Genomic DNA, 72,089 nt, shown 5'->3' on the forward strand with positions numbered 1-72,089 from the left:
TTGTACGAGTATGGCATGGATGTCATGTGGGGAATAGACTGTTAAAGGAAACGTCAGTGTGATCTCACATGCCTTTCCTAGTAGTAGTGCCGCTGCTCCTACCGCACGGACACACGTAGGTGACCTTCGGATCACTGGGTCTAATTGTGCAGAGTAGTAAGCTATTGATCTCTGTTTCCTCCCATGTTGCTGTCTCAGTACTGCAGTAGCATGTCATCCCTGCTCCGTGCAAAACAAGAAAAATGGCTGGTCATAATTTGGAATACCTAAGGCCGGGGCTGACACAATGAGCAGTTTGAGAGAATGGAAGGAATCAATTGCTTCTTGAGTGAGGTCATATGGGTCTGATGGCAAGCAGTCATAAAGTGGTTGCATCATTTGTGAAGCAGACCTTATCCAAGGCCTGCAGTAGGTCACTAAACCTAGGAAGGTGCGTAAATGCTGATGTGACCTGGGTAGAGGGAGATTTTGAATTGCCTGTTTTCTGTCTTCAGTCAGGTGTCTCGTACCTTCGGCAATACAATGTCCCAAAAATGTCACCTTTTGTTTGCAATACTGTAATTTGTCACGTGAGACCTTGCAACCCTTTTCTGCTAAAAAACTTAGCAAGGAAACTGTAGCTTCCTTGCAGGACGTCTGGTCCGGGCAGCAGAGCAAAAGGTCATCCACGTACTGCAAAAGTACTACCTGTGGAAGAGGTGGTTGCCATTGCTCAAGGACCCCTGCCATTGCTGTTGAATAGATGGTAGGGGAGTTTTTTCCTCCTTGTGGGAGGACTGTCCAACAATATTGTTTACCTTCATGAGTAAAGGAAAAAAGATACTGACAGTCAGGATGCAGGGGTACAGAGAAAAATGCATTCGCCAAATCAATGACTGTGAAACATGTTGCTGTTGCTGGGATCTGTGACAGTTTTGTGTGTGGGTTAGGGACAATGGACGTCACACTTTCTGTAACATCATTAATAGCCCTTAAGTCATGAACCATCCGGTAAGTGTCAGGGGAACCCTTTGGTCCTTTTTTCTTAATGGGGTACAAAGGGGTATTGCAGGGGGAAGATTTTTGCACCAGAACCCCTGCCTTAACATACTCTTCAATATCTCTGCTCAGGGCCATTGATTTGGCCAGGCTCAAGGGGTATTGCTTTAAACAAGGAGGAGTGGTTCCTTCTTTCAATTTAATCATGACAGGGGGAATGGGCAGCCGACCCACATCAGTTTTTCCCCTTGCCCAAACAGTGTCGGGCACTTGTCCCATTTCCTCATCCTCAGGCATTTTGGTGTCAGGTGTTAGTTTCACCGCTTTTGTCATATATACCATTGCCGCAATCTTACACAAATGTTTATCTGAGAGGGGACTTGTGATGGTAATACCCTCTGGAGAGTACTGTATGGTGGCCTGGATCGCACTCAGCACATCTGCTCCCAGTAAATTCATAGGGGTATTGTCACTAACAATAAGTTTTGTAAGTACCTCTTGGCTATCTTGCAATTTTAGTCTTATTTGTTTAGTCATAGGGGCTTCTGTCACTTGCCCCTCTACCCCCACACATTCCACAATCTCATTAGTAATCATGTCTGGCATTATCAAGTCTCTGTGTACCACAGTCCCGGCTGCCCCAGTGTCAATCAAAAATTCTGCTTCTTTCCCTCCCGGCATTGTTATGGTGGTCATCAAGGCAGGACCAGGTCCGGAGGGGACAAGAACAGGGTACACATTTGTCACTGGGTTGCCAGTCTCCTAGTCTGTATGCGAGGGAGGTGGAAGACTGGTCTGCTTATTTTCCATTACAGGGTTTCTGCAATGGCTGGCATAGTGCCCATTCTCACCACAATTCCAGCACTTCACTGTTTCCATGTCCTTAGGTCCCTTGCTACGTCTCCACTGTTTTCCCTGTGTTCCAGCATACATGACAGGTCGTCTTATTGTCCTAGTCTGTTCAACTCCTTTTGCCACCTTCAGGAGATCTGTTGGATCTACATTTCTCCATTCAGGTCTGGCTGTCTGTACTGCGTCTCGTAAGCCTTTGCTCATACCGTCAATGAATGCATTTACCAGTATCTTAACTTCAAGTGGGCTTATTGGACTGTACCCCATGTCTGCCCATTTCAGCTGTAACCGTCCAAAGTACATCTCCACACTTTCTCCTTTTTGCTGTGTCACGTCAGTCAGGAGAACGGACTGCTCTGATTGTTTCACTATAGCCCATTGTTTTAGTGATTCACAGTATGTCTCCCCAGACTGTGCAGATTTATCATCCATGCCCAGAGCTTGATCCTTTGTCATATCTGTATGTGTTTTAATTATGTGTCCTAGTACGTCACCTGCCTTTGAACTCACCAAGCTCTCTAGGTCTGCCCAGGTACACTTATATGCCCGCTGTATTTCCTTTAGTTGTCTATAAAATGGGAATGGTTGGTTTTCAGGGTTAGGCAATTGTTTTAACATAGCCAGCTGATCAGAGGGGCTCCAGGGATAATACTCCTGTATCTGTCTTATTCTAGTCACCCTTTTCGGTCTCGCTGTGGGTACTTCTCTAGTCATGGGTCTGGTCGTGGAGGTCACTGGATGATCGGTGGGCGTGACATGCTGCTCCCTAGCTTCCACTTCCTCAGGCCCATTGCTAGCTTCTTCCCAAAAGTCAATGCTCTCTCTAGTGAGTCAGCTTCCTCTGTCACTACATGTGATCTTGTCCGGACAGGATTTAGTGCAATTTGCTTAGGTCGGGTTGCAGTACAGGTCATACAAGTGTTTCTGCAGCCTAAGTTTGGCTGACCACAGTGTTTACAAGTCCAACTGTCTTGTCTCAGGCTCTGATGATGCAGAGGTGGGGCGCTAGCAGTCATAGATCTTTGTGTATCGAAACAGTCATAATACACCCTACTTCCTACTGTAGTCTCTTTACATCCATACTGTTGTATTTCTTCTGCCACACGACACCATTTATTCACTTGTTGCTCTTTCTTTTTGTCTTTTATCCACCCCCTATTCTCCTCTCTGAAACTGTGCCATTTTTGTACATCCAAACATCCACACTCTGGCATTTTCGCCTTTTTAAATATTGGTATCACATCTTTTACTGCTTCCTTTCCTTCTCTGTCTTTCACAATCTGCATAGCTGTCTTGGATCCCATTGGGGGCACCGATCGTATACAGAAAAAGTTGCCCATGGCTTCAACCTTTTTCTACCGACAGCTCACCTTTCTTCTGAAATGCCCTCCCAGTGTGCCTGGACCTCTGTCTTACAGGCCACACTTAGCAAGTCAGAGAGAGCCTGCCAAGGTGTAGCGGGAAGGCTCCTTGCCTCTCACCCGGTAGACCTACAGGATGTAGCGGGAAGGCTCTCTGCCTCTCACCCGTTAGATCAGCTGGCTAGAATAGGATCAGGCCTGCATCCTTCCAGCCCAGCTCCATGGATTGTTGTGGGAAGGCTATTTCAACTTTAGACAGCTCACCTTTCTTCTGAAATGCCCTCCCAGTGTGCCTGGACCTCTGTCTTACAGGCCACACTTAGCAAGTCAGAGCGAGCCTGCCAAGGTATATCCAGAGGGCTCCTTGCCCTCGCCTCTCACCCACAACAATAAAACCCGCTGACTAAAGTAAGAAGGCCCAGGTGTGATAGGCCTCTAACCCACTTTATCAGCCATACAGTCGGCTACCTCCTCTGTGGATCCACAGTCAGCTATGCATCAATCATTTGACTTGAAGCAGATGAATCTTTTACCAATCATTCAATCACACTGAAGATCAAACAATCTTCCACAATTTTTCTTAAAATAGGCACAGTTTCTTTCCTCCCCTCTTTGTACAGCACTGTTGCTTTAAACAAACCACAAATCTTTCAGCGCGTACCTTGAGGATAGAATTACAGAGAATTTTGAGCGCAGCTCGTATTCAGCAGAGATAAGAGATAAGAGCGAAGGGAGAAGAAAAATTGCGCAGCGGTATCATTCCCCCTCCCATCAGACTGTAGTGTCTTTCACTGAATTCCTTAGTTCTTTAGACTTAATCAGAATCAATCTCCTCAAAACCCTCATCAATCTCTGGTGACCACTGAACTTCACTGTATTGGCAAATAACTGTATAATGTGAGTATCCACACCTTGCCCTTGCCTGGCCAAATGATTCCAGAAAACTTACCAATGTCATACCACATATAACACGAGTTATATCATTACTCAATTCATTCAATCTCAGATGCAGATTGAAATATCTGTAAAGTACCCGTCCTGGACCTTGCACTAGAACTGGAAAGGTAACAACATTAGGAGTCCATGAAAAAATTCTGTAGGGCTCTGCCCCTTGACTCAGTACCCCTAGAACTCCTCTGCAATCTTCACAGAATGGTGCAAATTCATAAAATTCATTCATGCGTGCACATTCGGGGATTTTTTTTTTTTTCTCTTTCACTTAGCGGTTATTTGATTTTACAAAAAGAAGATAACAAAAATCCCTTATCTCAATCACTCCGCCTAATTCAGCTCAAAATGAGTTGAATGATGTCCTCTGTCACATACAGAGGACCACGCCTAACGGAACCCCTCATCAATCAGGGATTTATTTATATCCCTTATACTCAATTACTCATCTCTCATCTCATTCAGAGGTTCTCATAGACATACATACAAGGATTCGCACAGCCTGCCTATCTTGGACCTTGGATTTAACACCTTAACCTACAGCAGTGTCCACTGTCACCCTTGAAAACACCAAAGCCAACTTTTTAAACAACAAGAATCAATGAAAACCAAACCAACCAAAAACAGCCACAGCCCTATACAAAATACAGCCTCATATGATTTACTGCCAATCAAAAAAAACAACCACTGCACAGAGTCTATCCCAGACTTTGTTTGTGCTACACAGTACACCAGTACACAACCAGTTAGTATATTAGTATATTGCTAGAGCAGATTGACAGATAATACAGATGACAATTATTATCTTATTACTCTATTATTCAACTCTCATACAGACATACTCACCACTCACTGGTGATGTGGGTTCTTTTGAACCATGTTGCACAGTCTTATCCAGAGATATGTAGAGATCCCTAGAGAAGCTGTACATGCAGAATCAATGTAAGGCCGGGGTCACACTGGCGAGGAATACGGGAGAGTGAGAGGCGCAAAAAGCACGCATTAGACACGGACAAATGATTTTCTATGGGGTCACTCGCACCAGGCGTATATTTCTCCTCAGTATCCTACACTCCGTGCAACTCGCAGCATGCTGCGATTGTCAGCGTACTACCCATGCAAGTTTATGGGTGCGCAAAAAATACGGATTACACACGGACCACACGTGTGACTTGCGAGAAATACGCACCAGGTGTCTTTTAGCAAAGCCGGCAATTCAGGGCGCTATACAGTAAACTCACACTGACAGGTTTAATAAAGAAATGAAAGAATAGATATAGACACATAGAATACATATATATATATATATACACTCACTGGCCACTTTATTAGGTACACCATGCTAGTAAGGGGTTGGACCCCCTTTTGCCTTCAGAACTGCCTCAATTCTTCGTGGCAGAGATTCAACAAGGTGCTGGAAGCATTCCTCAGAGATTTTGGACCATATTGACATGATGGCATCACACAGTTGGCGCAGATTTGTCGGCTGCACATCCCTGATGCGAATCTCCCGTTCCACCACATCCCAAAGATGCTCTATTGGATTGAGATCTGGTGACTGAGGAGGCCATTTGAGTACAGTAAACTCATTGTCATGTTCAAGAAACCAATCTGAGATGATTCGAGCTTTATGACATGGCGCATTATCCTGCTGAAAGTAGCCATCAGATGTTGGGTACATTGTGGTCATAAAGGGATGGACATGGTCAGCAACAATACTCAGGTAGGCTGTGGCGTTGCAACGATGCTCAATTGGTACCAAGGGGCCCAAAGAGTGCCCAGAAAAAATTCCCCACACCATGACACCACCACCACCAGCCTGAACCGTTGATACAAGGCAGGATGGATCCATGCTTTCATGTTGTTTACGCCAAATTCTGACCCTACCATCCGAATGTCGCAGCAGAAATCGAGACTCATCAGACCAGGCAACGTTTTTCCAATCTTCTACTGTCCAGTTTCGATGAGCTTGTGCAAATTGTAGCCTCAGTTTCCTGTTCTTAGCTGAGAGGAGTGGTACCCAGTGTGGTCTTCTGCTGCTGTAGCCCATCTGCCTCAAAGTTCGACGCACTGTGCGTTCAGAGATGCTCTTCTGCCTACCTTGGTTGTAACGGGTGGCAATTTGAGTCACTGTTGCCTTTCTATCAGCTCGAACCAGTCTGCCCATTCTCCTCTGACCTTTGGCATCAACATGGCATTTCCGGCCACAGAACTGCCGCTCACTGGATTTTTTTTCTTTTTCGGACCATTCTCTGTAAACCCTAGAGATGGTTGTGCGTGAAAATCCCAGTAGATCAGCAGTTTCTGAAATTCTCAGACCAGCCCTTCTGGCACCAACAATCATGCCACGTTCAAAGGCACTCAAATCACCTTTCTTCCCCATACTGATGCTCGGTTTGAACTGCAGGAGATTGTCTTGACCATGTCTACATGCCTAAATGCACTGAGTTGCCGCCATGTGATTGGCTGATTAGAAATTAAGTCTTAACACACAGTTGGACAGGTGTACCTAATAAAGTGGCCAGTGAGTGTATATGCATTCTATGTGTCTATATCTATTCTTTCATTTCTTTATTAAAACTGTCATAGGGCTCCATTATATGTCCATTTTGCAAGCCTGCGAGAAAATCTCACCATACGGATGCCATACAGATTACATACGGATGCTGACATGCGCAAAATACGCGACCACACCTTGATTACGGATGACATACGGAGCACTGTTTAGGGGTCAGTCATCCGTATTACGCATGTAAAATACTGGCCGTATTTTGCGCAGGTTAGTGTGACTCCAGCCTAAGACTAAATGTTCTCACCTGCTGCAGCCTGGATTCTGCATATTGAACCTCCCAGGAAGCTCCCACATACGGATTCCGAATAGGCTGGATTCCACGGTCCCCGTTGGGCGTCAAAATGTCGTAGCTGCTTTTGTTCTGACCAAGCGTCAGCTGTCCATATCACCAGTGAGTCCGAATTGTGAGGTTTCTCGCCCTTCTGTTCACAAGCGCTTGGAGACAAAGTGACACACACACTGGTCGTGGCTAAATCACTTCTGACATAATGAAATATAAGACATGTTTTTATACCATTTACAACAATGTGTGACTCTATGGAGCTCATTTGGCCCCCACCATCACATCAGGGTCGTACCTTGTTTACAATATAGCCAGAACATGTTGTTGAAAACAAATATGATAACAAGTATAGTTTCCTTGAAGACAGAGACTACTAGTCTACATAAGAATAATTCTAGCAATAATAAGGCAAAAGGCAATTGAAGTCTTAAAGGCATTTAAAGGGATATAAAAGCAAACCATTAACTCTTCTATATCAGGGGCAGAATGCAAGACATGTGGCAGAATGCAAGACATGGGGGCAGAATGCAGATATGATGGGGGCAGAATGCAGACATGGGGGCAGAATGTGCCAGTAAGACAGGATGGGGCAGAATGTGACAGTGAGACACAGGAGGGGGCAGACAGTGAGACATGTGGGCAGAATGCAAGACATGGGGGCAGAATGTGACAATAAGACACAGCAGGGGGCAGAATGTGACAGTGAGACACAGGAGGGGGCAGAATGCGAGACATGCAGGCAGAATGTGACAGTGAGACACAGGAGGGGGAAGAATGCGAGACATGGGGGCAGAATGTGACAGTGAGACACAGGAGGGGGCAGAATGTGAGACATAGGGACAGAATGCAAGACATGATGGGGCAGAATGCAAGACATGATGGGGGCAGAATGCAAGACATGATGGGCACAGAATGCAAGACATGATGGGGCAGAATGCAAGACATGATGGGGGCAGAAGGCAAAACATGATGGGGCAGATTGCTGGACATGATGGGGCAGAATGCTGGACATGATGGGGCAGAATGCTGGACATGATGGGGTGGATTGCTGGACATGATGGGGGCAGAATGCTGGACATGATGGGGCACAATGCAAGACATGATGGGGCAGATTGCAAGACATGATGGGGCAATTTGCAAGACATGATGGGGCAGAATGCAGACATGATGGGGCAGAATGCAAGGCATGGGGGCAGAATGCAGATATGATGGGGGCAGAATGCAGATATGGGGGCAGAATGTGCCAGTAAGACAGGATGGGGCAGAATGTGACAGTGAGACACGGGAAGGGGCAGAAAGTGAGACATGTGGGCAGAATGCAAGACATGGGGGCAGAATGTGACAGTAAGACACAGCAGGGGCAGAATGTGACAGTGAGACACAGGAGGGTGCAGTATGCGAGACATGGGGGTAGAATGTGACAGTGAGACACAGGAGGGGGCAGAATGTGAGACATGGGGACAGAATGCAAGACATGATGAGGGCAGAATGCAAGACATGATGGGGGCAGAATGCAAGACATGATGGGCACAGAATGTAAGACATTATGGGGGCAGAATGCAAGACATGATGGGGCAGAAGGCAAGACATGATGGGGCACATTGCTGGACATGATGGGGCAGAATGCTGGACATGATGGGGTAGATTGCTGGACATGATGGGGGCAGAATGCTGGACATGATGGGGCAGAATGCAAGACATGATGGGGGCAGAATGCAAGACATGATGGGGCAGAATGCAAGACATGATGGGGGCAGAATGCAAGACATGATGGGGCAGAATGCAAGACATGATGGGCACAGAATGCAAGACATGATGGGGGCAGAATGCAAGACATGATGGGGCAGAAGGCAAGACATGATGGGGCAGATTGCTGGACATGATGGGGCAGAATGCTGGACATGATGGGGTGGATTGCTGGACATGATGGGGGCAGAATGCTGGACATGATGGGGCACAATGCAAGACATGATGAGGCAGATTGCAAGACATGATGGGGCAATTTGCAAGACATGATGGGGCAGAATGCAGACATGATGGGGCAGAATGCAAGACATGGGGGCAGAATGCAGATATGATGGGGGCAGAATGCAGATATGGGGCAGAATGCAAGACATGATGGGGCAGAATGCAAGACATGATGGGCACAGAATGTAAGACACTATGGGGCAGAATGCAAGACATGATGGGGCAGAAGGCAAGACATGATGGGGCAGATTGCTGGACATGATGGGGCAGAATGCTGGACATGATGGGGTAGATTGCTGGACATGATGGGGGCAGAATGCTGGACATGATGGGGCAGAATGCAAGACATGATGGGGCAGATTGCAAGACATGATGGGGGCAATTTGCAAGACATGATGGGGCAGAATGCAGACATTATGGGGCAGAATGCAAGACATGGGGGCAGAATGCAGATATGATGGGGGCAGAATGCAGACATGGGGGCAGAATGTGCCAGTAAGACAGGATGGGGCAGAATGTGACAGTGAGACACAGGAGGGGGCAGAAAGTGAGACATGTGGGCAGAATGCAAGACATGGGGGCAGAATGTGACAGTAAGACACAGCAGGGGGCAGAATGTGACAGTGAGACACAGGAGGGGGCAGTATGCGAGACATGGGGCAGAATGTGACAGTGAGACACAGGAGGGGGCAGAATGTGAGACTTGGGGACAGAATGCAAGACATGATGGGGGCAGAATGCAAGACATGATGGGGCAGAATGCAAGACATGATGGGCACAGAATGTAAGACATTATGGGGGCAGAAGGCAAGACATGATGGGGCAGATTGCTGGACATGATGGGAGCAGAATGCTGGACATGATGGGGTAGATTGCTGGACATGATGGGGGCAGAATGCTGGACATGATGGGGCAGAATGCAAGACATGATGGGGGCAGATAGCAAGACATGATGGGGCAGAATGCAAGACATGATGGGGGCAGATAGCAAGACATGATGGGGGCAGAATGCAAGACATGATGGGGCAGAATGCAAGACATGATGGGCACAGAATGCAAGACATGATGGGGGCAGAATGCAAGACATGATGGGGGCAGAAGGCAAGACATGATGGGGCAGATTGCTGGACATGATGGGGCAGAATGCTGGACATGATGGGGTGGATTGCTGGACATGATGGGGCACAATGCAGACATGATGGGGCAGAATGCAAGACATGGGGGCAGAATGCAGATATGATGGGGGCAGAATGCAGATATGGGGGCAGAATGCAGGACATGATGGGCACAGAATGTAAGACATTATGGGGCAGAATGCAAGACATGATGGGGGCAGAAGGCAAGACATGATGGGGCAGATTGCTGGACATGATGGGGGCAGAATGCTGGACATGATGGGGTAGATTGCTGGACATGATGGGGGCAGAATGCTGGACATGATGGGGCACAATGCAAGACATGATGGGGCAGATTGCAAGACATGATGGGGGCAATTTGCAAGACATGATGGGGCAGAATGCAGACATTATGGGGCAGAATGCAAGACATGGGGGCAGAATGCAGATATGATGTGGGCAGAATGCAGACATGGGGGCAGAATGTGCCAGTAAGACAGGATGGGGCAGAATGTGACAGTGAGACACAGGAGGGGGCAGAAAGTGAGACATGTGGGCAGAATGCAAGACATGGGGGCAGAATGTGACAGTAAGACACAGCAGGGGGCAGAATGTGGCAGTGAGACACAGGAGGGGGCAGAATGTGAGACATGGGGGCAGAATGTGACAGTGAGACACAGGAGGGGCAGAATGTGACAGTAATGACACAGGAGGGGGCAAAATGTGAAACATGGGGGCAGAATGGACATGGGGCAGAATGTGACAGTAAGACACAGGAGGGGGCAGAATATGACAGTGAGACACAGGAGGGGGCAGAATGTGACAGTAAGACACAGGAGTGGGGCAGAATGTGACAGTGAGACACAGGAGGGGGCAGAATGTGACAGTAATGACACAGGAGGGGCAGAATGTGAGACATTGGGGCAGAATGGACATGGGGCAGAATGTGACAGTAAGACACAGGAGGGGGCAGAATGTGACAGTGAGACACAGGAGGGGGTAGAATGTGACATTAAGACACAGGAGGGGGGCAGAGTGTGACAGTGAGATGCAGGAGGGGGCAGAATGTGAGGCACGGGGGCAGAATGTGACAGTAAGACACAGGAAGGGGCAGAATGTGAAAGTAGGACACAGGAGAGGCCAGAACGTGACAATGAGACACAGGAGGGGCAGAATGTGACGGTTAGACACAGGAGGGGGCAGAATGTGACAGTAAGACACAGGAGGGGGCAGGATATGACAGTGAGACACAGGATGGGGCAGAATGTGAGACACAGGGGGCAGGATGGGAGACACATGGTGCAGGATCATGGGGCAGGATGGATAAGATGTAGACGGGGCAGGATCCCTTGCTGCTTGCACACTGACAGCGGGGAACTCACTCCTGCTTCATGCGCTTTTTCCCTCAACTTCCAGCCAGGTTCCCTGTCTAAACACGCCACCTCTTCCTGAGCCATGGGGCCTGTCCGGTCCCCTTTTCCTTCCCCCCCGTAAGCAGGGGATGCAGTCTCGACATTTCCCGACCGGCGCAGCACAGGTACCCACAGCCCAGTCTTCCTCCTTACATATCTGTCCAATCAGTTCTTTCATACAAGCATCATAGAAGGCATGTGATCCAATTTTTGAGTACAAATTGTGCATTATATTCAGAACAGTTTCATTTGGAAGGACTTTGTGGCTAACATCAATCCACAAAATGATACTAGTCTCATACTTCAAAATTTCAGTGGTAAATCATTGCAACACAGGTTGTGTGTTCTGACTTCTGTAACATCATTTGGGTGATAATAATTCATACATATTAGCTTCATATTCATCATCTTCTTCAGCCTTCAGTATATAATGTTGTAAAAGTGAAAGCAAGTTGGTGAAGTTGATGGTAAGTCATTTGTGAAAGTTATTGTAATCTTTACTATTTCTCCATTGCGTGTGCGGCTAACCACCTCATTGATCTTATTTAGTTTCTTTGGCAAGAAAAGAACAGCTCCATCAAAATCACTTGCTTTTCCTATTAATTCATCATGCTGGTAAAGTAGAGGTGACATTAATGATCTAAATAACATCTGTGGACTGTAGTCAACATGGTACTGTGACAAGATCCACTAGGGTCTAGCTATCAATTTGACATAGTTTGTCCACAGCTGAATAGAATTGCGAGAAAAAACAGATTTTGATTCAATGACATATTGGATTGATTGTCTAGTAGACACACCCATATCATGGAAGTCACGTCTACAACCACCACACTCTCCAAATGACACATCTTAAAATCCAGCCGAAATGTCAAAATCTCTAGCTTCTGTTCTAGAAATTGCAGGGTCTCCTTTTTGATGTCCTCGTTCAACAAGATCAGTATTAGTAGGTGAGGGAATTTCAGAATCCGGACAAGGAACATCAGGCTTGGGTAGTTGCGAGTCCTGGCCCCATGCTCTTCCACGTGCTCTTGCTCTGGCTCTGCCAGTCATGATTTAATCTAGAAGCTTTCACTTTTGTCATCCGCTGACAGAGTACAACACTGCCCAAGCGTTTACCCTCTGCTCCTCAGACTTTTTACATGTGCAGTAAATGCCTCTAGGCAGCAGATGATGATGGTGGTAGGAGTTGATGCATATGAGACTCAGTAATGAAGCAGCCATAATAATTTGAAACAGAAGTATTTTTAGAAAAAAAGAAAAAATTCCAGCTACTATAAGATCCATTTATTGAGTGAAAAGTAAGACAGAGTTCACATGATAGTCTCTATTACGCGTTTCGAACACCCACACTGTGTTCTTTATCAAAAGAACACAGTGTGGGTGTTCAAAACGCGTAATAGAGACTATCATGTGAACTCTGTCTTACTTTTCACTCAATAAATGGATCTTATAGTAGCTGGAATTTTTTCTGGAGTAACTACACGCTGGACGACGTGATTCCTTGCTCCTACACACTACAGGCTGTTTTCAAGTGAGCTGGTAAGCCCCTTTTTTGTCTCTTGTTCAGAAGTATTTTTACCCAGATACCACACTGTTCAATATGTGGCCTGTAACTAGGGTAGCTCGCTGCTGACCAGGATGTGTTGCTATAGCTGGACCAGAGGTGGCAGCAACAACCAAACCCACAGAGCTGGTCTGAGCAGGGCGCCAGGATCGATGAGTCTGCTGAGCAGCCTTCTCTGCGGCCAGAGAGGAATGGAAGACTGCCGAATGCAAGGCTCGGGATTCCTGCTGTGCAGCGACAAGAACTCGACACCTAACCGTTAGATCTACGAGGGGCCTATAACTTGATACGCATTCGTGCAGGGGACGATTGGAAGACGGCTTTTAACACCAGGGATGGCCACTATGAGTATCTGGTCATGCCCTTCGGCCTCTGTAATGCCCCAGCCGTCTTCCAAGACTTTGTAAATGATGTCTTCTGAGATATGCTCTCCACCTCGGTGGTGGTCTATCTGGACGACATCCTTAGCTTCTCTCCAGATTTGGACTCCCACCGGAGAGACGTTTGCAAGGTCTTCGACCGCTTGTGCACGAACTCCCTCTACGCCAAGTTGGAGAAGTGCCAGTTTGAGCAGGAGTCCTTGCCTTTCCTGGGCTATATCATCTCGGCCCAGGGTTTGGCTATGGATCCTGCCAAATTGCAGGAGGTAATGGACTGGCAAGAACCCCACTCCATTAAGGCGGTGCAGCGCTTTTTGGGGTTCGTTAACTACTATCGCCAGTTCATTCCCCACGGTGGCTCAGTGGTTAGTACTGCAGCCTTGCAGCGCTGGGGTCTTGGGTTCGAATCCCACCAAGGACAACATCTGCAAGGAGTTTGTATGTTCTCCCTGTGTTTGCGTGGGTTTCCTCCGGGTACTCCGGTTTCCTCCCACATTCTAAAGACATACTAATAGGGAATTTAGATTGTGAGCCCCATCGGGGACAGTGATGATGATGTGTGCAAAACTGTAAAGCGCTGCGGAATATGTTAGCGCTATATAAAAATAAAGATTATTATTATTATTCCCCACTTCTCCACCTTGGTGGCTCCTTTGGCCGCCCTCACCAAGAAGGGGCCAATCCTAAGGTATGGTCAGAACAGGTCTCTGAGGCCTTCTCTTCCATCAGGACCCATATTGCTGGCGCTCCCATCCTCCACCGTCCCGATGTGGATAAACCATTTATCCTGGAGGTAGATGCCTTGTCTGTCTGTGCCGGAGCGGTCCTTTATCAGAAGGATGCTAAAGGTTGGAAGCATCCCTGCTTCTTCTCTAAGACTTTTTCACTGGTGGAGAGGAACTATTCCATCGGGGACAGGGAGTTGCTGGCAATGAAGTTGGCCTTTTCTGAGTGAAGGGAGCGCGGTTCCCCTTCCAAGTGTACACCGACCATAAAAACCTGGTATATCTGCAAACCACCCAGCGGCTGAATTCTCGCCAGGCCAGATGGTCGCTGTTTTTCTCCCACTTCCCGCTTCCGTTTCACTCTTCACTATCTGTCCAGTGAGAGGAACGTCCGGGCCGATGCTCTCTCTGGCTCCGTGGTAGTCTTGGAGGAGGAGGAGACGGAGACTGAGCCTCAGCTAATCGTCCCATCTGAGAGCTTGAGGACTGTGGCTCCGGTCGCTCTTGATTCGGTGCCCCCGGGCAAGACCTTTGTTCCCGCCCATCTGCGACCAGAGGTTCTCTCTTGGGCTTACGCGTCCAGGGTGGGAGGTCATTTCGGGACGAAGCAGACCACTGAACTCCTGGCAAGGACATATTGGTGGCCGCATATGGCCCGGGACATGGGAGGTTACATTCGGGCATGCGTCTCCTGCGCCCAGAACAGGCCTTCTAGTCAGAGGCCTGCCGGGCTACTTTACCCCCTGCCGGTGGCGGACAGACCTTGGGAGATGGTCAGCATGGACTTTGTGGTCGGTCTGCCCTAGTCAAGTGGCAGCACGGTCATCTGGGTTGTCACCGATCATTTTTCTAAAATGGGGCACCTGGTGCCACTCTCGTGGCTACCTTCTGCACGGTGTTTGGCAGCGTTGTTCATAAAACACGTCTTTTGCTTGCAAGGTATGCCGGACAAGATAGTCAGTGACCGGGGTCCCCAGTTTGCATCCCGGTTCTGCAGAGAGCTCTGTAGTCTGCTCAGAATTGAGCTGAATCTCTCCTCGGCCTATCACCCCAAGACGAACGGGATGGTTGAGAGAGCCAATCAGACTCTGGTCACATACCTATGACATTTTGTCTCGGCCAGGCAGGATGACAGGGAAACCTTAGTACCATGGGCGGAATTTGCTTTGAACAACGCTGTGGCCAATTCCACCGGTCAGACACAGTTCCTCCTTAACTACGGCCAGTAGAGATGAGCAATAGAGATGAGCAACTTTGTCTTTTTTCGGGTCGAGTCGGGTTTCACGAAACTCGACTTTCGCAAAAGTCAGGTCGAACGAAATCGGCCGATTATCGCGAAAAGTCGAAGACCGACTGAAAAACGAAACCCAATGTAAGTCAATGGGGAAGAAAAGTCGGCAGTGAGTGGACGACAGGAAACACACCTAGAGTGCCCATTTTAATGCCAAAAACATCAATTCATATTCCTTAAGTTTGTCTTCCTTAACCCCTTCACCCCCAAGGGTGGTTTGCACGTTCATGACCGGGCCAATTTTTACAATTCTGACCACTGTACCTTTATGAGGTCATAACCCTGGAACGCTTCCATGTATCCCGGTGATTCTGACACTGTTTTCTCGTGACATATTGTACTTCATGTTAGTGGTAAAATTTCATTCAAATAACTTGCGTTTATTTGTGAGAAAAACGGAAATTTGGCGAAAATTTTGAAAATTTCGCAATTTTCCAACTTTGAATTTTTATGCCCTTAAATCACAGAGATATGGCACCCAAAAAACTTGATAACTAACATTTCCCACATGTTTACTTTACATCAGCACAATTTTGGAACCAAAATTTTTTTTGTTAGGAAGTTATAAGGGTTAAAAGTTGACCAGCGATTTCTCATTTTTACAACACCATTTTATTTTTACGGACCACATCACATTTGAAGCCACTTTGAGGGGTCTATATGATAGAAAATACCCAAAAATGACACCATTCTAAAAACTGCACCCCTTAAGGTGCTCAAAACCACATTCAAGAAGTTTATTAACCCTTTAGGTGCGTCACAGGAATTTTTTTGAATATTTAAAAAAAAATGAACATCTAACTTTTTCACAAAAAAAGTATTTCAGGTTCAATTTTTTTTATTTTACCAAGGGTAACAGGAGAAATTGGACTGTAAAAGTTATTGTGCAATTCGTCCTGAGTACGCTGATACCTGATATGTGGGGGGGAACGACTGTTTCGGCGCATGGCAGAGCTCAGAATGGAAGGAGCGCCGTTTGACTTTTTCAATGCAAAATTGTCTGGAATTCAGATCGGACGCCATGTCACGTTTGGAGAGTCCCTGATGTACCTAAACAGTGGAAACCCCCTACAAGTGACCCCAATTTGGAAACTAGACCCCCCAAGGAACTTATCTAGATATGTGGTGAGAACTTTGAACCCACAAGGGCTTTACAGAAGTCTATAAAGTACAGCAGTACAATTAAAAAATCATATTTTTTCCACAAAAATGATCTTTTCACCCCAATTTTTATTTTCCCAAGGGTAACAGGACCCTAAAAGTTATTGTGCAATTTGTCCTGAGTACGCTGATACCCCACATGTGGGGGTAAACCACTATTTGGGCGCATGGCAGAGCTCGGAAGGGAAGCAGCGCCATTTGACGTTTTTGGCTGGAATTGAGATCGGACACCATGTCGCGATTGGAAAACCCCTGATGTACCAAAACAGTGGAAACCCCCCACAAATGACACCATTTTGGAAACTAGACCCCCTAAGGAACTTATCTAGATGTGTGGTGAGAACTTTGAACCCCCAAGGGCTTCACAGAAGTTTATAACATAAAGCCATACAATTAAAAAATCATATTTTTTCCACAAAAATGATCTTTTCACCCTCAATTCTTATTTTTCCAAGGGTAACAGGACCCTAAAAGTTATTGTGCAATTTGTCCTGAGTACGCTGATACCCCACATGTGGGGGTAAACCACTATTTGGGCGCATGGCAGAGCTCGGAAGGGAAGCAGCGCCATTTGACATTTTTGGCTGGAATTGAGATCGGACACCATGTCGCGATTGGTAAACCCCTGATGTACCTAAACAGTGGAAACCCCCCACAAATGACACCATTTTGTAAACTAGACCTCCCAAGGAACTTATCTAGATGTGTGGTGAGAACTTTGAACCCCCCATTGCTTCACAGAAGTTTATAACGCCCGGGCGTGAAAATAAAAAATTCGTATTTTTTCCACAAACATGATCTTTTAGTCACCATTTTTTTATTTTCCCAAGGGTACCAGGAGAAATTGGACCAAAAGTTGTTGTCCAATTTGTCCTGAGTATGCTGATACCCCATATGTGGGAGAAAACTACTGTATGGGCACATGTCGGGGATCGGAAGGGAAGTAGTGACGTTTTGGAATGCAGACTTTGATGGAATGGTCTGCGGGTGTCATGTTGCCTTTGGAGAGCCCCTAATGTACCTAAACAGTGGAAACCCCACAAATGACCCCATTTTGAAAACTAGACCCCCTAAGGAACTTATCTAGATGTGAGGTGAGCACTTTGAACCCCCAAGGGCTTCACAAAAGTTTATAATGCCCGGGCATGAAAATAAAAAAAATTGTATTTTTTCCACAAACATGATCAATTAGTCCCCAATTTTTTCATTTTCCCAAGGGTAACAGGAGAAATTGGACCCCAAAAGTAGTTGTCCAATTTGTCATGAGTACGTTGACACCCCATATGTGGGAGAAAACTACTGTATGGACACATGTCGGGGCTCGGAAGGGAAGTAGTGACGTTTTGGAATGCAGACTTTGATGGAATGGTCTGCGGGTGTCATGTGCGTTTGGAGAGCCCCTGATGTACCTAAACTATTGAAACTCCCCACAAGTGACCCCATTTTGGACACTAGACCCGCCACGGAACTTATCTAGACATGTGGTGAGCACTTTGAACCCCCAAGTGCTTCACAGAATTTTATAACGCTCGGACGTGAAAATAAAAAAATCATTTTTTTCCACAAAAATGATATTTTTGCCCCCAATTTTTTATTTTCCTAAGGGTAACAGGAGAAATTGGACCCCAAAAATTGTTTTGCAATTTGTCCTGAGTAGGCTGATACCCTACATTTGGGGGTAAAACACTGTTTGGGCGCATGGCAGAGCTTGGAAGGGAAGGAGCACTATTTGACTTTTTCAACTCAGAATTGGCTGGAATTGAAATCAGACGCCATGTTGCATTTGGAGAGCCCCTGATGTGCCCAAACAGTGGAAACCCCCAATTCTATCTCCAACCCGAACCCCAACACACCCCTAACCCTAATCTCAGCCCTAACCCTAGCCCTAACCCTAGCCCTAACCCTAGCCCTAACCCTAGCCCTAGCCCTAGCCCTAACCCTAACCCTAACCCTACCCTAACCCTAACCGTAATGGAAAAATGGAAATAAATACATTTTTTTTATTTTATTATTTTTCCCTAACTAAGGGGGTGATAACGGGGGGTTTGATTTACTATTTATGGCGGTTTTTATGTTTGGCGGCTGTCGCACGCTAAAAGACGCTTTTTATTGTAAAAATAGTTTTTGCATCACCACATATTGAGAGCTAAAATTTTTCCGTATTTTGATCCACCGAGTCATGTGAGGTCTTATTTTTTGCGGGACGAGTTGACGTTTTTATTGGTACCATTTTCGGGCACATGACATTTTTTGATCGCTTTTTATTCCGATTTTTGGGACGCAGAATGAACAAAAACCAGCGTTTCATGAATTTCTTTTTGGGGGGGGTGCGTTTACACCGTTCCGCGTGCGGTAAAACTGATAAAGCCGTTTTATTCTTTGGGTCAGTACGGTTACAGCGATACCTCATTTAGGCCTTTTTTTATGTTTTGGCGGTTTTATGCAATGAAAACTATTTTACATAAAAAATAATTATTTTTGCATCGCTTTATTCTGCGAGCTATAACTTTTTTATTTTTTTGCTGATGATACTGTGTGGCAGCTCGTTTTTTGCGGGACAAGATGACGTTTTCAGCGGTACCATGGATATTTATATGCGTCTTTTTGATCGCGCGTTATTACACTTTTTGTTTGGCGGTATGATAATAAATCATTATTTTTGCTTCGTTTTTTATTTTTATTTTTTAAGGGGTTCGCTAAAGGGGTTAACTAATGGGACAGTTTTATAGGGCGGGTCGTTACGGACGCGGCGATACCTAATATGTGTACTTTTATTGTTTTTTTTTTTTTTTTTCAAAAAATGGATTTATTTGGGGGAATATTTTTTTTTTTTTTGTAATTTATTTGGCAATTTTTTTTTAATTATTTTAACACTTTATTTTTATTTTTTTTTTACTTTATTAAATATTCCCAGGTGGGACATCACTGTTCTGTGACAGATCGCTGATCTGTCACATCACAGATCACTGTGACAGATCAGTGATCTTTTTCAGGCAGTGCAGAAGGCTTCCTCATGCCTGCGCTTTGCAGGCACTGAGGAAGCCAGCTTCCTGCAGGCCCCCGAAGGCCCCCGTCGCCATCTTGGATTCGGGGGCCTGCAGGAAAGGAGCCCCCGGCAGCAGCGCTGCACATTGCGCTGCCGTGGGGGGCTCAGGGAAGCATGGAGGGAGCCCCCTCCCTGCCGATGCTTCCCTTTAACTCCCGGTACACCGCGATCATGTTTGATCGCGGTGTGCAAGGGGTTAACGTGTCGGGGGCGGTCCGTGACCGCCCCTGACACATTGTGCCGGGTGTCAGCTGTGATAATCAGCTGACACCCGGCCGCGATCAGCGGCGCTCACCACGTGGGCGCCGCTGATCGCGGTAGACGTACTATCCCGTCCATGGGCATAGGGGCCCGAGTCCCATGGACGGGATAGTACGTCGGATGTCAGGAAGGGGTTAAATTACTGTATAATAGTAGTTAGGCATTGAAAACTTGGGGTTATTTGGCTAAAGTTGTGGGGGGGGTAGTGCTGGCTCCAGATTTTCGTGGGCCCAGGGCCAAAGAGTGTCACTGGGCTCCTTTTACAGATGACACAATTCATGATCCTTTGATACGGCAGAGAAATAGCAGTACAGTACAATGAAAAATACTTCAATTCTTACATCACATGACTGATATCCATTTTAAATTCTCCAATAGCTCCAAAAACAGACAGTATATTCCTCCATACAGTATTATGGCCACTGCATAGTGCGCCATACAGAGTAATGATGCCAATATATTTCTCCATACAGAATCATTGGTCCCATATAATGTTCGATACAGTATATGATGAGCTCCACATAATGCTACAGTATATGTTGTTCACCATGGATGAAGCTCCAGTGTCTTATGGGTCCAAATAATGCTCCATATATAATGGGCCCCATTTCTAATGCTCCAGTGTTTAATGGGCCCTGTAAATGCTGCTCCAGTGACTGATGTCCACCTTTAGAATCATAGAATCATAGACATACATATGTATGTATGTTGTATGAATGTAGTATATATGTATGTAGTATGTATGTATGTTGTATGAATGTAGTATATATAGAATCATAGAGTTGGAAGGGACCTCCTGGGCCATCTGGTACAACCCCCTGCTCAAAGCAGGATTCGCTAAATCATCCCAGTCAGATGTCTGTCCAGCCTCTGTTTGAAGACTTCCATTGAAGGAAAACTCACCACTTTTCTTGGCAGCCTGATCCACTCATTGATCACTCTAACTGTCAAAAAGTTTTTTCTAATATCTAATCTGTGTCTCCTCCCATTCAGTTTCATCCCATTGCTTCTAGTCTTTCCTTGTGCAAATGAGAATAAAGTTGATCCTTCTACAATGTGACAGCCCTTTAGATATTTGTAGACAGCTATTAAGTCTCCTCTCAGTCTTCTCTTTTGCAAACTAAACATTCCCAAATCCTGCAACCTTTCCTCATAAGACAGGGTTTGCAGACCTGTCACCATTCTGGTCGCTCTTTTCTGAACTTGCTCCAGTTTGTTGATGTTTTTTTTAAAATGTGGTGCCCAAAACTGGACACAATATTCCAGATGAGGTCTGACCAAAGAAGAGTAGAGGCAAATAATGACTTCACGTGATCTAGACTGTATGCTTCTGTTAATACATCCTAGAATTGCATTTGCCTTTTTTGCTGCTGCATCACACTGTTGACTCATATTCAGTCTGTGATCTATTAGTATACCAAAGTCTTTGGAATGCTCCAGTGTACGGTGGGCCCCAGATATCATTCTCCAGAGTATCGTGCGCCCCAAAAATTGCTCCCAACCTTTAAAACAATTAAATAAGTCTCCTTGCTAGGGAATCCCTGTACTCTGGACTCCTCGTTGTCCCCATCTTCCATCTCTCTGCACTTGGACTGTTTAGGCAGAGGGCGTACAGACGTGATGTCATCACGCTCTTTGACCAGAATGTCACTGTTGGGAAAAGTGCTTGGTTTCCGGGGGCAGTATGGTTGCAAAGCTGAACCTTAAACGAATGTCCAGAAGGACACCACCAGCAGTGGAGCCTGCGACTTAATTGGACTCAACACGCGCAACCTCAACCATGCCATCCACAAAAAAGCTGCACAGATTGCAAGCTTAATTCCGTTAACGAACGAGACTCAGGCATGCCCCCGCAGTCCGCGTCCAGCTTACTAGAGGGACATGCGAGGCTCTGGCACGCGAGATTGGCCAGTAACAGGTCTGTCATTCCCTTACTTGTCCGGGGCTGCACACGTGCTACAATGAAAGGACCAGCGTGTATCGCTTACAGGTGCGGATAACACGCTGAACCCCGTTAGTGGTGGGGATCTGGGATTACAATTCTTCCCCGCGAACAAGCATTTCCCAGTAAGTGCAGGTCAACCGTAATTCCGGAATTAGACCTAAACGGCATTCCAGAAAGAATGTGAAAAAATTAAGTGTCCAAACCACAGGTGCTGTAGCTTGCTTAACTCTGCTGAGTAGCACACAGTTCTTACATAAACAGGCGGCATAACTTGGTTCACGGGTGGCCAACTCTGCTTAGTAGCATACACAGTTACTAGGCCCAAAGTATTAAGTGGTGTAAATGCAGTCAAAAACTGGTTCTTTCATAAACAAGCGGCATAGCTCGGTTCACGGGTGGGCTCCTTTTCTGAGCAGCAGACACATTTACTAGGCCCAAAAGGATTTTCAGGACAATATGCGGTAAAAAATTATTAGAAACACACACGGTGTAGCTCCTTCACAGGTGTACTACACCGCTGGCTACCAGACACCGCTACTATGCCCTAAAACTGTCTATTATCATTGGAAACCATTATTAATGTGAAAAAAAGATACGCTTTTGTTTAACGAAACGTTCTCGAACGGAAACTCGAACAGCTGAATTTTAATCAAAGTGTTGTAGTTGGACGAATGGATCTAACACCGCCCAAAACAGCTAGAATTTGAACTTGGGCAACAGTTCCACTCAAACACCACTCACCTGGAATCAGGAGGCAGACTCAGACGGTCTCAGGCACAGTATGGATTCGACAAGATTGCAGAAAGTTGTAAAAGGGTAGAGTATCACCGGATAACAGGTATATAGCATAGTTTAAACATTTAAAATCTCCGTGTTTATTTCCGGAGTCCGACAAAGACACTCACAGCCTCAGAATGGATTAGACAACAATCTAAAAAGTAGAAAAAAGGAAATGTTTTTGAAGCGTGCACCAGTATACACTGCTGGGGTATTTTTAAATCTTCATATATATTTCTGTCTCAGTAAGACAGTCCAGACTCTCCGCAAGAGGAAACGAGATGGAAAAGAGTACAGACATAAAGTCGAGTGATTGCAGAAATGTAGGAATTACTAATCAGGGGAAAAACTCCCGGGAGAATTCTCAGAGGCGATGCTGACCCTCAATTACTTTGTGTGTGGAGACAGCGAAAACAGTTCCTTGTGAAGAAAGGGTTACTGTATCGCAGTACCGTTGATCCAATCAGGGAGAGATGTAGACATGGTCCTCACTGGCTATCATGATCTGTCAGGTAACTTTGGAGTGCAAAAGACAGAAGCCACAGGCTGTAGGCGATTCTATTGGATTGGCATAAGACGGCACATTTAAAAATGTGGGCAGGAATGTCGCACGTCTGTGAGTAGGAAAACTGAAACCTGATGATAAACCACCACTGCATCTCATTGTGAGTCGACGTCCATAAGAAATGGAAGCCATTGATCATCTGAAGCTAGAGCCCGGCCAGCAGGAAAGGGCATAGCTAACCATCATCTATCAGTTCACCAAATTTGTAGTGGCAGTCCCAGGGAAGGATTTGACAGCCCAGACTACACATCGGAGGAGCAGGGAGAGGTAAATATTGCAAATGCTGGGGCCCTGCCCAAGCAAGGGGGGGCCCACTCGTGGGCGTCGGTACTGGCACTGGGCCCCTCATAATACGCCGGTGTGTCTGACGGCGGGTGTGCACCCCCACCGTCAGAGACACTTGATTGCACTATGAGGGACCCTGTGCCAGTGCCGGCGCCCAAGATTCTGCCCACCCACCTGTCCAGGGCAATGGCACTCGCACGGTTGCGTGTGCTAGGTGGTGACCCCGGCCATGGGGGGGGAGGCAGCCCAGTTAGGGAGGTTTAAAAAATGGCATATGTCGATGTTGGACATTCAGCAGCTGCAAATGGAGGAATTGGAGAAGTCCGAGGAAGAGGAAGACAAAAGCGAGCCATTTTTCTGGCAACCTATGTGTCATCAGGGGAAGGTGGGACAAAATCCTTTGAAACCCATGCATGGTTCATTTGATGAAGGTTAGATCATCAACATTTTGGGTCGACAGACGGGTCCTTTTTTCTGTCAGGATTGAGCCTGCAGCACTGAAGACTCTTTCCGATAGCACACTAGCAGCAGGGCAAGCGAGCTCCTGTAAGGCATATTGTGCCAATTCAGGCCAGGCGTCCAGTTTAGAGGCCCAATAGTCAAAGGGGAATGACCTGTGAGGGAGAACATCGATATGGGATGAGAAGTAGTTTGTAACCATAGTTGACAACTGCTGTCTCCTGTCACTTTCAATCGATGCAGTATTACCATTCGTGTGAGCGGGACTTGAAAAATCAGTCCACAACATGGTCATGAAACCCCTGTCTCCAACGCCACTTCAGATGTGTGCACCACGAACACCTCTTCCATGTTGCCCCCTACGGCTCGTTGGAGAACCATCACCGCTGCTGTGTGCTGGGAATTCCTCAAACAAACGGTTTACCAGAGTTGCCTGTTTGTTAGCCAATATTAGGTCAAGGTTCTCCTGTGGCATGATGTTTTGGAATTTGCCTTTATAGCGTGGATCCAGGATGCTGGCCAACCAGTAGTCGTCATCGTTCATCATTTTGGCAATGCGGGGGTCCCTTTTTAGGATCTGCAAGGCATAATCTGACATGTGGGCCAATGTTCCAGGTGTCAATGATGCACTGCGAGTGCTGGGTGGAGGAGCACTTTCTGGCAAATCCACATCCCTCCAGTCACGCACAAACCCTGTACCAGACCTTGCCACGCCAACATTTTCTCTTGCCCCACGAGAAGCATCCTCCTCCCCTAAATAATCATCCCCATCATCATCCTCCTCTTCTTCCTCCACCTTGTCCAGGAGAGGTCCCGGAGCAGACAATGGCTGACAGTCATCAAGCCTTCCCTCCTCCTCTTCCTCATCCTCCTCGACTACAGACGCCTTCTCCTTAATGTGCGTCAAAGTTTGCATGAGAAGACGCATAAGTGGGATGCTCATACTTATGATGGCGTCATCTGCACTTACCAGTCATGTGCATTCCTCAAAACACTGAAGGACTTTACAGAGGTCTTTCAGCTTCGACCACTGCACACCCGACAACTCCATGTCTGCCCTTAAAGTGCCTGGCCGTGTATCCTCTCACAAATGCATTACAGCCTGCCTCTGTTCGCACAGCCTCTCAACCATGTGCAGGTTGGAGTTCCACCTTGTTGCAAAGTCGATAATTAGGCGGTGTTTGGGAAGTTGGAGCAATCGCTGCAGCTTCTGCATACGACTGTAGTGCACGGGCGACCGGCGGATGTGCGAGCACAGTCTTCGGTAGAGATAAGCGACTGTCTTTTATCAGGTCGAGTCGGATTTCACGAAACTCGACTTTCGCAAAAGTCGGGTCGAACTAAATCGGCCGATTATCGTGAAAAGTCGAAGGCCGACAGAAAAGCAAAACCCAATGTAAGTCAAAGGGGAAGAAAAGTCGTCAGTGAGTTGAGGACAGGAAACACACCTAGAGTGCACATTTTAATGCCAAAAACATCAATTCTTATTCCTTAGGCCGGTTTCACATTTGCGTTACAGGCCGCAGCGCCGGCCTGTGCACGGCCGCCACTAAGCGCCGCCCCCTGCCGCACCTCCGGCGGTAGCTCCGCCTCTGGACGCATGACGCTGCATGCGTCATGCGTCCCCTATCTTTATCACTGAGGACACAGGCCGTGCACAGTATGCGTTTGGCGGCGCCTGCATCCTTTCTGATGAAGGTCTGTTGTTGGACCGAAAACGTTCATACGATATGAGTCTATTTTTTTCTGGATGCTAAATAAAGAATACACTGCTTCTCCATTTTTGAGTGTCAAGTATTTTTGTACATATTTACGGGTTGGAAACCTTACTTGAGCACCGAACAACCTTCCTTTTTTTCTCTGGAGTGCCGTGTTTTTTTGCCTACTTGATTTTTCCTTACATGAGCACCATTGAGAATGTCAAGTGAAACTTTTTTCTACAAGGACACTGAGACTGCAGAAATTCTATCTAAGGTGACCGCCTCGAGTAACTTCCTTCAAATTCCTACACAGGAGATCAAAAACAGGGACTTTGAACGTGAGACCAAAAGAGCAGTCAACTTGGAATTACACATAGTTACACTCGCGGAATATTTGCGAGTGCATCGAATCCCAAGGGGTTTACGGGTCCCCTTACAGCCGACGTTCTTTAAGGACGATAAAGAATATTGTACCAAATTCGAGCACATACTCAATAAATGTTCCTTCGACTTGATGACACTTACTGTCTCTTCCTTACAAAAAAGTCTGGATTCTGTCAAGACACAAATAGATGCCATCGAGAGACAACTAACGGGCACTATGTCCCAGGAAGCTTTCCAAGAGCTCAAAACCAAAAGTGCTCCCACAGACTGGAACTGGAGAAGGAAAGAGAACAAAATTTCTACGCGACACAGTGGATTATCTCCAAAATCGAATTTACCAGTGGAGAGATTCTCAGCGTTTCAGCAGGCGAAGAACCTCCCAGAGCTCTTCTGGTTCAACCGACAGCAGACCCGGCATTTCAAGTTCTACCACTACAGGTTCTTTTTTAGGACAGTATCGGGGCTGGTCAAGAGGAAGACGAGGAGGGGGGCCAATGTCGCCGGGGACTCCAGAAACCAAATGGCGACGAGAGCCCAGAACCGTTGACTATGTCTTCAGCTTCATCACTGGGCACTATATCTATCACTTATGGCATATCTCTTTCAGATAAACATTTATGTCACTGTAGGCATCTTTCTCGTACTGATGAACACTCCGGGAGCACATAGATATGACACAGATGAATTCTGAGAGCTTCTTCTATACTGCTGGAATGAATTTCTGCGGTCACCATCCTTCACTATAGATTATTCTTCTGACATTTGACCCTTTTTAAATGCAATTGTAATAGAAACCTATGTCCGTTGCAGTTTCTGACAAAAAAAAATTTTGTTTTGTTCTCTTGTTTACTCTGTCTGTAAATTATAGTTTTCTACCAAAAGAAACCAAAAAACCTTTCTGATGAAGGTCCGTTGTTGGACCGAAAACGTTCATACGATATGAGTCTATTTTTGTGTGGATGCTAAATAAAGAATACACTGCTTCTTCATTTTTGAGTACCAAGTATTTTTGTACATATTTACGGGTTGGAAACCTTACTTGAGCACCGAACAACCTTCCTTTTTTTCTCTGGAGTGCCGTGTTTTTTTGCCTACTTGATTTTTCCTTACATGAGCACCATTGAGAATGTCAAGTGAAACTTTTTTCTACAAGGACACTGAGACTGCAGAAATTCTATCTAAGGTGACCGCCTCGAGTAACTTCCTTCAAATTCCTACACAGGAGATCAAAAACAGGGACTTTGAACGTGAGACCAAAAGAGCAGTCAACTTGGAATTACACATAGTTACACTCGCGGAATATTTGCGAGTGCATCGAATCCCAAGGGGTTTACGGGTCCCCTTACAGCCGACGTTCTTTAAGGACGATAAAGAATATTGTACCAAATTCGAGCACATACTCAATAAATGTTCCTTCGACTTGATGACACTTACTGTCTCTTCCTTATAAAAAAGTCTGGATTCTGTCAAGACACAAATAGATGCCATCGAGAGCCAACTTACGGGCACTATGTCCCTGGAAGCTTTCCAAGAGCTCAAAACCAAAAGTGCTCCCACAGACTGGAACTGGAGAAGAGAAAGAGAACAAAATTTCCACGCGACACAGAGGATTATCTCCAAAATCGAGCTTACCAGTGGAGAGATTCTCAGCGTTTCAGCAGGCGAAGAACCTCCCAGAGCTCTAATGGTTCAACCGACAGCAGACCCGGCACTTCAAGTTCTACCACTACAGGTTCTTTTTTAGGACAGTATCGGGGCCGGTCAAGAGGAAGACGAGGCGGGGGGCCAATGTCGCCGGGGACTCCAGAAACCAAATGGCGACGAGAGCCCAGGACCGTTGACTATGTCTTCAGCTTCATCACTGGGCACTATATCTATCACTTATGGTATATCTCTTTCAGATAATCATTTATGTCACTGTAGGCATCTTTCTCGTACTGATGAACACTCCAGGAGCACATAGATATGACACAGATGAATTCTGAGAGCTTCTTCTACACTGCTGGAATGAATTTCTGCGGTCACCATCCTTCACTATAGATTATTCTTCTGACGTTTGACCCTTTTTAAATGCAATTGTAATAGAAACCTATGTCCGTTGCAGTTTCTGACAAAAAAATTTTTGTTTTGTTCTCTTGTTTACTCTGTCTGTAAATTATAGTTTTCTACCAAAAGAAACCAAAAAACCTTTCTGATGAAGGTCCGTTGTTGGACCGAAAACGTTCATACGATATGAGTCTATTTTTGTGTGGATGCTAAATAAAGAATTCACTGCTTCTTCATTTTTGAGTACCAAGTATTTTTGTACATATTTACGGGTTGGAAACCTTACTTGAGCACCGAACAACCTTCCTTTTTTTCTCTGGAGTGCCGTGTTTTTTTTGCCCACCATTGAAAACAATGGCAGGCAAACACAAGCACATAAAAACACATAGAAACCAACAATTACAAAACACCTTAAAAGGTGTCCCAATAGCAGACAAAATGCTCAGAATACAAAAATAACATATGGAAAAGGGCAACTACATATAGAAAAGAGGTGGAGGAGTAAAAGGAGGAGGAGGAGACACAGATATAGGCAGAAGATCAGCGGCCGGCACACCCGAGACAGGAGGAACCGGTAGCGGTACGCCTGGATGTAGACCATAGACAATAAAGAAGGGAGAATGCTCCCACCAATGCCTCATTGTTCCAGCCGAGCTCCGAAGACAAGGTGCGAAACTGGATAGCATATTGCCCTACAGAAAGAGTGCCCTGACGAAGATTAAAAAGGGACTCCGTAGTTGAGGCCAGGCGTCCAGGTTCGTCAAAGACCTTGCGAAAGGTCTCGAGGAACGTGGAGAGCTGGGAGACCACCGGGTCATCCCGCTCCCAGAGAGGGTTTACCCAGGCCAATGCCTCACCCTCCAAGTGGGATACGACAAAGGCCACCTTGGCACGGTCCGTAGGATATTGGTGAGGCAGCAATTCGAAGTGCAATTGGCACTGATTGAGGAACCCCCTGCATAATCGGGGGTCACCGCCATACCGCGGAGGCTTAGCTAACCGGGGGGCTGGATGTGGAGACGGGGCCGGAGCAGGGACAGCCCCAGCAGACTGGAGCGCAAGGAGTCGGTTATTCACCGAAGCCATATAGTTTAAAATATGACCCTGGGTATCGCGTTGCTGGGCGAGCTCCTGCTGGAGACTGGCCAGCTGCGACGCACTTCCGGGATCCGAGGGCTGTAGGGCTGATAACCGGGACTCCATGGATTTTAGGAAGGTCATGATCCGGGCCTGATTGTCTCGGAGGGTCGCCAGCTCCTTCTGGGTGGTTGCTGAGGTACCAGCAGGATTCATGGCCTGATCGTACTGTTAGGGTGCCCGAGGGTGAACCCACTGGACCACGGCAACGAACCTCCCCTGGGCGAGTGGACCAGGTGGACCACCCCCTATACAGGGAGTGTTAGGGACAGGCCCAGGGAAGACTATTACTGCGGCAGCTGGTACCCAGACAGCTGAAGACACAGGGTAGAATGGCCAAGTGACCGGATACTGGACCGGGGTAGCACGGCAGGAACACAGGAGACTGGACCAGGGTAGGACGGCAGGAACACAGGAGACTGGACCAGGGTGGGACGGTAGGAACACAGGAGACTGGACCAGGGCAGGACGATAGGAACACAGGAGACTGGACCAAGGTAGGACGGCAGCAACACAGCAGACTGGACCAGGGTAGGACGGCAGGAACGCAGGACACTGGACCAGGGTAGGACCGCAGGAACACAGGAGACTGGACCAAGGTAGGACGGCAGGAACACAGCAGACTGGACCAGGGTAGGACGGCAGGAACACAGCAGACTGGACCAGGGTAGGACGGTACACTGCAAACACAGGAGATAGAAGGTAACAGCGCCGGAAGAAGGTAGGCAGGCGCCACACAGAGGAATCAGAAGAGGACGCCAGCAAGCGTGGGGCCAGAGTCACGGGGAGTAGTACCAATGACGATCAGGCAATGTCACTAGGGAGCGACGGCCTGATGTAGGAGAGTGGGGAGGGCTTCCGGGTCAGGGACCTCCTACCAGCAAGAGAGGCGACGGTTCAGAGAGGCAGTGCGCGCACCCGTCGGGACCCACAGGGAGCGCGCGCCTGGGAGGCCGCAAGCGGCGCCAGAGGAGCTGAGGCACCGACGGGAACGCGGCGGGGAGCGGTGGCTCGGTGAGACGGATGGGACGCGAGCGGCGGTGAGGTGACATCATGCCCTTATGAAGTCAACAAAGACTGGAATAAAAATGTAAAATACAAAAAAAAAATCTGAAATCGAAGACGATCATATACCATCGGACTTCCCACCATAAATTAGGCAAACTGACGATCGGGCAGTGTTATTCCCACGAACCTCCGAACAGCATCCATGAAGGAAAAGTGTTTGGTTTCCGGGGGCAGTATGGTTGCAAAGCTGAACCTTAAAGGAATGTCCAGAAGGGCACCATCAGGAGTAGAGCCTGCGGCTTTATTCGACTCCACCTGGGAAACCTAAACCATGCCAGCTTCAGAAAAGATGCACAGATTGCAAGCTTAGTCGATTCTGTGGTTGGTGGTGGATGTCCGTTTTTAGTTGTGCTAGCGATTTGTCAGCTTAATTCCGTTAACAAACGAGACTCCGGCATGCCCCCGCGGTACGCTCCAAGATTACTAGAGGGACACGCGAGGCTCTGGCACGTGAGATCGATGGATAACAGGTCTGTCATGCACTTACATGTCCGGGGCTGCATGCGCGCTACACTCAAAGGACCAGCGTGTGTCGCTTACAGGTGCAGATAACCCGCTGAACACTGTTAGTGATGGGGATCTGGGATTCCAATTCTTCCCCGCGAACGAGGATTTCCCAGTAAGTGCAGGTCAACCTGAATTCCGGAATTAGGCCTAACCTGCATTCCAGAAAAAATGAAAAAATTAAGTGTCCAAACCACAGGTGCTGTAGCTTGCTTAACAGCTGGGCTCCTATGCTGAGTAGCACGCAGTTCTTACATAAACAGGCGGCATAGCTTGGTTCACGGTTGGGCAACTCTGCAAAATAGCAGACAGTGCTACTGCTTACATAAACAGGTGGCATAGCTAGGTTCACAGGTGGGCTTCTCTGCTGAGCAGTAGACACCGGTACTAGTCCTAAAGTATTCACTAGGCTAAATGGAGTTTAAAAATGGTTCTTACATAAACAGGCGGCACAGCTTAGTTCACAGGTGGGCTCCTCTGCTGAGTAGCAGACACAGTTACTAGGCCCAAAGTATTAACTGGGCTAAATGCAGTCAAAAACTGGTTCTTTCATAAACAGGCGGCATAGCTAGGTTCACTGGTGGGCTCCTCTGCTGAGTAGCAGACAGTGCTACAAGGCCCAAAAGGATTTTGTGGACAAGATGCAGTAAAAATTTATTAGAAACACACACGGTGTAGCTCCTTGACAGGTGTACTACACCGCTTGCTACCACACACAGCTACTATGCCATGAAACAGTCTATTAGCATTGAAAAACATTATTAATGTGAAAATGAAGTTACGCTTTTGGTGAACAAACCGTTCTTGAACGGAACCTCGAACAGCCGAATTGTAAGCAAAGTGTTCAAGTTCGACGAACGGCTCGAACACCACCCAAAACAGCTGGAATTTTAACTTGGCGAGCAGGTCTACTCAAACACCGCTCATCTCTAATCAGGAGGCAGACTCAGACGTTCTTAGGCCCAGTAAGGATTGGACAAGATTGTAGAAAGTTGACAAAGGGTACAGTATCACTGGATAACAGGTATATATCTAGCATAGTTTACACATTAAAAACCTATGTCTATATATCAGGAGGCAGACTCAGACGTTCTCAGGCCCAGTAAGGATTGGACAAGATTGTAGAAAGTTGACAAAGGGTACAGTATCACCGAATAACAGGTATATCTGTAGCATAGTTTACACATTAAAAACCTATGTCTATATATCAGGAGGCAGACTCAGACGTTCTCAGGCCCAGTAAGGATTGGACTAGATTGTAGAAAGTTGACAAAGGGTACAGTATCACCGGATAACAGGTATACATGTAGCATAGTTTACACATTAAAAACCTATGTCTATATATCAGGAGGCAGACTCAGACGGTCTCAGGCCCAGTATCGATTCAACAAGATTGTAGAAAGTTGAGAAAGGATACAGTATCACTGGATAGCAGGTATACAGATCATAGTTTAAAAATTAAAAATCTGCGTGTATATTTCCGGAGTCCGACAAAGACACTCACAGCCTCAGTATGGATTAGACAAGAATCTAAAAAGTAGAAAAAGGGTTATGTATTCGAAGCATACAACAGTATACACTGTTGGGGTATTTTTCAATCTTCATATATATTTCAGTCTCAGTAAGACAGTCCAGACTCTCTGCAAGAGGAAAGGAGATGGATACAAGTACAGACGGAAAGTCAAGTGATTGCAGAAATTTTGGAATTACTAATCACGGGAAAAACTCCCGGGAGAATTCTCAGAGGCTATGCTGACCCTCAATTACTTTGTCTGTGGAGACTGCGAATACAGTTCTTGTGAAGAAAGGTGTGCTGTATCGCAGCACCGTGGAACCCATCACCGTTACTCATCTCCATCAAATTGTGATCACAGGGAGAGATGTAGACATTGTCCTCACTGCCTATCATGATCTGTCAGGTAACTTTGGAGTGCAAAAGACACAAGCCACAGGCTGTAGGCAATTCTATTGGATTGGCATGACAGGACACATTTACAAATGTGGACAGGAATGTCACACATCTGCGAGTCGGAAAACATGAAAGCTGGTAATAAACCACCACTGCATCTCATTATGAGTCGACGTCCATAACAAATGGAAGCCATTGATCATCTGAAGATAGAGCCCAGCAGGACCGGGCATAGCTACGTGTTAACCATCATCTATCATTTCACCAAATTTGTATTGGCAGTCCCAGTGAAGTATTTAACAGGCCAGACTACACAGTGGTGGAGCAGGGAGAGGTAAGTATTGCAAGTGCTGGTGCCCTGAGCAAGCAGGGGGGGCCCACTCGTGGGCGGCGGTACTGGCACAGGGCCCCTCATAGTACGCCGGTGTGTCTGATGGCAGGTGTGCACCCCCACCATCAGAGACACTTGATTGTACTATTAGGGACCCTGTGCCAGTGCCGTTGCCCAAGAGTGGGTCCACGCACCTGTCCAGGGCAACGGCACTCGCACGGGTGCGTGCGCCAGGTGGTGACCCCGGCCCTGTGGGGGAGGCAGCCCAGTTAGGAAGGTGGAAAAAATGGCATATGTTGATGTTGGACATTCAGCAGCTGGTAATGGAGTAATTGGAGAAGTCCACGGAAGAGGAGGACAAAAGCGAGCCATTTTTCTGGCAACCTACGTGTCAGCTGGGGAGGGTGGGACAAAATCGTTTAAAACCCTTGCATGGTTCATTTTAATGAAGGTTAGATCATCAACATTTTGGGTCGACATCTGGGTCCTTTTTTCTGTCAGGATTGATCCAGCAGCACTGAAGACTCGTTCAGATAACACACTAGCAGCAGGGCAAGCGAGCTCCTGTAAGGCATATTGTGCCAATTCAGGCCCGGTGTCAAGTTTACTGGCCCAATAGTCAAAGGGGAATGACCGTTGAGGGAGAACATCGATATGGGAGAAGTAGTTTGTTACCATAGTTGACAACTGCTGTCTCCTGTCACTTTCGATCTATGCAGTATTACCAGTCGTGTGAGCGGTACTTGAAAAATCAGTCCACAACATGGTCATGAAACCCCTGTGTCCAACGCCACTTAGGCTGTGTGCACCACGAACACCTCTTCCATGTTGCCCCCTACGCCTTGTGGGAGAAACATCACTGCCACTGTGTGCTGGGAATGCCTCAACAAACGGTTTACCAGAGTTGCTTGTTTGTTAGCCAATATTTGCTCTAGGTTCTCCTGTGGCATGATGTTTTGGAATTTGCCTTTATAGTGTGGATCCAGGATGCTGGCCAACCAGTAGTCATCATCATTCGTCATTTTGGCAATGCGGGGGTCCCTTTTTAGGACCTGCAAGGCATAATCAGACATGTGGGCCAATGTTCCAAGTGTCAATGATGCACTGCGAGTGCTGGGTGGAGGAGCACTTTCTGGCAAATCAACATCCCTCCAGTCATGCACAAACCCTGTACCTGACCTTGCCACACCAACATTTTTTCTTGCCTCCTGAGAAGCATCCTCCTCCCCAAAATAATCATCCCCATCATCCTCCTCCTCTTCCTCTTCTTCCTCCACCTCGTCCACGAGACTTCCCTGAGCAGACAATGGCTGACTGTCATCAAGGCTTCCCTCCTCCTCTTCCTCCTCGGCTGCAGACGCCTGCTCCGTAATGTGCGTCAAAGTTTGCATGAGCAGATGCATAAGTGGGATGCTCATGCTTATGATGGCGTTGTCTGCGCTTACCAGCCATGTGCATTCCTCAAAACACTGATGGACTTTACAGAGATCTTTCAGCTTCGACCACTGCACACCAGACAACTCCATGTCTGCCTGCAAACTGCCTGCCCGTGTATCATCCCACAAATGCATTACAGCCTACCTCTGTTCGCACAGCCTCTGAACCATGTGCAGGGTGGAGTTCCACCTTGTTGCAACGTCGATAATTAGGTGGTGCTTGGGAAGGTGGAACAATCGCTGCAGCTTCTGCACACGACTGGAGTGTACGGGCGTCCGGCGGATGTGCGAGCACAGTCTTCGCACCTTATGGAGCAGGGCTGTTAACTCCGGATAATTATTGAGGAAGCAATGCACCACCAGGTTCAAGGTGTGAGCCAGGCAAGGTATGTGTCAGAGTTTTCAAAGGGCTATGGCTGCCACAAAATTCCGGCCGTTATCAATAACTACCTTGCCTGCCTCAAGATGTAGACTGCCCAGCCATGACTCAGTTTGTCGCTGCAAGTAGTCGGCCAGTACCTCCGCGGTGTGTTTGTTGTCGCCCAAACACATCATCTTCAACACAGCCTGCTGACGCTTACCACTAGCTGTTCAATAGTGGGACACCTCGTGTGCAACACTGGCAGCTGCGGATGGAGTGCTCGTGCGACTGCGCTCTGTGGACGAGCTTTCGCTTCTGGAGGAGGAGGAGGGTCGAATGCCTACAGCCAACTGTTTCCTATACCGTGGGCTAGGCAGCACTGTCCCACCGCCGCTGTCCCCTGTGGACCCTGCATCCGCCACATTAACCCAGTGCGCAGTGATGGACACGTAATGGCCCTGGTCATGCCTACTGGACCATGCATCTGTTGTGAGGTGCACCTTTGCACTCACTGATTGCTTGAGTGCATGGACAATGCAGTCTTTCACATGCATGTGGAGGGCTGGGATGGCTTTTCACGAAAAGAAGTGCTGACTGGGTAGGTCATAGCCTGGTACTGCGTAGGCCATGAGCTTGTCCTCAGAGTCTCTGGTAGGGTGAGCTGAACTTGAGAGCTGCATATGGTGGATCTAGCGTTGGACATGGCGGACTGAGAGAGGTTTGGTGATGGTGATGGTGTTGTTGGTGTTGCTGATGGCCTAGATTCAGTCTTTCGTAGCAATAACTTTGTGATTCCATGACTGCTTTGCCCTTGCGACGACACCTCGACATTTGCTGCTGGTGGTGTGCTAACCGGTGGGCTTACAGGGGGGGAAGCGATGTAGCGTTGCTGACTACCTTCATTCGGAGCAGGTGCACATGTGGTACGTGAGGTTTGGTATTCCATCCACAATTGCAAGTGCATGGTGGTTAAATGTCTAAGCAAACAACTGGTATTCAAGTTTCTCAGATTTTTCCCTCGGCTAAAGGTCTTTGCACACTTCTTACAGATAACTTTTGCCTGATCATTAGGACTTTGTTCAAAAAAGTGCCACACTGCACTCTTCCTACTATGGAAGACATTTTGAGGGCTTGCACGCTGTGCTAATTTGACCGTCTGGCCTAGCTGTCCTGCAACTTATTTTGTTTTTGTAACACGCATTTGGACTGCTAAGGTTCTGCCAGATAACAGCTGTTGCAATGTCGCTGCCTGCTGCGGATCCTCCTCCTCCTCTTCTGAGCTATTGGCAGGGCCACCCTCTTCCCCCAAAGGATGCCAATCTGAGTCAACAACTGGGTCATCTGTGGCGCCCCTGAGGCTCAGTCGCCACAGAGGTACTGCACTTTCTCCTGAGGTGTAGTGCCCCACCATCCGGGTAAGGTGGGAACTCCTTTCCACACTCCAACACTCGCACCCCACACAACAGGGTAGTTCTGCATAACCACATTGCGGCTCCTTGCTCAGTGGGTAGCAGAGCACCTTTGGTGGTTCCCTGCTTGGAACACTGGACGTGCTGGGAGGTGTGTGAAGTTAAGATACATAAAAGAGTGGGACAGTGTAGGATGAGAGGTTGAGTCTGACAGAAGGTCAGTCGGGTAGGAAGTCACTCAGACCGGAGTGAGGATCCCTGGAAGAAGGGATGGAGGAAGGAGTGCTGCAGCTGCCTCAGTGATCTGAGCCAGCTGGCATGGGAAAGGAAAAGGAGGAAGACGTAGAACTGAAACCTAGGCTTCCAAAAGAAAGAAAGACAAGTACGGAACGAAGGAGTAGAGAGAACAGAGAGGGCGTGGGTTAGAGGAGGAACCCTGCCTATATGTTCTCAGTGCAAGGCCGGGGCCCGGTCCCCGAGGTTGTATGGACACTTATGGTTCTGCAGCAGACACCAGTGGAGTAGTTGGCTGTAAATGCACTACTCCCAGCTAAGACTTGGGGCACAACAGCAATTGGATAGAGAGCCGGGACTCAGGTGAAGGGAGTCCCGGAAGCAGGCTACAGCTGTCTGCCGTACAAGTAGAGTTCTTGGGAACATCAGTCAGGAGGAACTCCAGTGTAACTCAGTACAAGGAGATCGTCACACTTTAAGGCGCTATAGAGGAGTCGTTCAGAAAGGTACATGTTGGCGGAGTGTTGGAGGGGAGAATCCTAACTTGGCCGGAGGTTGATTGAGTCTCTGACCCGGAGGACACGGCCCGGAGGCAGGCACCTGTGTGTGTACAACGGACTGTGAGTAAAGCTTTGGAACTACAAGCCCCGGTGTCCTTCATTCATTTGTACGCTAACGCATTCAGCACTGCTACAGCTGGATACCATTCTCCACACCGCCTGCACCTCTCCACTTCCATTGCATCCATGCTGCCCTGGGGCTACAGCTTCACCTGTGGGGAGCAACACCATCTAGGCTGCAACACACCACCAGCCCCAGAGGATCTGCATGCAGCGTCGGCCTAACATCCTACTTGCCGAACACCACAGGTGGCGTCACAAACTTTTCATTTAAACCATTACATTCCCCCATTACTTGGGCGCCCAGGGCCACGATCCGGGTCACCGCTACTGTGACACATCCCACTGACACCGGCCCGGTACCGATTACCCCACAGCCCTGGGAGGGCGACCCAATTTGGCGTCACGAACAAGATGACGAGACCCGATGCCATCGGGTTCTGTGTGCCTGAGATTTGTTGGACTTTGAACTTTTGAAAATGTGCAGAAAACTCAATTTAATAGACTGTGACATGAATACTAAAAATGGCCGCTGGCGCGGAGAAGAAGGGCGTGAGGAGATGGGAGGTCCTAGGAAAAGACCACGAAGAATCTTGGGCCTCCCCTGCCTGAATTACTATGTAACAGCAACATGGCCCACCCCCCGAGGGGTTCGTATACTGGCTTGGTATGGAGGCACTGGAAGACGCCGCCCCCGGAAGGAGGGGCAGAAGAAGCCAGTGGCGGGAAAGGGGCCGAGGCGGGGAGAAGAACGCCAGAACGCCATTTTGGAGAGAGAGGGAAGGAGGCCTGTAGAGCGCACGGAGGTTAAGTCTGATCTCCCAGGCGCCATGGCTGAAGGCTCCGACCCTGTCTCTGAGATGAACCGCCAGCAGCTGGAGGATTACATCGCCCAGCTGACATGCCATCTGCGATTGAGGCAGGAGGCCTTATGGAGGCTGAGCAGGCCGCACGCCCAGGAGGGGCCTACACCACCGGCACCTCTGGGCCTGGTACCTTCACCAACGGTACCTGCCACCGCTGCACCAGACTGTCCTCAGGCAGCGCCAGTTTGCACCTCTACGCTGTCCATACAGCTAGTTGCGGCCTGCCAGGAGGAATCATCAAAGACCCCGGGAGCCGAGGCCGTGCTCTCGCCTGGAGCTGACGCGGCTGCGCAGGTTCCACCGGTGGCCCCTGCGGACCCGGAGCCACCACCCGCTCCACCACCGCCGGTACAACTAGTCCAGCATTAATAACTCTCGTTACCTAGGAGGGTTTATTTGCACCGTTGTGCCTTTTTGTTTTCCTGCCATGGTTTAGTTTTGGTTTTTCCAGAGTTGCCCTGTTTTGATTGTCAGCGTTTCTACATTTGGAACTGTGGAGATCATGGATGCTGTATGATCCAAAACTGTGATTGTAAATAGTTTGCACCTCTTTAGGTGCCCTCTCTTGGTTTTACATAAGGACACTTTTCGAAGAAAGAGTCTACCTCAACGGACACTGCAAGAAATCCCGGCTGGGAGCGGTGTCCAGCACTTACAAGAATTTTTGAAAAGTTTTACTGTGAAATATTTGATAATGTGTCTTATGATAGTAAATGGCTTTTATATTGAAGTAAGAATGTTTTGATACGTAAAGATGAGAAATTTGAATAAAGAATTAAAAATTTTAGGTGACGAACCAGGTATTTACGGTTGTCGTGCAGAGTCTAGAAGAGACAGTGAAAAGGAAAGAAATGTATTGATGAAGAATACTGAAGTGATAGTGAGTAACAGATGACAGCACTTTGAATTAAGTAAAGATTTGCACTTTTGTCTTAGAATTTTAGATAGGTAATTAGGAATTGTTTGCAACGTTAAGAAAGTGCCTCTCATATTGGAAAGTTATAGTATAAGATATGTTGTTCAGCATTGCAAAATTGTGTATGTTCCTGTACTGTCAACTTTGTTTATCTTGCAGCCCGTGGATGTGCTGTGTTTAACGGGGGGGTATGTGGTGCCCCTGAGGCTCAGTCGCCACAGAGGTACTGCACCTTCTCCTGAGGTGTAGTGCCCCACCATCCGGGTAAGGTGGGAACGCCTTTCCACACTCCAACACTCGCACCCCACACAACAGGGTAGTTCTGCATAACCACATTGCGGCTCCTTGCTCAGAGGGTAGCAGAGCACCTTTGGTGGTTCCCTGCTTGGAACACTGGATGTGCTGGGAGGTGTGTGGAGTTAAGATACATAAAAGAGTGGGACAGTGTAGGATGAGAGGTTGAGTCTGACAGAAGGTCAGTCGGGTAGGAAGTCACTCAGACAGGAGTGAGGATCCCTGGAAGCAGGGATGGAGGAAGGAGTGCTGCAGCTGCCTCAGTGATCTGAGCCAGCTGGCACGGGAAAGGAAAAGGAGGAAGACGTAGAACTGAAACCTAAGCTTCCATAAGAAAGAAAGACAAGTACGGAACGAAGGAGTAGAGAGAACAGAGAGGACGTGGGTTAGAAGAGGAACCCTGCCTATAGGTTCTCAGCGCAAGGCCGGGGCCCGGTCCCCGAGGTTGTATGGACACTTATGGTTCTGCAGCAGACACCGGTGGAGTAGTTGGCTGTAAATGCACTACTCCCAGCTAAGACTTGGGGCACAACAGCAATTGGATAGAGAGCCGGGACTCAGGAGAAGGGAGTCCCCGAAGCAGGCTACAGCTGTCTGCCATATAAGTAAAGTTCTTGGGAACATCAGTCAGGAGGAACTCCAGTGTAACTCAGTACTAGGAGATGTTCACACTTTAAGGCGCTATAGAGGAGTCGTTCAGAAAGGTACATGTTGGCGGAGTGTTGGAGGGGAGAATCCTAACTTGGCCCGAGGTTGATTGAGTCTTTGACCCGGAGGACACGGCCCGGAGGCAGGCACCTGTGTGTGTACAACGGACTGTGAGTAAAGCTTTGGAACTACAAGCCCCAGTGTCCTCCATTCATTTGTGCGCTAACGCATTCAGCACTGCTACAGCTGGGTACCATTCTCCACCTCTCCTCTTCCATTGCATCCATGCTGCCCTGGGGCTACAGCTTCACCTGTGGGGAGCAACACCATCTAGGCTGCAACACACCACCAGCCCCAGAGGATCTGCATGCAGCGTCGGCCTAACATCCTACTTGCCGAACACCACAGGTGGCGTCACGAACTGTTCATTTAAACCATTACATTCCCCCATTACTTGGGCGCCCAGGACCACGGTCTGGGTCACCACTGCTGTGACATATCCCACTGACACCGGCCCGATACCGAGTACCCCACAGCCCTGGGAGGGCGACCCACATCCATCACCTCCTCTTCAATTTCATGTGCACCTTCCTCTGTGTCACCGTGTAAGGTGGTATAGTATGCGGGAAGGGGCACCTGAGTTTCATCCGGGTCTGATTCTGCCTCAGTACACTGCGAGGACAATGTAGTGCTCTGAGTGAATGTACCAGCAGAAAAATCTAGCAGTGGCTGTGCATCAGTGCACTCCATGTCAGATTCATCTTGGACTGGGGAATTCTCGATTTGACTTGCTAACCCAGGCATAGTATGTGAAAAGAGCTCCATGGAGTAATCGGTAGTGTGACCTGCCGCATCCTTCACTTTTGCTAGTGGTGAAGGACACAAGGAAAGGTGTTGTTCCTGACCAGGAGCCTCCACTGACAACTCAGTGCTTTTACTTTTTTGAAACTTCAGAAGAGCAGGCGAGAGAGCTGGAGACTGTGTCATTAATGTAAGCCAAAACTTGTTCCTGAAGCTCCAACTTTAAAAGTGGTTTACCTACTCCCAGAAAAGAGAGCCTTCGAGGTCTTGTGGAGCCAGACGATGACGCAGGCTTCACACCTCCTGCCTTAGGTGCTATTGTGCTTTTGCCTCTACCAACAGATGCACCACCAACACCACCACCATCGGGACCAGCTGGCAACCCTCGCCCACTTCCACAGCCTCTTCCACCATACTTCCTCATTTTTGTGAAAATTTACCCAAAATACCACCAGCTATATGGTACTGTAAAACAAGGTAGAAGGTGTATCTAGTATTGGTGAGAATTTGAATCTCACTATAGATTTGAGGACACTGAACTATTGTCTCAGCCCCAGGAGAGATTACACCTCAATGTAACAGGCTGAAATTGGATGGTGTATAAAAAGGTGAAGGGTGTCTATAGAATTGGTGAGAATTTGGATCTCAGTAAAGATTTGAGGACACTGAACTATTGTCTCAGGCCCAGGAGAGATTACACCTCAATGTAACAGGCTGAAATTGGATGGTGTTTGACAAGATGGAGGGTGTCTATAGGATTGCTGAGAATTTGAATCTCACTATAGATTTGAGGACACTGAACTATTGTCTCAGGCCCAGGAGAGATTACACCTCAATGTAACAGGCTGAAATTGGATGGTGTTTGACAAGATGGAGGGTGTCTATAGGATTGCTGAGAATTTGAATCTCACTATAGATTTGAGGATGCTGAACTATTGTCTCAGGCCCAGGAGAGATTACACCTCAATATAACTGGCTGAAATTGGATGGTGTATAAAAAGGTGGAGGGTGTCTATAGGATTGGTGAGAATTTGAATCTCACTATAGATTTGAGGACAATGAACTATTGTCTCAGCCCCAGGAGAGATTACACCTCAATGTAACAGGCTGAAATTGGATGGTGTATAAAAAGGTGGAGGGTGTCTATAGGATTGGCGAGAATTTGGATCTCACTAGAGATTTGAGGACACTGAACTATTGTCTCAGCCCCAGGAGAGATTGCACCTCAATGTAACAGGCTGAAGTTGGATGGTGTATAAAAAGGTGGAGGGTGTCTATAGGATTGGTGAGAATTTGAATCTCACTATAGATTTGAGGACGCTGAACTATTGTCTCAGCCCCAGGAGAGATTACACCTCAATGTAACAGGCTGAAATTGAATGGTGTATGACAAGGTGGAGGGTGTATCTAGTATTGGTGAGAATTTGGATCTCACTAGAGATTTGAGAACGCTGACAATGATGCTCTCAGTCCAAGTATGGAGGCAGGCAGCCTAATAAGCAGGACTGCTGCACACAAAAGGGTGGAAAAATGAACGCTTGGTAACTGTGCAGAAAAGAGGAAGAAAAGTATTTTTGCTTTTAAAAAAGCAGTTTACACAGCAGTGTGCAAACAGCAAGGCAGCTATCAGGGAGCCTTATAAGGCAGCCTAATAACCAACAGAGCTGATGCACAAAAATAGAGCCTCTCCTGTCACTGCACACGTTCTGTTGTGTTGTAAGTGGAAATCGCTAACAGCAGAAGCAGTTTTTTGGTTCTTCTTCTCTGCCTAACGCTCTCCCTTCTTCTGAATCAGCAGCAGCAACCTCTCCCGAATGCTAAGATCGCCAGAAGTAAGATGGCGGTCGGCGTGCACGCCCTTTTATAGCCAAAAGCCAGCCAATCACTTGTATGCCCTTCTCAAAGATGGTGGTGACCGATGCCTATGTCATCGCGTTGCTCACAGTGTGCGTCCTCCATCATTGGCTGAAAAAGGGCGCTGGAAGCATCTTTTGAAACGCGACTTTGGCGCTCTGGTCGCTGACATCGTGGCCAACCGCACGCTATGGTCGGGTTTCGTTTCTTGAAACCCGACTTCAGCGAAAGTTGCCAACTTTTCAATTTGACCGACCTGTTTTGCTCAACTCTAACGGCCAGCATCCGCATGTCCCTGTCCCTATGACCGTGTCATCCACTGACTCCAGGGTGGCAGACTGGGCGGTGGAGGCTCATGACATTTGGGACCGCACTCAGGATGCCATCTGGGCCTCTAAGGAGAGAATGAGGGTTCCATCGACACGCACCGCTCCAACTTTTGCCTTTGGCGACTTAGTGTGGCTCTCTGCTCATAATATCAAGCTGCGGGCTAAGTCCACTAAGTTTGCACCTCGCTACATTGGCCCCTTCAAGGTCCTTGAGCAGATCAGTGGTCTACCATCTGGCTCTTCCACCACATTTGGCTATCTCTGACACCTTCCATGTGGCCCTCCTTAAGCCTGTTCACTTGTCCCGGTTCTCCGAGTCTTCTGCCAGGACATCAGATCTGTCTTCGGATGAGTTTGAGGTCAATGCCATCGTGGGTTGCAGGGTGATGTGTGTTAAAAAGTTTTATTTGGTGGATTGGAAGGGTCATGGACCAGAGGCTCAGATCTGGGAGCCAGTGGAGAACTTCCACTCTCTGCTTCTCATTGCGGCATTTGAGCGTAGCGAGGCTAAGAGAGGAGGGGGCCCTAGGAGGGGGGGTGTAATGATCAACGTGTGACTGGACACAGCGCCTCCAGCAGGGCGAATTTATGACACACGTGACCCTGGATACAGCGCCTCCAGCGGGGCGAATTTAAATAATAACGGAACGTGCAGCCGGATACACCGCCTCCAGCTGGCGAATTTAAAAAGTACACGTAAAACTGGATACCCCGCCTCCAGCTGGCGAATTTAAATAATAAGGGGAAACACAGGAACAATTACAGTGGTGGGCCCTGTAATAGGAAATAGGGAAGTGGAGACCTCCTAAGCTCCCCTGAGGAAGCGTCCCTGCACTCCTTACGTTCCCTAAACAGGCTCCGCACCTGTCGCCGCACGCGAATCTTATGCCCTGACTCGCCCTGAACCTAGTCCCTCGCTAGGGCATTGGCCGGTGCGGAAACTAATCCCACCACTGCACTAGATCACACATAAGGAAAGTCACAAACAGGGGAAATAGAAAACTTAGCTCTCTCTGTGCAAATGCTCCAGCACAGAGTCCAGCAACCGACTGCAGCCTTCCTCCTGAATAGCTGCCACCAAGTTCAGTAAGCGCTGCAAAGAACTCCCTTCGGTGACTCCTTCCACATCAGAACTCAGATTGAGCTGAGCAATCTCTCCAGCTCCTTCCACCACCAAGGTTGGTTGCAAATGAACAACTATCACCAACAATGATTGAATACCCTGAGACTAATTTATAGAGCCTCACACCTGATTTATAATTATGTGCGCATTAAACCTAAAGTGCGATACCACTAACCACCACCGGGCAACTTAGAATGAAAAACACCACGTGTGATAATTCCAATGGCCACCGGGGGCAATCACGTCACACATTGCACTTGACAAAGTAAAAAAAAATTCACTTTGTCCAATTTAAAACTGTCAGACCATGACAGGGGGATAATATCAGATTCCTGTCTCTGCACAGCAGGAATCTCGAGCCTTGCCTTCGGCGGTCTCCCATTTCTCTACGGCCGCAGAAGAACCTGCTCAGCAGACTCGTCGATTCCGGCGCTCTGCTCAGACTAGCATTGTGGGTTTAGTTGCTGCTGCAACCTCTGGTCCAGCTATAGCAATGCATGCTTTTTAGCAGCGAACTTCCCCAGAGACTAAGTCCTCCTTTCAGTCCACTGAGCATGCCCGTGGGTCGATCTCTCATTGGAGATCGGAGGTCACATGCTCGGGTCCTTCTCCAGCTTGGACTGGACCATCAGGAAGGTCCCGGAAGGACGCTGCTATAAAAGGTTTGCATGGCCGCCCCGCCATGTGCTATGATAGACATTGATTCTATATTGTTTAGTAGTGTGTGTGATGATGGATGTATGAGAATGGTGACTGACTCATTAAGACTCCCTCTCTTTGATACGCATGAGTTAGGGTATTAGAATTAGAGTTAGGGTCTTAGAATTAGGCTTAGCACCTAGCACTGGCACTGCTTAGTGCCGCAGTGTAGTCAGCTCTCCTTCCTGTTGCGCCCGTGGGCATAGGTCAGTACAGGCATCACATACCGCTGATACCGCAGTGTCTGCCAGAGCAGCGCCGTGCACACTTATGTGCGCTTTCCAGTACTGTTCTTATGCTGGTTACTGGCGACCGCCAGGATAGACATGGTAGCCGCTTTGAGCGGTAGTTTACACTAATCGTGACCTGTGATGCTTAACAGGTCACGCATATACACCGGCTAGTACGGACTCTGTGGAGTAACAGAGTCTGTCCTTGCATGCACCGGGTCTGTGGTTCCCCTTCGGTGTCCGGCTACACCTCATTCGTCATTGCCTAGCTGCAGTTTATCATCTCTGCACAGTGGATCCAGGGCTGCGAATGCACCATATCCCATATACCATCTTCTTTATTTGGTGCGTTCTGCCAGCCCTTAACAGTTGGTTTAGCTGGATTTGTGGATTCTATGATGGTATACCCACACTAACTTATAAACCCCAAAATCAGACCCTATCACAGCAGCAGCTCTCCCTATACTGTCTGCTTCCGGAGGTGATTGTGATGAGCAGGGCGGCAGCAGGTCTCTAATAGACCTGATAACGCTGTGCGGCCAGTCAATCACTGTAATACCACAACAAAGATGGCATTACAGTGCGTGACAGACAATCCCTGCATGGTGATTGGCTCTCTGAAAAGCACCAAACATGCAGGGTGGGGACCTGAGCTCTCACCAACCAATACCAGAAATGCTCGGCGCTCGCCGAGTACCGCAACTACAGCGATGCTCGTGCAAGTACCGAGCATTACCGAGTATGCTCGCTCATTTATAGTACCCTGCTGTATGAAGTTAGTAACAGAAGATTTTTGGGGGCCTGTTGATAAGGCCTTTATTAGATTGAGTGGATGCTCGAAACAGTTTAAAAGTGACATGTGCCCTACTGTTTGACGTTAGCCACAGAAGAATTTTTGGGGGCGGGAATGGGAACATACAACAGAATCAATAACAGGCGCTATGGAAAGTAAAAGATCCAGGATCCAGCCTACATCCGTTGCCAGAGAGTGTTTGATGCTCGTCAGAAGATAGGTGTAACAGATGCATGTCTCAAGCTAGGTATAAAAAATGACTGTATGAAATTGGATGCCAAAGATGCACATAATCTAGAAGATAGGCTCAAAACAATTTCAAACTCAGGTCTCGGCTGCTGTATCACATTTGTAAAAAAAATAAAATGAATTAATTTTAATGTGCAACAACTCTGCACATAGAACAATTTCAATGTCACTCAACGAAAAGGTTGGATATAGCGAGCTGTATCACGTTTTTCAACAAAAAAAAAATATTTTAATGTGCTTAAGGTCTGCAGACAGCTTTATATCACCGCCACAAAATGACAATGTGAGACACGGATGGGCTGTATCACATTTAGGTACAGAAAAAAATTAGAACTTTTTAAAATGCACTTTACGTCTGGAAACAGGTTCATGACACCCCCATAACATGACAATGTGAGATACAGCGGGCTGTATCTCATTCAGCAAAATAAAATATTATAATTTTTTTTAATGCACATTAGGACTGCACATAGGTTCATATCATCGCCACAACATGACAACATGGGATACGGCAGGCTGTTTCACATTTAGCAACAGAAACATTTGAATTTTTTTAATGCTTGTTAGGTCTGCAGAGAGGTTCATATCACCGCCACAACATGACAATGTGAGATACGGCGGGCTGTATCACATTCAGCAACAGAAAAAAATTGAATTTTTTTAATGCGCATTACGTCTGCAGAAAGGCTCATATCACCGCCACAACATGACAATGTGGGATACGGCAGGCTGTTTCACATTTAGCAACAGAAAAAATTAGAATATTTTTTAATGTGCGTTAGTTCTGCAGATAGGTCCATATCACCTCCACAACATGACAATGTGGGATACGGCGGGCTGTGTCACATACAGCAACAGGAAAAATTAGATTATTTTTTAAAGCGTGTTAGGTCTGCAGACAGGTTCATATCACGGCCACAACATGACAATGTGGGATACGGCAGGATGTTTCACATTTAGCAACAGAAAAAATTATAATTTTTTTTAATGTGTGTTAATTCTGCAGATAGGTCCATATCACCTCCACAGCATGACAATGTGGGATACGACGGGCTGTGTCACATACAGCAACAGAAAAAATTAGATTATTTTTTAAAAGTGTGTTAGGTCTGCAGACAGGTTCATATCACAGCCACAACATGACAATGTGGGATACGGCGGGCTGTATCACATTCAGCAACAGAAAAAATTAGATTATTTTTTAAAAGTGTGTTAGGTCTGCAGACAGGTTCATATCACGGCCACAACATGACAATGTGGGATGCGGCAGGCTGTTTCACATTTAGCAACAGAAAAATTATACTTTTCATAATGTGCTTTAGGTCTGCAGACAGTTTCATATCACCCCACAGCGCTAAATAACAAGGTGGGATACAGCAGGCTTTTCATATTTAGCTATTGAAAAAATATTATTTAGAATGCTATACTGGTGCATGGAACACAATAGCAGCAGTGCACAACACACTTGTAGGACATGTGATCTCCTGGCTTTGTCCCTGGACCTCAGTAATGCCCCCCCAAAAAAAAAAAAAACTTCATAAGGTAATTTTTACAGCCACACTGGACACTATCTAGCTACACTATCTGACTAATATGCAAACACCTATCTAACTAGCTAAAATGTGGGATACAGCAGGCTTTTTCACATTTAGTTACTGAAAAAATATTATTTAGAATGACATACTTGTGCATGGAGCACAATAGAATGAGTGCACAACACACTTGTAGGACATGTGCCCTGCTGGCTCTGTCTGTTGACCTCAGTAATAGCTTTAAAAAAATTTAATTAGGTAAATTTTACAGCCATACTGGACACTATCTAGCTACGCTATCTGACTGATAAACAACCGCCTAACTAACTAGCTAAAAATTTACTATTAACAGTGGCAGTATCAGAAGCAGCCTCTCTGTGCTGTTACAGTGTCAAAATGGTATTACAATGAGAATATGTTTCATCCACCTGATGAAGACGGATCCTCCGTCGAAACGCGTTGTGGTTTGATCCTATCTCTCGTCTGAGTCTCTCTCCTGCGCTCCTAAGACCGTTTTAAATATTCTCATTGCTCCTATTCTCCATCAGAGGTTTTCAGCTGGAGCTGCGGTGGAGTCCCGACATCCTGTCTGCCCCTGGGTTGCTTCCTAAGCGCTCCTTAGTCTCCTTAGTCTCTCATACAATCCTTATTGAAAAAATGACTAAGTATGGAATGGACAAGGCAACTGTTAGGTGGATTTATAACTGGCTTAGTGATCGGACCCAAAGAGTGGTCGTAAATGGCTGCACATCCAGTTGGAAGAATGTCTCAAGTGGGGTACCACAGGGCTCTGTCCTGGGCCCTGTATTGTTCAACATCTTTATCAACGATTTAGATGAAGGAATTGAGGGTAAACTGATTAAATTTGCTGATGACACAAAGCTAGGAGGGATAGCTAATACTAGAGAAGAGAGAGAGAGGATTCAAAAAGATATAAATAAACTGGAGAAGTGGGCAGCAACTAACAGAATGGTTTTTAACAGGGAGAAATGCAAAGTACTACATCTTGGCAATAAAAATGAAAAAAGCATATACAGAATGGGAGGAATAGGGCTAAGTGACAGCACATGTGAAAAAGACTTGGGTATACTAATAGATCACAGACTGAATATGAGTCAACAGTGTGATGCAGCAGCAAAAAAGGCAAATGCAATTCTAGGATGTATTAACAGAAGCATACAGTCTAGATCACGTGAAGTCATTATTTCCCTCTACTCCTCTTTGGTCAGACCTCATCTGGAATATTGTGTCCAGTTTTGGGCACCACATTTTAAAAAAGACATCAACAAACTGGAGCAAGTTCAGAAAAGAGCGACCAGAAAGGTGACCGGTCTGCAAACCCTGTCTTATGAGGAAAGGTTGCAGGATTTGGGAATGTTTAGTTTGCAAAAGAGAAGACTGAGAGGAGACTTAATAGCTGTCTACAAATATCTAAAGGGCTGTCACATTGTAGAAGGATCAACTTTATTCTCATTTGCACAAGGAAAGACTAGAAGCAATGGGATGAAACTGAATGGGAGGAGACACAGATTAGATATTAGAAAAAACTTTTTGACAGTTAGAGTGATCAATGAGTGGAACAGGCTGCCACGAGAAGTGGTGAGTTCTCCTTCAATGGAAGTCTTCAAACAGAGGCTGGACAGACATCTGACTGGGATGATTTAGTGAATCCTGCTTTGAGCAGGGGGTTGGACAAGATGGCCCAGGAGGTCCCTTCCAACTCTACGATTCTATGATTCTATGATATTATGATTCTATGATTCCTCTTTGACTGCTCACTACTAACTCTGAAAACGGTATTACAGATTTTTACAGATTTTATAACATTTTGCTCTGGTTTCCGATCAAGAATCCGAATGTGCCATGTTCATGCTGTATTTATGTTTGGCAATCATTTTCCATATAGATCACTAGTGTTGAGCGATACCATCCGATATTCAGAAATATCGGATCAGATTGGATCGGCCCGATACTCCAAAAAGTATCGGTATCGCCGATTCCGATACCGAAAGTCCCATTCAAGTCAATGGGACAGAAATATTGGAATTAAAAAAAGCCTTTCTTGCCTTGTACATCCTGTTTGGGTGGGCGGTGCGTGGGCGGACACTGTGCGTGTCTGTGTGTGTGGGCGGGCTCTGTGCGGGCCTCTCGGGGGTCTGTGCCGACTGTCAGGGGCCTGTGCCGGCTGCCGGTGGTCTGTACGGGCCTTTCGGGGGTCTGTGCCGACTGTCGGGGGCCTGTTCCGGCTGCCGATGGTCTGTACGGGCCTCTCGGGGGTCTGTACAGGCCTGTCGGGGGCCTGTTGCAGCTGCCGGTGGTCTGTACGGGCCTCTCGGGGGCCTGTGCCGGCTGTCGGTGGTCTGTGCCAGCTGCCGGGGCCTGTGCCAGCTGCCGGTGGTCTGTACGGGCCTCTCGGGGGCCTGTGCCGGCTGTCGGTGGTCTGTGCCGGCTGCCGGGGGGCCTGTGCCGGCTGCCGGTGGTCTGTACGGGCCTCTCGGGGGCATGTGCCGGCAGTCGGTGGTCTGTGCCGGCTGCCGGGGGCCTATGCCGGGTGCCGGTGGTCTGTACGGGCCTCTCGGGGGCTTGTGCCGGCTGTCGGTGGTCTGTGCCTGCTGCAGGGGGCCTGTGCCGGCTGCCGGTGGTCTGTACGGGCCTCTCGGGGGCCTGTGCCAGCTGTTGGTGGTCTGTGCCGGCTGCCGGGGGCCTGTGCCGTAGTATATATGTAGCATGTATGTAGTATGTATGTATGTTGTATGAATGTAGTATATATGTAGCATGTATGTAGTATGTATGTATGTTGTATGAATGTAGTATATATGTAGTATATATGTAGTGTATTTATGCTGTATGAATGTAGTATATATGTAGTATGTATGTAGTATGTATGTACTATGTATGTATGTTGTATGAATGTAGTATGTATGTAGCATGTGTAGCATGTATGTAGTATGTATGGTGTATGAATGTAATATATATGTAGCATGTATGTAGTATGTATGTATGTTGTATGAATGTAGTATATATGTAGTATATATGTAGCATGTATGTAGTGTGTATGTATGTTGTATGAATGTAGTATATATGTAGCATGTATGTAGTATGTATGTATGCTGTATGAATGTAGTATATATGTAGCATGTATGTAGTTTGTAGTATATATGTATGTTGTATGAATGTAGTATATATGTAGCATGTATGTAGTATGTATGTATGAATGTATGTTGTATGAATGTTGTATATATGTAGTATGTATGTAGTATGTTGTTTTTTTACATTCAATACATTAGCCGGATGATGTGACTACTACTGTCCCATCATTGTCTAATGTGTCAATCACTGTCATTGTAGCAGGCATCGCCCGATGGGACTTGTAGTCCCATCGGACGATGCCTGCACACACACAAGATCCCCGGCAGGCACGCACAGACCACCGGCAGCCGGCACAGGCCCCCGGCAGCCGGCACAGGCCCCCGAGAGGCCCGTACAGATCACCGGCAGCCTGCACAGGCCCCTGGCAGCCGGCACAGACCACCGACAGCCGGCACAGGCCCCCAAGAAGCCCATACAGACCACCGGCAGCCGGCACAGGCACCCGACAGCCAGCACAGGCCCCCGAGAGGCCCGTACAGACCACCGGCAGCCGGCACAGGCCCCCGACAGGCCTGTACAGACCCCCGAGAGGCCTGTACAGACCACCGGCAGCTGGCACAGGCCCCCAAGAGGCCCGTACAGACCACCGGCAGCCGGCACAGGCCCCAACAGGCCTGTACAGACCCCCGAAAGGCCCGTACAGACCCCCGACAGTCGGCACAGACCTCCCGCAGTCGGCACAGACCGCGCATCATGATGCGCACAGACCGTGCATCATGATGACATCATTTCAGCAGCCAATCACAGCCACAACAGTGGCTCATTGCATTATGGGGACGCCCGATTCCGGTATCCGATATTGAAAAAATATCGGTACTCGGTATCGGAATTCCGATACAGCGAATATCAGCCGATACCCGATACTTGCAGTATCGGAATGCTCAACACTACTCATCACTATTTGGCAGGTGTAGAAAAAACACCCCTTGCATGACTGACCCATCGAAGTGCTAGTAAGCACGAAACGGCCGTCGTCAGACATACATTAGTAATATAGTAACATAGTTACTAAGGTTGAAGGAAGACATTATGTCCATCTAGTTCAACCCATATCCTATCCTAACTTACCCTAACATGTTGATCCAGAGGAAGGCAAAAAAAAACCCATGTGGCAAACAGTAAGCTTCACTTTGGGGAAAAAAATTCCTTCCCGACTCCACCTACAGCAATCAGACTAGCTCCCTGGATCAACGCAATATTAAGGAAACTAGTGTATATACCCTGTAATATTGTACTTTTCAAGAAAGGCATCCAGTCCCTTCTTAAATTTTAGTAGGGAATCACTCATTACAACATCATATGGCAGTGTGTTCCATAGTCTCACTGCTCTTACAGTAAAGAATCCACGTCTGTGATCAAGGGCTGGCTGGCAAATTTTAGCCTGGGGAGCAAGCACAATGCAGTGGCCCACTGTGACGCGGGCCGTGGCCCATCTTAAGGCTTGGGTCTCCTATAGTAGCACTTGAGTATAGCACATGTGCGACAGAGGTAAACCTCCTAACAACCCATTTCATAAAAATGGTTGAGGAACAATAAGGGTGTGTGCACACATTGCACGCTAAATGCTTATCAATAGAAAAAAGGCTCTGTTAGTGTATCACCACTGAAAACATAAGTAAATGCTCAGTTAAGCGTGTCAGCCAGGGGTCTACAGCATACCATAAATAGATATCAGCACAAATCCTGCCTTGCTGCAGGTCCAGCTCTCTGAACCCTCGGCACGCTATACCACCACCGTCAGTACATGGTAATACCACCGTAATTTTACTAAATTATTGGTAGTGGTTGTAGTAGTGCCTATACAACCAGCCGATATCTCAGCCCCATATTTTCAGCGCAGTGATATATATATATTTATAAAAAAATAAAATTAAGAGACCACCACATCAAATCCCTGTCATGGGCAGCCCAATCTCCAGATCTGAACCCCATTGAAAACCTCTGGAAAGTAATCAAGAGGAAGATGGATAGTCACAAGCCATCAAACAAAGAAGAACTGCTTACATACACTCACTGGCCACTTTATTAGGTACACCATGCTAGTAACGGGTTGGACCCCCTTTTGCCTTCAGAACTGCCTCAATTCTTCGTGGCAGAGATTCAACAAGGTGCTGGAAGCATTCCTCAGAGATTTTGGACCATATTGACATGATGGCATCACACAGTTGGCGCAGATTTGTCGGCTGCACATCCCTGATGCGAATCTCCCGTTCCACCACATCCCAAAGATGCTCTATTGGATTGAGATCTGGTGACTGAGGAGGCCATTTGAGTACAGTGAACTCATTGTCATGTTCAAGAAACCAATCTGAGATGATTCGAGCTTTATGACATGGCGCATTATCCTGCTGAAAGTAGCCATCAGATGTTGGGTACATTGTGGTCATAAAGGGATGGACATGGTCAGCAACAATACTCAGGTAGGCTGTGGCGTTGCAACGATGCTCAATTGGTACCAAGGGGCCCAAAGAGTGCCAAGAAAAAATTCCCCACACCATGACACCACCACCACCAGCCTGAACCGTTGATACAAGGCAGGATGGATCCATGCTTTCATGTTGTTTACGCCAAATTCTGACCCTACCATCCGAATGTCGCAGCAGAAATCGAGACTCATCAGACCAGGCAACGTTTTTCCAATCTTCTACTGTCCAATTTCGATGAGCTTGTGCAAATTGTAGCCTCAGTTTCCTGTCCTAAGCTGAGAGGAGTGGTACCCAGTGTGGTCTTCTGCTGCTGTAGCCCATCTGCCTCAAAGTTCGACGCACTGTGCGTTCAGAGATGCTCTTCTGCCTACCTTGGTTGTAACGGGTGGCAATTTGAGTCACTGTTGCCTTTCTATCAGCTCGAACCAGTCTGCCCATTCTCCTCTGACCTCTGGCATCAACAAGGCATTTCCGGCCACAGAACTGCCGCTCACTGGATTTTTTTTCTTTTTCGGACCATTCTCTGTAAACCCTAGAGATGGTTGTGCGTGAAAATCCCAGTAGATCAGCAGTTTCTGAAATACTCAGACCAGCCCTTCTGGCACCAACAATCATGCCACGTTCAAAGGCACTCAAATCACCTTTCTTCCCCATACTGATGCTCGGTTTGAACTGCAGGAGATTGTCTTGACCATGTCTACATGCCTAAATGCACTGAGTTGCCGCCATGTGATTGGCTGATTAGAAATTAAGTCTTAACACACAGTTGGACAGGTGTACCTAATAAAGTGGCCAGTGAGTGTATGTGTACCAAGAGTGGCCTAAGGTCACCCAAAAGCAGTGTGAAAGACTAGTGGAAAGCATGCCAAGACGCATGAAAGCTGTGATTAACAACCATGGGTATTCCACAAAATATTGATTTCTGAGTTAAAATATTAGTATTGTTGTTTCTAAATGATTATTAACTTTGCTTTTTAGCATTATTCGAGGTCTGCAAGCACTGCATTTTTTTTCTAATTTTGACCATTTCTCATTTTCAGAAAAAAAATACAAAATTTAGTGCTTGGAAATTTGGAGACATGTCAGTAGTTTATAGAATAAAAGAGCAATTTACATTTTACTCAAAAATATAAAGAAAAAAATCAGACAAACTGAAAATTTCAAAGTGGTCTCTTGATTTTTGCCAGAGCTGTATATACTGTATATATATTCTTTACAATCAGCTATAGTGTGCTATGCGCTACAGTATTGAAGCACCCTCAGGGATCACACTCATTTGTCAAATAGGGATAATATTGGACGTGGACACCACTTACCGCAGGGCGCTGGCACTGGGCAGCAGGGACTGGAGTAGGAGTGGGACTCAGACTGGCCTGTGGGCTGTGGCACACTGTAACCTAGAGGGTCACATCCACATTATAGAGGGTCACATTCATATTACAGAGGGTCACATCCACATTACAGAGGGTCATATCCACATTATAGAGCAGACCTGAACAAAGTGCGACCCGGGGGCCACATCCGTAACGAGACAGCTGTGAGGCTGGAATTCAGAGGTCCACTGGCCGCACAATGCCCGATTGGCCTCTCGCTGTTTCCTTGTGCGCCGCGGCGCTGCTGACTCCTTTGGTGGAGGAGGGGCCTCTGGCCACTTCCTCCACCAGTGTGTGAAACAGCTGACTTGATGAAATGACGTCATCACGTCAGCTGTTTACTCTGGATAGTCCATGCACCGGAGGCAGGGAGAGAAGCACAGTGATAGGGAACGGGACGAGATGAGTATGTGGTATTTTATTTCCTTATGTGTATGGGCCATTTGGGTGGGCATGGGGAGGATAGAGGGTGATGACATGGTGCTGCACACCTGGGGTGGGTGATGACATGGCACTGCACACCTGGGGTGGGTGATGACATGGTGCTGCACACCTGGGGTGGGTGACAAGGTAATGCAAACCTGGGGTGGGTGACGACAAGGTGCTGCACACCTGGGGTGACATGAGGGGGTGATATGGTGCTGCAGCTGCACATGGTGCATATAGGGAGGCTTTGTGGGGCTCATGCCGTATATATAGTGAGGCTGTGTGGGGCTCATGCAGTGTATATAGGGAGGCCGTATGGGCTCATGCCGCATATGGGGTAGGCTGTGTGGGCCTCATGCAGTATATAGGGAGGCTGTGTGGGGCTTATGCAGTATATGGGGAGGCTGTGTGGGGCTCATGCAGTGTATATGGGGAGGCTGTGTGGGGCTCATGTAGAATATGGGGTAGGCTGTGTGGGCCTCATGCAGTATATAGGGAGGCTGTGTGGGGCTTATGCAGTATATGGGGAGGCTGTGTGGGGCTCATGCAGTGTATATGGGGAGGCTGTGTGGGGCTCATGCAGAATATGGGGAGGCTGTGTGGGGCTCATGCAGTATATGGGGAGGCTGTGTGGGGCTCATGCTGTATATAAGGAGGCTGTGTGGGTCTCATGCAGTATATAGGGAGGCTGTGTGGGGCTCATGCTGTATATAGGGAGGCTGTGTGGGGCTCATGCAGTGAATATAGGGAGGCTGTGTGGGGCTCATGCAGTATATGGGGAGGCTGTGTGGGGCTCATGCAGTATATGGGGAGGCTGTGTGGGGCTCATGCAGTATATGGGGAGGCTGTGTGGGGCTCATGCTGTATATATGGAGACTGTGTGGGGCTCATGCAGTATATGGGGAGGCTGTGTGGGGCTCATGCAGTATATGGGGAGGCTGTGTGGGGCTCATGCTGTATATATGGAGGCTGTGTGGGGCTCATGCAGTATATGGGGAGGCTGTGTGGGGCTCATGCAGTATATGGGGAGGCTGTGTGGGGCTCATGCTGTATATATGGAGACTGTGTGGGGCTCATGCAGTATATGGGGAGGCTGTGTGGGGCTCATGCAGTATATGGGGAGGCTGTGTGGGGCTCATGCTGTATATATGGAGGCTGTGTGGGGCTCATGCAGTATATGGGGAGGCTGTGTGGGGCTCATGCAGTATATGGGGAGGCTTTGTGGGGCTCATGCAGTATATGGGGAGGCTGTGTGGGGCTCATGCTGTATATATGGAGGCTGTGTGGAGCTCATGCAGTATATAGGGAGGAGGTGTGGGGATCATGCTGTATATAGGGAGGCTGTGTGGGGCTCATGCAGTATATGGGGAGGCTGTGTGGGGCTCATGCAGTGTATATGGGGAGGCTGTGTGGGACTCATGCAGTATATAGGGAGGCTGTGTGGGGCTCATGCAATATATGGGGAGGCTGTGTGGGGCTCATGCTGTACATAGGGAGGCTGTGTGGGGCTCATGCTGTATATATAGGGAGGCTGTGTGGGTCTAATGCCGCATATAAGGGGCTGTTAGGGGGGCTAATACAATATACAGAAGGGGCTGTGCTCGGGTTCAAACGATATATAGGGGGATGTCGGCGTTCATAATTCTGCTCAATATACAATTCTTATAAAATTAATATTAATAAAATTATCAATGATATAATAATTATAAAATATCAATATTAATATTGAGAATAATTAATTTTGGCCTATTGGTTTGGCCCTCCACGACAGTCATGGTCTCTCATGTGGCCACTCAGGAAAATTAATTGCCCACCCCTGTTATAGAGGGTCACAGCCACATTACAGTGGGTCACATCCACATTATAGAGGGTCACATCCACAATATAGAGGGTCACATCCACAATATAGAGTCACAAACATTATAGACGGTCACATCCACATTATAGAGAGTCACATCCACATGATGTGACCCTCTAAAATGTGAATGTGACTCTCTACAATGTGGATGCGACCCTCTACTATGTGGATGTAGCCCTCTAAAATGTGGATGTGACCCTCTAAAATGTGGATGTGACCCTGTGTAATGGGGATGTGACCCTCTAATGGGGATGTGGCCCTCTAAAATGTGGCGAGAGAAAGAACAGAGAGAAAGAAAGAACAGAGAAGGAGAGGAAAGAAAGAACAGAGAGAAAGAAAAAAGAGGGGAAAGAAAGAGAACAGAGAGAGAGAAAGAACAGAGAGAGAGAAAGAAAGATTAGAGAGAGAAAGAAAGAGGGGAAAGAAAGATAGAACAGAGAGAAAGGAAGAGGAGAAAGAAAGATAGAACCGAGAGAGAGAGAAAGAAAAAGAAAGATTAGAGAGAGAAAGAAAGAACAGAGAGAAAGAAAAAAGAAAGATTAGAGAGAGAAAGAAACAGAGAGAGAAAAAATGATTAGAGCGAGAAAGATTAGAGAGAGAAAGAGGGGAAAGAAAGAAAGAACAGAGAGAGAGAAAGGAAGAGGGGAAAGAAAGAACAGAGAGAAAAAGAAAAAGAAAGATTAGAGAGAGAAAGAAAGAACAGAGAGAGAGAAAGAAACAGAGAAAAAGAAAGATTCTATAAGGATACTATAGCAGCCAGGCTCCCATTGTAATGCCCACCTGAGCCTCCTGCTGCAGGACATATCATGGCCGACATCCCCGAGTCCAAGGCGATCCCGCTATCCGCGCTGTCGTCGGAGGACACAGTGAAGCATTCCCTGAAGTGCCTCCATGGATCCATCACAATCTTCTCCCGAAAATGAGCTCCTCAGGGCTCCGCCGTGTACTCCTGTGTCCGTGCGAAAAGTAAGCTCCCAGCTGGGGCAGACTCTCTCTCAAAATCGGGACTGTCCCGCTGGATCCGGGAAGGTTGGGAGGTATAAATGCTCCCCACCACACACCTTGTACACGCTTGGCTCCGCACACCTCATACACACACGGTTCCGCTTTCAATGCCTTGTACACACGGCTCTGCTCCGTACATCTCGCACATACACGGCTCCACTCAGTACACACATGGCTTCACTCCATAAACCTCATACACATGCGGCTCTGCTCCGTATACCTTGTAAACACGCGGCCACACTCTGTACACTTTGTACACACATGACTCCTCTCCATAAGCCTTGGACACTTGCGGCTTTGTTCCATACACCTCGTACACAGGTGGCTCCGCTCCATACACACGCGGCTCCACCCCATACACACATGGCTCTGCTCCGCTCCGCACACGCACGGCTCAGCTCTGTACACACAGGGCTCCGTTCAGTATGCCAGGTACACACGCGGCTCTGCTCCGTACAACCCATACACATGGCTCCGCTCCGTACACCCTGTACACACACGGCTCCGCTCCATACACACGCGGCTCCACTCCGTACACCCCGTACACACACGGCTCAGCTCTGTACACTTTCTACACACAGGGCTCCGCTCAATAAACTTCGTACATGGCTCCGCTCCGTACACCCTGTACACACACAGCTCCGCTCCATACACACGCGGCTCCGCTCTGTACACCTCATACACAGGCGACTCCGCTCCGTACACCTCATACACAGGCGGTTCCACTCCGTACACCTCATACACAGGCGGCTCTGCTCCATACACCTCGTATACACATGGCTCCGCTCTGTACACCTCGTATACACGCAGCTCCGCTCCGCACACTTCGTACACATGCGGCTCCGCTCCGTACACTTGTACACACGTGGCTCCGCTCAATACACCTCGTACACACACGGTTCTGCTCTGTACACTTTCTACACACAAGGCTCCACTCAATACACCTCATACAAACGCGGCTCAGCTCTGTACACCTTGTACACACATGGCTCCACTCCATACACCTCGTACACACACAGCTCTGCTACATCCACACTGTAAACCCCTCCTGACCGCACACATACACTTGCCCTCATCCAGCACGATGACAACAGTTCAGCAGAGTCCTGACCTGCATACACTGAGGGCCCTCATCATGTGACTCCCGACTCCTCCCCTCCTGTGACCTCATCACAGGTCCTGTACGCTGCACACAGAAAAGATTGACTATAGTGGCCGCACTGGCCGGGCGCAGAATGTAACAGTGAGTGAGCCGCCACCCCCTCTGCCCTCCTCCAGCTACCTACTGCTCCAATAACAGCGCGCCGCCGGCTGCCACGGCACCGCGGTCTCAGCCTGCAGTCAGTGCAGTGACTGAGTCCCGCCCACCGGCTCCGCGCTGTGTCTGCTCTGTGTGTGGCCGCCGCTCATTCCCCTCTCCTCTCCACCTGTACAGGGGGCCACGCCGGCATGGCCGCGGCCATGTTTTATCTCATGTAATGTACAGGCTGTGGCTGCGGGGCGGGCGGGTGAGTGGCACGGCCCTGTCTAACGCTAATTAACCGGCCTGGGGGGCAAATGCCTCTCTGCTACCCGGCCCAGCCTGCCCCTGTCTGTGATTATGCTTAAACCTTCTTTCCTCCAGACGTAGAGGATGCCCCCTTGTCCCCGTCACAGGTCTAAGAGTAAAAAGATCATTAGAAAGGTCTTTGTATTGTCCCCGCATATATTTATACATTGTAATAAGATCACCCCGAAGCCTTCGATTTCCCAAACTAAATAACCCCAAGTGTAATAACCTATCTTGGTATTGCAGACCCCCCAGTTCTCTAATAACCTTGGTCGCTCTTCTCTGCACCCGCTCCAGTTCAGCTATGTCTTTCTTACAGTATACACCGGAGGCCAGAATGGTACACAGTATTCGAAGTGTGGTCGCACTAGTGACTTATATAGAGGTAAAATTATGTTCTCTTCATGAGCATCTAGGCCTCTTTTAATGCATCCCTGTTATGATGAGTCACCGAAGGAGGAAAAAACAAAATACCAGCTAAGTCCAGAAAAACCAGAGAGGTTGGCAGCTATCAGATTGCAGACCCCTGAACCTATCCACAACAACTAGCAGTAGCCGTGGGGGGTTCCTACGGTGCCCTAGACCACTCGATCACAGCCGAAGAGCTACATAGCCTAAAGACAGAAAGGGGAAAAACTAAACTGCCCCAGAGCAGACCCCAAAGCAATAGGCAGCCCCCAACATATAATGACGGTGAAGCAAGATGAAAACACTAACACAGATAGAAAGATAGGTTGAGCAAATGATGGGGCCCAAGCTAACTACATAGGACAGGATAGGAAAGTTGCTGTCTGCCATCCGCAAAAACCCTATCAAAATGAGCCAACCGACTGATAGGAAAAACAGGCCCTGAAGTCGCTAGGCTTCAAAAGACTATATCAGCACTCAGGTATATTCTGAAGACAGAGCAAAAGATCAACAGATCAGAGACAAAAATGGAATTCAGCTCACCCCCGGCCGGGGATGGCAGAACTCCCAAAAAACAAGGCAAAACAAAAACAAAACTGAAGAGTACAAAGCGGAGCAGAAAAACTTAGCTTTGAGAAGCAGGAATCAGACTGGTCTCCAAGAATCCAGCAGGAAAATCACCAGCCAGGAAGAAGGGCGTCGGCAGCCTTATATCCAGTCCTCAATTCCAGCCACCCAGTTATCATCTAGCTGCCCAGGTGTTTGGTAATCAATCTCACTACCTTCCTTCACCAGAGGAGGGAGTTCATCAGACCTCAATGGTGAAGGGAAAAATGAACTCACAACACATCCCATTATTTTATTTGCCTTTGCAGCAGCTGCCTGACACTGGCCACTAAATGTGAGTTTGTCATCCACCCATACACCCAGGTCTTTTTCAGTGACAGTTTTGCCTAGTGCTTTATAATTAAGCATATAATTATACATCTTGTTTGTTCTACCCAAGTGCATGACCTTACATTTATCACCATTAAAGCTCATTTGCCATTTATCAGCCCAAGCTTCTAGTTTATAAACCCCAAAATCAGACCCTATCTCAGCAGCAGCTTTCCCTACATTGCTCACTCCTCCATCCAGCCTCCCAGCCATGAAGTTTTAATGTGGATTGCTAAATAAAATGGACTTTTTCACCTGGATCGGTGAGTGCTATGCTATTCTTTCCTCTCATTGGATCCATACATTGTGTTTTCTGCACTAGCACCTGAGATCTCGGGGTTCAGCCTCCACGAGCAGTATGGACATGACAGTCTCACATCGGCAGTAGCATTTGCAGTGCCGACTTGCTTTTTCTTTACACGTTCCTTGCATGACAAAGGTAAGATTAACGGCCTCCAGAGGACAGTGCAGCCACCCTGCTGAGTCAACCAATGCATCCAAGGCAATGTACAAGGTTGATTCAGAGAGGGACGAAGGCATGGGTGCCTATGCAGTGTCTCTGTCTGTTAGACCTGCCTCCGCTGGGTTCTTTTTCATCAGGGATTCTATGTTATTTTACATCATTTCCCTATCCACATTTGTTTGCAGGGCAATTGTTCTGCTCTTACCCCTATTTTTCTTACTTTTGCAGCCCATACTATGACCATTTTAAACAACCAAAGTTTGGGTTGCCATTGACTTTTATGTGTCTCAGGTTCAGCTTAACTAGACTAACCCTAACATCCACGGGTCTTCACTACTCATGAGAAATTATGTAACAAATTTTGTATTCCATTTTCTACAACTAACCCTATTGAAAAACGAAAGACTTGAGGCTAAAACAACATTTTAGTATAAAAAATGTAATTTTTAATTTTCACAATCAATTGTTATAACATTCTCCGAAACAGCTGTGGGTTAATAAAATGAATATTGAACACCTAGATGACTTCATTGAGAGGTTTAGTTTAAAAAATAAGATCACTTGTATGAGGTTTCTGATGTTTGGGAAACTCAAGGGCTCTCCTAATGTAACATTGTGCCTGCAATCTATTGTAGCAAACATTGCACAACAAAATTTAAAAAGTTAATGTTTCATTTTCATGGCCCTGTGAGAAAAAATTCCACAAATCGTCTGTTTGATTAACTGCTCACAATACCCCTAGATAAATTCCTTGAGAGGTGGAGTTTCCAAAATGGGGTCACCATTGTGGGTTTTCTGCCATTTTGGTACTTCGGGGGCTCTTCACATGTGACATGGTCTCCGCAATAAGTTTCCAGTTACCCTTGTGATAATGATAATGATAATATTATTAAATTCGGTGAAATACTAGTGTGGTCAAGATGCTCACCACATACCTTAATGATTTCCTTGGTTGGTGTAGTTTCCAAAAAGAAGTCATGTGTAGGGGGTTTCTGCTGTTTGGGCATGTCAAGGGCACTTCAAATGTGACATAGTGTACTTCATGTATTCCATCTAAAATTGTGCTTTAAAATTCAAATAGTGCGCCTTCCTTTCAAGGCCCTGACAAGTACCTAAATAGCAGTTTCCAACTATATATGGGGTATTGTCATAATCCGGAAAACTTCACAACAAATTATGGTGTTCATTTTTTGTCTTTTGCTCTTGTGCAAATTAAAAATTCATGGCTAAAGCTACATTTTTGTGGAAAAAAATGTAATATTTCATTTCAATGTTCAATATTGCTACAGTGACTTCAATATGTGTCATGATCCAGGCTGGATCTGACAAGGTAAATGGATAAGTGAACTTTTTTTCCTTTGGCTAGGTGCCAAAGTGGAGTTGATTGCCCCCGGTGGCCATTAGAATTATTACACGTGGTGTTTCATTCTAAGTTGCCCGGTGGTGGTGAGTGGTATCGCACCTTAGTTTTAGGTTTAATGTGCACGCAATTACAAATCAGGTGTTAGGCTCTATAAAAGGGAGCCAGGTGGGTTCAATCACGGTTTGGTGATATTGTGTGTTAGTCATTCACAAGGAAGCCTGGGTGAAAGAAGTTGCTGAACATGAGTCCTGCGCAGCCCAGCCAGAGGGGACGAGTGGCAGCTAGGTGGGCTGCAAGAAGGGCTGGCATGGCGTGGTGGAGTCACAGTTTATGGTGTCAGCAGGAAGTGCTTGCATGGCTTGGTGGAGTGACGACTATGGAGAGAGTTGCACTCAGCATGCGGGACTTGGTTGCTGAGAGCTGGACTCAAGCATGCTTGACTTTTTGGGCAGGAGCTGAACTCATCTTTGGGACTCTGTTACTGGACAGCTGCAACTGGTGGTGGACTCTGCTCCAAGGCTGCACTATGGTGAAGGATCCAGTTATGGTGATGGATCCAGGTGGAAGAGAAGATGCACACAGGTGGTGGGCTCTGTTGCTAGGAGCGTTACGCAACAGAGCAAAGCTAAGGCTGGTTTCACACTTGCGGTTTTTTTCGCGGTATTTTAGCGCTAAATAGCGCATGCGTTTTTTTTTCCTATACTTTGCATGGGATGCGCTTATGTGCGCATACACATGCGTTTGTACGCGTTTTTCCGCGCATGCGTTTTTTTTGCGGTATGCGCTCGGGCGCACAAAATGCAACCTGTTGCATTTTTTGGGCGTCCGACTTGCCTCAAAAAAACGCATGCGCGCGCAATGCATTTTTTTATAGCAAGACACCCATTATAAGTCTATGGTGAGCATATGTGCGCATTGGCATGCTTATGTATGCGTTTTTTTGCACATGCGTTTTTTTTTTACCATTAGTTTAGACAATGGAATTTAGGGGTTTGGGTTAGAGTTAGGGTTAGTTAAGGGGGTTTAGGGTTAGGGTTAGGGTTAGGGTTAGGGTCAGGGTCAGGGTTAGGGTTAGGATCAGGGTATGGTTTGGTTAAGGGTTAGGTTTAGGGTTAGGGTCAGGGTTAGGGTTAGGGTTAGGGTCAGGGTTAGGGTTAGGGTTAGGGTCAAGGTATGGTTTGGTTAAGGGTTAGGGTTAGGGTCAGGGTTAGGGTTAGGGTCAGGGTTAGGGTTAGGGTCAGGGTTAGGGTTAGGGTCAGGGTTAGGGTTAGGGTCAGGGTCAGGGTTAGGGTTAGGGTTAGGGTTAGGGTCAGGGTCAGGGTTAGGGTTAGGGTTAGGGTCAGGGTTAGGGTTTGGGTCAGGGTTAGGGTTAGGGTCAGGGTTAGGGTCAGGGTATGGTTTGGTTAAGGGTTAGGGTTAGGGTTAGGGGCAGGGTTAGGGTTAGGGTTAGGGTCAGGGCTAGGGTCAGGGTTAGGGTTAGGGTCAGGGTTAGGGTTAGGGTTAGGGTCAGGGTCAGGGTTAGGGTTAGGGTTAGGGTCAGGGTCAGGGTTAGGATCAGGGTATGGTTTGGTTAAGGGTTAGGGTTAGGGTCAGGGTTAGGGTTAGGGTTAGGGTTAGTAAAGTCATGGTTTGGGTTAGTGTGAGGGGCCACCTAATGTTGGAAAAAAACGCAAACGCGGTAAAAACGCACTAAAAACGCATACAAACGCATAAAAACGCTGCGTTTTTTTCATGCATGCTCATAAAAATGCTTGAAAAAAACGCAGCATCTGTATGCGTTTGTATGCGTTTTTTCAATGCGTTTTTTTGCGGGAAAAACGCGCTGCAAAAAAAAGCAAGTGTGAAACTAGCCTAAGTGGTGTTTCCCCTGTTTTGTCATCTTTCCTCATGTGTGTTTTAGTGCAGTGGTGGGATTAGTTTCCGCACCGACCAATTCCCTAGTGAGGGTTTAGGTCAGGGAGAGCTAGGGTTTTTAGGTTCCTGTTGCGCGCCCGGTGCAGAACCGGCATAGGGAACGTTAGGAGTGCAGGGACACTGGCTCAGGGGAGCTCAGGAGGTCTCCACTTCCCTATTCCCTATCGCAGGGCCCACCATTGTTAATGTTTCCCAGGTTTCCCTTATTGTTTAAATTCGCCAGTTGGAGGCGGTGTATCCAGCTGCACGTGTTTATTATTTAAATTTGCCCCACTGGAGGCGGTGTATCGAGGGTCACGTGCGTCACATGGGTTTGCCTTGCAGTACTCGCTGCATCCAGACACGCGTGACCATGACATTATGCTTAGCATACTCCTTGATGAATTTCTCAAGTAGTGCTATTTCCAAATTGGAGTCACTTTTGTGGATATTCTGCTGTTTTGGCATGTCAGGGCCCTTCAAATATGACATGGCTTCATCAGCAATCTATTCCAGCCAAAATTGAGCTCCAAAATTCAAATAGTGCGCCTTTGCTTCAGAGCCCAGTCGTGTGCCCAAACAGAAGATTCCGACTACATATGGGTCATTGTTGTACTACAAATAAATTGCACAACAAACTGAAATATTATTTTTGACTGGTTCTCTGGTAAAAAATGAAAAATTTGAAGTTAAATCACTGTATTGTGGAACAAAGTTTTCATCTTTTGCTTCCACATTAGTTTAATTCCTGTGAAGCACATAAAGAATTAACACATTTTCTAAGTGCAATTTTTATCATGGGGTCAATTTTGGGCGTTTTCTGACATGGTTCCTAATAAAATAGGTTTTGTAAATTTTGTTGTGGAAAATTTAAAAATTGCAGTTAAACTTTTAACCCTTTATATTTCTAATTAAAAAAAGTTTTTGAAAAAGATGCTGATGTAAAGTAGACATGTGGTAAAGGTTTTTTTATAATTATTTTGAGTGGTATGACTATCTGTTTTAATGGCATAAAATGTAAAAAGTTAAGAAATTTTTGACAAATTTTCTATAATTATATAAGTAAACATAAATTATATCAACCAAAATTTACCACTAATATGAAGTACATTGTGACATGAAAAACAATCTCATAACCGTTGGGGTAGATTGAAGCATTCCAGAGTTATTAACTCATAAAGTGACGCTAGTTTTCAGTCACCCCCAACTCTGCAATAAATTCAACATGAAGTGATCAAAATTGTTACACCAGGTCCCTGTCCTGGCTCTGCGCCCCGGTCTGCCACTGCCCCCCATTCAGGGCACTCACCTCATGCTTTGCACGCTGTCCCTGTGCAGCAGCCGGCTCCCTGTGTGTCCCTGCTGCTTCCCGGCGTTCAGTTCTCTCCCCTTTCCCAACCTCCTGGCATCCCGTCGGCAGGTCTTCAGCTAAAGCCATTAGGGCACGCGTGTGCGCTCCCCTGGCTTAGAATCATAGAATCATAGAATCGTAGAGTTGGAAGGGACCTCCTAGGCCATCTGGTCCAACCCCCTGCTCAAAGTAGGATTCGCTAAATCATCCCAGTCAGATGTCTGTCCAGCCTCTGTCTCAGCTTCTTAAAGGGACAGCGTGCATTTTTTAACATGGGTAATTATCCAATGGCAGCACACTGGCTGCTATTTCTGGCCTCTCCTCCATAGGGAGAGCGCCGGAGCAACAAGTATCAATCATTGCTACATCCGGTTCTGTTGCTAATCTGTCTGCGCTGTGTTTGCAGTCTCTGTGCCTTCTCTTATGCCATCTGTCTCCACAGAATATCTGTATCCTGATAACCCTGGCTATCTCAGCAATCATCTGTGCAAATGCCATCCCGTTCAGCCAACAGCCATCCGAGTCCGAGGACTGTGACAAGGTTACTGGAGCCAGCTATCTACCAACTATGAGAAAACAGTGAATGTCCACCAGGACGACCTATTATTTCAGGAGCGGGGAATTTCTTGGAGCATGTCAAGCGATGGATTGACTCGATTCTACAACCTTTTGTCGAAAGCCTTCCTTCTTTCTTGGAGGATACGGGGACGTTTCTCAGACTAGTGGATGATTTACATATTGACCAAGAAGCCATGATGGTAGTGGCGGACATAGAGTCACTGTACACTAGCATCAGGCATTCTGATGGCCTTAAAGCTATCAAATATTATCTGAGTATGTCTAGTCTCCCTAGTACCTTCCAGAATCTTGTAATGGAGATGTTGGAGTTTACTCTAACGCACAATTTTTTCATCTTTAAGGGGTCCTTCTACCTACAGCTCCAGGGCACAGCTATGGGGGCCTCCTTTGCGCCCGCCTATGTTAATTTGTTCCTGGGGCTGTGGGAGAAGGCCCTCTCCCTGTCAGATCAGACCTCGTCGATGGACCGCGTCCTTTTCTGGACACGGTACATTGATGATATTTTCCTGATCCGGCAGGGTCCTGTTCATCTTCTGCAGGAATTTATGCAATCTTTGAATGATAATGATCAAAACATACGCATTACCTACCAATATGACGCAGATAGTGTCAAATTTTTGGATGTTACCCTTAAGCGGGATGATATGGATGTCATACAAACTGACATCTTCAGAAAATCGACATCAACAAATACATTGCTGCACGCCTCCTCTGCGTATCCGAGACACGTGATTCAGTCCGTACCTAGGACAATTTCTTCGCCTCCGTAGAATTTGTTCCACGGACATAGATTTTGAGATTCAGGTCAGAGGATCTCAAGCAGAGATTTTATCAAAGTGGTTATAGTCACCGTATGGTGAAACGTGCTTATAACCGCGAAAAACATTCCTCACGTCATGATCTATTATGTAAATCAGAGACCAGACAGATAGACGACAAAGTGAGGTTTGTCACAGATTACCATGCTCAATCTGCTCGTGTAAGACAAGTTTTGACAAAATCATGGCCCATTCTTAGGGCCGATCTGGTTCTTTCTAAATACATCACTGAGAGACCAGCCATTTCCACTAGGCGTGCCAAGAACTTGCGTAACCTCTTGGTAAGAAGTCACTATATAGGTAATCCTAAGCCAATGTTTTTAGACACTGGTGTCCTTAGGGGTGGATGCACCCCTTGTGGTCGATGTGTTGCCTGCCCGAACATAGAAAGATGTAATACCTTTCATAATGCCGATAAATCAAAAATATATAAGATTGAGAAACACATTACCTGCAATACTCATAATGTTGTGTATTTTGCCACATGTCCCTGTGGACTTATATATATCGGTTTAACCACACGTCCTTTTAAAGTATGTGTTAGGAAACATGTTTTGGGGATTATGGTGGCCATTGACCACAAGGATGCATCCACCCTTAAAACCATCCCGTGGCACTTCTGGCTGAAGTTAGGTTATAGAAGTTTGGTTCAGATGTCGCAGAGATTGGCCCAGCTAGAGTCCTGTTGGAACTGGACCTTGAATACCTTACATCCTAAGGGATTGAACAAGCAGATTAGTTTTGTTCCATTTTTGTGACTCTGTACGGCTGTTTTGAGTCAAATTCCATCTGTGTCTATGTCAGCTTTTGTTTTTAATTTTTATTTTTTAATGATTTTAATATATCTGTTTCACACTTTAGGGTCACCAGTTCTCTTTCGGCCTCTATTCCGGTCTACATTCTTCGAATGATGAGTTCTATGAAGACTAATTGCCTTTGCGTCATTTATATATTCTTGTTATGATATATGCTAGTTACAGTGGGGAAAAAAAGTATTTAGTCAGTCAGCAATAGTGCAAGTTCCACCACTTAAAAAGATGAGAGGCGTCTGTAATTTACATCATAGGTAGACCTCAACTATGGGAGACAAACTGAGAAAAAAAAATCCAGAAAATCACATTGTCTGTTTTTTTTTCATTTTATTTGCATATTATGGTGGAAAATAAGTATTTGGTCAGAAACAAAATTTCAGCTCAATACTTTGTGATATATCCTTTGTTGGCAATGACAGAGGTCAAACGTTTTCTGTAAGTCTTCACAAGGTTGCCACACACTGTTGTTGGTATGTTGGCCCATTCCTCCATGCAGATCTCCTCTAGAGCAGTGATGTTTTTGGCTTTTCGCTTGGCAACACAGACTTTCAACTCCCTCCAAAGGTTTTCTATAGGGTTGAGATCTGGAGACTGGCTAGGCCACTCCAGGACCTTGAAATGCTTCTTACGAAGCCACTCCTTCGTTGCCCTGGCGGTGTGCTTTGGATCATTGTCATGTTGAAAGACCCAGCCACGTTTCATCTTCAATGCCCTTGCTGATGGAAGGAGGTTTGCACTCAAAATCTCACGATACATGGCCCCATTCATTCTTTCATGTACCCGGATCAGTCGTCCCGGCCCCTTTGCAGAGAAACAGCCCCAAAGCATGATGTTTCCACCACCATGCTTTACAGTAGGTATGGTGTTTGATGGATGCAACTCAGTATTCTTTTTCCTCCAAACACGACAAGTTGTGTTTCTACCAAACAGTTCCAGTTTGGTTTCATCAGACCATAGGACATTCTCCCAAAACTCCTCTGGATCATCCAAATGCTCTCTAGCAAACTTCAGACGGGCTCGGACATGTACAGGCTTAAGCAGTGGGACACGTCTGGCACTGCAGGATCTGAGTCCATGGTGGCGTAGTGTGTTACTTATGGTAGGCCTTGTTACATTGGTCCCAGCTCTCTGCAGTTCATTCACTAGGTCCCCCCGCGTGGTTCTGGGATTTTTGCTCATCGTTCTTGTGATCATTCTGACCCCACGGGGTGGGATTTTGCGTGGAGCACCAGATCGAGGGAGATTATCAGTGGTCTTGTATGTCTTCCATTTTCTAATTATTGCTCCCACAGTTGATTTCTTCACTCCAAGCTGGTTGGCTATTGCAGATTCAGTCTTCCCAGCCTGGTGCAGGGCTACAATTTTGTTTCTGGTGTCCTTTGACAGCTCTTTGGTCTTCACCATAGTGGAGTTTGGAGTCAGACTGTTTGAGGGTGTGCACAGGTGTCTTTTTATACTGATAACAAGTTTAAACAGGTGCCATTACTACAGGTAATGAGTGGAGGAAAGAGGAGACTCTTAAAGAAGAAGTTACAGGTCTGTGAGAGCCAGAAATCTTGATTGCTTGTTTCTGACCAAATACTTATTTTCCACCATAATATGCAAATAAAATGAAAAAAAAACAGACAATGTGATTTTCTGGAATTTTTTTTCTCAGTTTGTCTCCCATAGTTGAGGTCTACCTATGATGTAAATTACAGACGCCTCTCATCTTTTTAAGTGGTGGAACTTGCACTATTGCTGACTGACTAAATACTTTTTTTCCCCACTGTATGTGTATAATTAATAAATGTTATATTGGTTGATTGTCAATGCTTTATATTACATTTGCATTATATGTGACTAGTCATACTGCTGGTAATTGGCTGTTTTAGAATCATCTATACTTATTAACATTCTATATACAGTATATGTGTAGATATAAAGCCTCTATATGTATTGCATTATTATTATTTTTTATGAATTGTTGCGGCTCATATGATGTTACTAAGGCCAGCTATATTTACTTATATATATGCTACAGTTAATTCTGTGTCTATGCTACTTGGTTCATCTGTGCTCTAGATACTGCCTTTTTTTAGCCTTAATACTCAGCTTAATATTGTGGCTTCTATGTTCATATATATGTGCATTTTTGTTGCCATTATGGACTTTGTACCGGTAGCCTGGTACGCATGTACTTCTTGTCCCTCATGTCTGACTGTTCTCGGCGTCTCTAAGGGCGGGTATGTTACCGTGTCACATGACCTGTGGCTCTGCTCCTCCCTCCCCTGATGTGGATGCAGCCTTTCATGGGGGTGATCTCGAATGCGCATGCGTCCGATACGGTTGTCTGGCGTCACATATTATGTCATTTATCGGGCTCCACTCCGTGCTGTCTTTATCCTGTGCCCCCGGTATGAGATTGCCGTGTGGAAATTCCTGGCATATTCCAGGTTGATGCTGTGAGAGCGCCGGCTGTGGATGTTGCCCTGGCAACATGCTAATTCATCGAAGCACTTCTGGTTTGAGTCCGATTGGTTCCGGCTCCCTTTTTAAACCCTTCACTATACTGCACAGTATGCCCCCTGACAAAGGCTTTGCTGAAACACTCGTTGGGGTGACGCCTGTGTGCTGATCAAGCCCTCATTGCTCCTCTGGGCCTCCCGGTTAACTAGTGTGAGATTTACTGGTATGTGCATTTTTCTATTGAGTCTATATACACTCACTGGCCACTTTATTAGGTACACCTGTCCAACTGTGTGTTAAGACTTAATTTCTAATCAGCCAATCACATGGCGGCAACTCAGTGCATTTAGGCATGTAGACATGGTCAAGACAATCTCCTGCAGTTCAAACCGAGCATCAGTATGGGGAAGAAAGGTGATTTGAGTGCCTTTGAACGTGGCATGATTGTTGGTGCCAGAAGGGCTGGTCTGAGTATTTCAGAAACTGCTGATCTACTGGGATTTTCACGCACAACCATCTCTAGGGTTTACAGAGAATGGTCCGAAAAAGAAAAAAAATCCAGTGAGCGGCAGTTCTGTGGCCGGAAATGCCTTGTTGATGCCAGAGGTCAGAGGAGAATGGGCATACTGGTTCGAGCTGATAGAAAGGCAACAGTGACTCAAATTGCCACCCGTTACAACCAAGGTAGGCAGAAGAGCATCTCTGAACGCACAGTGCGTCGAACTTTGAGGCAGATGGGCTACAGCAGCAGAAGACCACACTGGGTACCACTCCTCTCAGCTAAGAACAGGCATCTGATGGCTACTTTCAGCAGGATAATGCGCCATGTCATAAAGCTCGAATCATCTCAGATTGGTTTCTTGAACATGACAATGAGTTCACTGTACTCAAATGGCCTCCTCAGTCACCAGATCTCAGTCCAATAGAGCATCTTTGGGATGTGGTGGAACGGGAGATTCGCATCAGGGATGTGCAGCCGACAAATCTGCGCCAACTGTGTGATGCCATCATGTCAATATGGTCCAAAATCTCTGAGGAATGCTTCCAGCACCTTGTTGAATCTCTGCCACGAAGAATTGAGGCAGTTCTGAAGGCAAAAGGGGGTCCAACCCGTTACTAGCATGGTGTACCTAATAAAGTGGCCAGTGAGTGTATATAGGAACATGTTTATGCTGGTGGTAGTAAGAGATTTCTAAATCATATTCCTATGTATATCTTGGGCAATAACTTAAGTGACTTTATGCCATATTAATCTATTTTTGGGGATTCGCTCCAGGGGGAATATGTATTAAGTTATCTTGGCATTTACCATTAAATATTTTGCTATATTTTGTGGGGTTTTTCAGTCACCACTCTGGCGTCCCGTTGTTTGAGCAGCTAACACATCTGGTGTTCGTTACCTTTACCTGTAATTGTATTCACTAATAAAATGATTTTTTATTTTTGCATATAATATCGACTATGTGATTGTTTATTTTGTTTTTTGCTCTTTATCTGCCAACTATCTGGATCCAGGGCCTGCTTCATTACGGACTCTGCTATTATTTCTGTTATTCCTTTTGGTCCCGCTGGGACAGCTGCCACGTGTCCGGTGTCTAACTGGAGGTGGCACCTGTGTCCCCCGGGTATTCCATTCTGGTCCTGTCTGAGGGACTTTACTACAGGTACCCGGGGCTCACTAGTTACGCCCCCTTTGGAGCCCCCCGGACCGTGGTCCCGAGGTTCCACTTTAAAAATAAAAAACGAATGTGAACTCCACCATATCTGCCTCCGCTTCCATTCGTTACAAAAATGTTGTACCTATCCC

Source organism: Dendrobates tinctorius, unplaced genomic scaffold (assembly GCF_039654945.1).
Source record: "Dendrobates tinctorius isolate UK_male_01 unplaced genomic scaffold, ASM3965494v1 ptg000094l, whole genome shotgun sequence".
Classification (NCBI taxonomy): domain Eukaryota; kingdom Metazoa; phylum Chordata; class Amphibia; order Anura; family Dendrobatidae; genus Dendrobates; species Dendrobates tinctorius.